This window comes from Canis lupus, chromosome 30 (assembly GCF_011100685.1).
Source record: "Canis lupus familiaris isolate Mischka breed German Shepherd chromosome 30, alternate assembly UU_Cfam_GSD_1.0, whole genome shotgun sequence".
NCBI classification, from domain to species: Eukaryota; Metazoa; Chordata; class Mammalia; order Carnivora; family Canidae; genus Canis; species Canis lupus.
In genome coordinates this window covers 19,313,344-19,385,432 of record NC_049251.1, presented here as the reverse complement: position 1 = coordinate 19,385,432, position 72,089 = coordinate 19,313,344, and the positions used below count along the sequence as shown (strand labels likewise).

The 72,089-nt window shown below is 38.8% G+C and overlaps 1 long non-coding RNA gene across 3 annotated transcripts; it reads left to right on the top strand.

The window, feature by feature from the left end:
- The first annotated feature begins 16,776 nt into the window (after positions 1 to 16,776).
- Positions 16,777 to 65,065, top strand: LOC102151499. Of its 3 annotated transcripts, none has more exons than XR_005381682.1 (8): positions 16,777 to 16,932; positions 19,647 to 19,792; positions 33,181 to 33,286; positions 43,881 to 44,053; positions 47,035 to 47,158; positions 54,766 to 54,912; positions 64,375 to 64,520; positions 64,712 to 65,065. It is a non-coding gene; the product is annotated as an uncharacterized LOC102151499 (long non-coding RNA). The 3 variants fall into 3 exon arrangements; XR_005381681.1 differs by adding an exon at positions 22,031 to 22,112 and having other exon boundaries at positions 64,375 to 65,065; XR_005381680.1 differs by having other exon boundaries at positions 64,375 to 65,065.
- Positions 65,066 to 72,089: the final 7,024 nt, after the last annotated feature.

The window sequence follows — 72,089 nt, the reverse complement described above, 5'->3', positions numbered from 1 at the left end:
ATAATTCTGTACTATATTTTCATAGTATGCCTTCCTGGGTATGCCTTAGTGGAACAGAAGTTTTTATAAACCTGTCATCTGAATGTACATTTGTGTTCATGCCATTTCCTCCAGTTGATTGGGAGGTTGAGATTAGGGATTATATCTTGTCCACTTAGCATTAGTATATATGCTTTGGGAATGTGTATTGACTGATGATATTTATATTTTTTTGTCCTCTAATAACACCTAACACAGGGCTAGGTACCCAGAAGCTAAGTAAATGCCTATGGACAAGTTCAGGTAGAGACTGATGTCTTGTTTGGAACTGTGTCAGAAAGCCTTCTGCAGGACACATTCTGCACCTCTTTCTAGATACACAGATGCCATTTCTATTCTTGAGGTCACAGAATCCAGTAAATTGAAAACATTTCTTGGGTCTTACTCAGTAAACTCCTTGCAGTTGAAATGGTATCTGTTTCAAATGCCACTTACAGGAGCCAATAATAATACAAGAGCTTGATCTTGACAGCAGAGAAATGTGTTAACTTTCTCAATGCGTCCTATTTACTGTAATCTTGAGTAAATTTCACTCTTTTTTTCCTTTACTACCTCTACTTCAAACTCTCTCATTTGGAGAGTAATTTCTTTGGAATACTGCCCAGGTTAACAGGGGACCTCTTTTTGCTGTCTTGACTCCTAATGTCGTCCTTAAACTGGATGCATAATTTCTTCTTACTTTTCTAATGCTTACTACCAACTCTTATTCATTCTGTTCACCCCATCACTCATTCACTCACACATTCTTTCAAAATTTATTACATACCAGCTGTTGCCACTTACACTCCTAATTTTACTCTTTACTAGCTATGTGAGTTTGGCTTTCTCTATGACTCAGCACATCCGTAAAATAGAATTAATAACAGCTCTGCCTTATAGTATTATTATGAATACTAAAGAGTGTGTGTGTGTGTGTGTGTGTGCTGTGTTTATCTGAGTATGCAGCAGTTAGAATAATACATGACACATTCTAAGGATCTGCTATTTTTATCTTCAGAGAGAATTGCATCAAATGCATTAGAAAGGAAATTTTAAGCCTCTAGAGCATTATACTCCTCTCAATCTAAAATATATGCCAGCAACAGATTAATACTGCCCAAATACAACTTTTATCACACTGCTCTTCTCACAAAGAGAATTCACAGAGAGAATATTATGGCAGAGGACTGAGTAATATGAAAAATCCAGAGAACTCAGCATAAATTCAGTTTCCATGGAACACTTGTTCATTCACTGATCTGCTAAATTGTCCATATCAGATAATTTACAAGTAGTTTCTGTCTGTGATCATGATTTCCCTGCTAGGCTGAGATGCAGAAAAATGTAAAGTGAGCAAATTAATTTTTTTTAATGAGTAGGTATTGAGCCTGCATCCTAAACTGAGTCCTGAGGAATTCTTGAAATATTATATAAAGAAGAGCCCTATAGTCAAAATATCTGAAATACTTTAAATTGAGCAGGATAGCATTCCCTACAGTTCACACTCTATTCCAGATTTTGAATCATCTCATGGATTACTCCCATAATCACTTGCTTGGTCTCTCTGCCTCACATTCTTTTGCCTTCTAGTCCAACTCTTCTACTCTTGACAGAAGAATCTTTCTAAGACAGACCTGGTCATACCAATTCCTTGTTTGAAACCATTAGTAGCTCCTCATGACCTGATAGAATCCAAATTTCTTAGCATGGTGCACAAACCCTTTGGGCCACAGACTGTGTCTCCATCTCCTCTCCAATCTTCCTCTTCAAACACCCCAGTACTCTTTTCACAGAGGTTTCCTTTTCCTTGACATTTCATGGACACTCATTGTCTTTGTTGATACTATTTTCTCTGCATGGAATAACATTTTTATGTTCTTATGCACAAATTCAGGAAGTGAATAATCGCTGTGAGGACAGCAACATTATAGGATATATACTATTATCATCCCATTTAACAGTTGAGTAAAACTGAGGTGAAGAATTGTTAAGTAATTTGGCAGAGGTTACATAGTCATAAAGTAATCGGTTTGGTCCCAGGCAATCTAGCTCTGGAGCCAATGCCTTTAAGCCTTAGGCTTCCCTGCATTTGGGAAGCTAAGAGAGAGAGGCAGATAAACTACTGATCCAGTTCAAGTGAAGCTCCTTTTGAACCAAATATCCATTCTAGTCGTCCCTCCAGAAGAAAACATAAATTATTTTATTATGTCTTCTTTTACCATGTGCAAACACATAATGTTATAGGCACAATATTATAGCTTCTTAGCATCCCCAACTGAAATGCCTGTTGAGTTGTTTGCCCCATAAGACCATGAGTTCCTTATGAATAGAAATCTCTTACAAATATTCTGATATCCATTTCTATCTTAACAGCCAGGCACAACACCTTAATTAGGCACTTAAAATCTTTATGGAAGTGAATTAAAATGAATCTGCTTTAAGGTAATAGGAGGCCATGGTGACAGCTTGGTTATGATTTCTCCCCAACAGTTCCCAGACACACAACTGATAAATGCAAACCCCTTGTCAAAAATGACAGTGTCTGGTAAGTATGTCATGCAAGCATTTCTGACCTGTAATTGTTGCAGCAGGGTTTAGAAATGGAACTCGAAGTACTTTTGAGAAAGTCCACCTTAGTCAAGAACTCTTTCCCCTGAAATGGCCTTGGAAAATCAATTTGGCTTCCTGTCTGAGATATCTTGGTTGCTTCTAACACATGTAGGTGTCCTTGGTATGCAGACACTCTTCCACAATCCTTTCAATAACAGACTCAATCCCAGGCCCCTAGATCTGGCTCCCACTCAGTGTTGCATGTCACGTGAAGAGCTCTCCAACAATCTAGAAGGCATGAATCACATACACATTTGACATCTACTGAGCACCTCTTATGCACTGGGTCCTGTTCTCAGGCCAAAGTTATGGAAATGAACAAGAACTAACCATTGTCCTAAAAAAAAAAAAAAAAAAAAAAAAAAAAAACAGTTCACATTCTTTTTTTTTTTTTAAAGGTTTTATTTATTTATTAATGAGAGAGAGGGGTTGGGGGTAGAGACACAGGCAGAGGGAGAAGCAGGCTCCACGCAGGGAGCCCAACATGGGACTCCATCCCGGGTCTCCAGGATCAGGCCCTGGGCCGAAGGCGGCGCTAAACTGCTGAGCCACCTGGGACACCCAACAGTTCACATTCTTATAAAGAGTAGGCAAGGAAGTCAACATTATGGTATGTCACATTGTGGAACCATGTGACAGGCTGCTTAGAGAACAAGAGGGAGTCTCTAACCCTGTAGGATTGAGGGGCTTTCAAGGGAGCTTAGCTTTGTAGGGGATGCAAGCTTTGGGACTTTAAGGCAATAGAAATTAGAAAAGAAGAAAATTCAACTGCATTGCTAACTCTTCCTCCACATATCTCTTGAATGCATCTATCATCTCTTTTTTGGTCTTCCAGAATAGTCTCAGTAACTGTTCTACCCACATTCTCTATTGTTTTTCTTTAATTCATTCATCGCAAAGTCAGAGCAGTCTTTTAAAAACATAAATTGAGCCATGTTACAAATTTGTGTAAATCGAACCAATAGCTTCTAATTGTATTTGGAATAAAATTCCTTGCTATGAGCTGTAAGACCCTGCTTGATCTGACATCCAGCGACCTCTTCATCTTCACTTTATGTTATGTTCCCCATGTCATACATCAGCCACATTGGCCTTTGTTCATTTTTTAAAAAGATTTATTTATATATTTGAAAGAAAGAGTAGACGAAGGGGCAGAGGGAGAGAATATCCCAGCAGACTCCCACTGAGCTCCATGGTGGGCCCAATGCAGGGCTAGACCTCACAACCCATGAGATCAGGACCTGAGCCAAAACTAAGAGTCAGACACTGAACCAACTGATCCACCCAGGTGCCTGAGCCTTTATTCAATTCTTGAACCTGAGAAAGTTTTACATACTTAGAACTTGTGTATGTTGCTTTCTCTGTCTGCTAGTCTTGGTCCAGGTCTTCACCTGGCACATGCTGAATGTCACCACCTCATCCCCCTCAACCTCTTTTGTCTCTATGTCAACATTCTGTGTTTTTTTTCCCCTTCCTACACAATTTTATTTATGTTTATTTACTTATTTCTGGCAAAGGCATGTTATGTTTCTTTGTTATCCCCACTACACCATAAATTACATGAGGCCTTGGATCATGATGTCTTGTTTGCCATTTATTCTTAGCCCTTGGCACAATGTCTAGCACACAATATATACCTCCCAGATATTTATTGAATAAGTAAAGAAAGGCATGGGGAGTTGCAGACATAGTCCACTTAGGGCCTACAATAATTAATTGTCCCACATCTGTGGTGATGGGCGGATGTGTGGGTGTTAGGATATGAGACTGAAGAGGTGGGCAAGGGTTAGGTTGTGAAGAATCTTGTATGCCATTCAGAGTGATGACAATGTCGTCCTCAACTGATGGGGAACTGCTGAGGAATGGTAAAGCAGTGAGTGTCTTGACACATAATGAAGTTGTAGTGTTTTGTCCAAGGTCACCCATGTAAGAAAATATGACCTTGGGGACACAGAATGCTCAGCAATTGCCTACTCTCTTTCTCTGTGTACCTCTGCAGGATTTTGAAAGAAAATGCTTTATTCTACCATTGGCCTAAACACAGCAATTACTTCCTGTTCCTTGCTAATTGCTAACTATATTATTGCTTTTTTTCTTCTTCCAATGAGGGACAACTTTGGGAAAAAGCAGAAAATAGGGCACTTTCTGATCTTATTTGTTAAATGGTACAAACATTTTATCAAAAGTATGACCATTGAATACCATTCTTTGCCTCTATTCCCACTTGAAACATAAGAACAAATTTATATGTAATCATTTGTCATTTTCACACTCTGACAAATTGTTCCCATATTTTTATTACCAAAACACTGTAAAGTGTACTAAATGCACATGATATAGTGAAGATTTTATGTTGCTTTCCTAACCAACTCTATTGCAAAAGGACCAACCTGGCTGTCTCTCAAGATATATCTGTACAAGGGTTGGGATAACATGCAGTATATTCTAGATTCTCCCTCTGCCCAACCCCCAATTATCTGAACAAAATATCCTTTTGATTAATTTGTACAAGTTTCAGCTTTACTTAGAAAAAAGCATCTGCTTTGAGTATTTTCTAGGAAAGCAACACGTTGAGTCTGAAAAAAATTTCACTTGGACAATATTTATCAAAAAGTAAATTATAAGAGAGAGTCATATATTAATGACCTAAACTGAGTCCTGTTATATCCTTGAAATGTATCTGGTGTAATTGAGCAGTGCTATCTAAGAACTTGCTTATTTAGACTCAGACCACAAGATAACAAATTTTCTACCACCCTTTTATCTAATTCCTGGCAATTACTCTTTTTTTCTTTCCAGGTTTTACTCCAAAATTTTTAGAAATTGTACTAGTAGTTTTTTATTTAAGATTTTATTTATTCATGAGACACACAGAGAGACAGAGGCAGAGACAGAGGCAGAGGGAGAAGTAGGCTCCATGCAGGGAGCCCGACATGGGACTCTATCCTGGATCTCCAAGATCACGCCCTGGGCTGAAGGTGGCGCTAAACCGCTGGGCCACCCGGGCTGCCCTAATAGTTTTTTGTTTGTTTGTTTGTTTTTTTAATATAGTTTTCTTTTCTACCAAATTTAAACAGAAATGAGGGTGCCTGGGAGGCTCAGTTGGTTAAGCATCTGCCTTCAGCCCAGGTCATGATCCTGGAGCCCCAGGGTCAAGCCCTTCCTCTGGCTCCCTGATCAGCAGAAAATCTGCTTCTCCCTCTCCCTCAGTCCCTCCCCTTGCTGATGTGGTCTCTCTCTCTCTCTCTCTCTCTCTCTTGCTTTCTCTCTCAAGTAAATAAATAAAATCTAAAAAAAAACAAAAAACAAAAAAAACTAAGCAGAAATGAACTCCAAAGTATTAAACAGAAGATTTTATATTTAGCTTTTATTAGCAATAGTTTTTATATCTGAGACAGTTCTAATACCTCTTGCATCCTCAGCAGAATCTAAACAGCCCCAAAGAGTACTACAAATAAACCACCTTCTTCCAACCTGGTCTCCAAAGCAGAGGACCTATGGTAATTCTTTGGGGACAATTTCTTTTCAGGACACCATCTGGATCTATTTGGTGGGGCAGCACAACACACCTTTGCTCTTCTTGATTATTTTATCAGCTCCTCCAGTTGGATTCATGACAAAGAAAACCTTCCTATATGCAAAACTAGAGAAATTTAGGATCAAAATATGGGACTCCATCAGGACCTTTTTTTTTTTTTTTTTTTTCCATCAGGACCTTTTGCATATATTTTATTTGAGTCCAAATTCCTGTTAAATTTTACAGGAGATTATATATCTGAACCTACTACGCTATGCAAAGCTTTTGCTTTTAATGCTATGAATTTCTCCACAAGATTTCATACATTTCTGCTACAGTAAACAATTGGCTGCGCTGAAGTAGTTCCCACAAGGTAGCTCACTATATTTCCACCATTGAGCATGCTCTTCACTCTGGAAGAAGCTGAAAGTCTCTGGCATGGTAAGTGGGAGTGGGGGGTATCCAGACTTCACTTTTCACTTTCATTTTTCAAGAGCAAACCTGTTATTGTCAAGTAACTCTGAAATTCCACTTTGAGATGAAACTGAAATTGAGCTCTGAAAACCTCCATTGAAAAGCACCAAATTACAGATGAATTTATGTTTAAATACCAGACTCACTAGCTTTCTGATAATTCCTTATGGGTGAAGAGAGGAAAATGTGTGCGTGGAATCTGGGATGACCATTTAGCCCATCCCCCTTTCTCCAGTCATAACCTTATTGATTTCCCCAACATCATAGTATTTTATATGCCACAAGAAGAGTGTGTATCTTCTATTGGCAAGCTGTTGCAGGTCCTACAACAAATAGTAATGTTTAAATGACCTTCCTTACATTTAACCTAGCTAACAAAATTGAATATTTCACTTATCTAAACATGATGATAAGATGTTTTATTGAATATGGATATTTAGAATGAAATAAGAAGGTATATCACAGATTTCACATCAAAGACAGTACCAGATGGCTTTGGAAGAAAGAGACAAGAAGCCATGGCTATCTTGAGAGAAAGAGTCATTTGAATTCCAATAAAGCATTTTTGGAAGTGTGAGATTTTTTATAAATCTCCTACTATAAAATCCTTTCTTAAGGGAACCCAATTATTTGGCTGACACTGAAATATATATTGTTAAATACCTAGTTCTCATAATCAGAAGATAGAACATTTCTTTTAAAACAATGACTACTTTTCATCTTATTTTAAGCCATATTTAAGTCTTAGTCAACTAAATGGGCTTTGCTAACAGGTACATTCCAGGCTACAAAGACAGCAGATAAGAAATGGCTACCTAGGTGTGTACTATGAGAGAGGACAGTGCTGAACATTTTCTGCTGACCTCTCCATGTCCATGATGAGCTCCTGTGTATCCTACTCTGTGCCCTATAAGGCTGATCCATGTAGCGAGCACTGACGGGTGCCCTTGACTGGGCTTCCAGTTAGTTCTGCCAATAAGAGGCACTACTAGTAGGGGACAGGGTATGAGAAAATAAGAATGAGGGAGGTCATGGTGGGATGGGTTGGTCTCTCTAGCAGAGATTTATTCCACACAGTAGCCTCAATGGGTTTTGAAACTGTTCTTTCCTGTTGCTTTTTTCAGGGTGATAACTGTGCCCACTACTATTACACTCTGGGCTCTGTACAATTTATTTTCCTGAGCCCCATCCTAGCTTTGAAAATCTCTGTACTACACTCAACTCAGTTATGAAATTTGACTGTGCCATTTTTTTCTTGCTGATAAAAGGACCAGAAGAGCTCATGAATGAGCAGTACAATCACATTCTCAGAGATGTGGCAGGTTCAAGGTCTTTTTTGCACAAACTGTTACTTTTTTTTATTATTATAGACTATGTTTTATAAAAGTTTTAAGTTCATGGCACAATTGAGAGGAAGGTACAAAGATTTTCCATATATCCTCTGCTCCCACCCATGCATAGCCTCCTCTATCATGAACATCCCACACCAGAGTGATACTATGCATTCTATGAAAATAAAAATTATAACAAGAGAGTGCCAGGGACAATGCTCTGTGGACTCTAAAGCTCAGTGCAGACAAACATGTTCCATGAAAGGGGACTGTCCCCAGAGCGAGGACAGCTACAACGGTATATTTATGGATGTGGTCATGGAAGAAGCTCTCTTTTTATTTGATGATATTGCTGACCATACCTAGTCCACGTCCTGAGAGATATTTGTTTTCCTCTAAGTTTACATATACACTAAAAACCTGGTAATGGGGTCAAGATTATTCCACATAATCTTGGGACTTTTTTTTTGCCTTTTAAATGGCCCATTCACATGCAAGAAGAAGCTTGATCATTGGTAAGAAACTAAACCAGAAAAAAATAGTTAAATGTCTAAACTTTCATTTATTTGTTGAGAAACCACCTAAAAGTAAAGTAAGAGAAACCAATCTTCTATTCTTGAGCTAGAGAGATGCATATGGTAATAATCTGGCTACTCTATCAACTGAGTTTACAACCACCCAGAAGGGTCATTTTAAAAACAGGCCTCTTTGTGGGAAGAGGAAGGAATGGAGAGGCATCTTCTTAAGTGTGTTGAATATTAGCACTAGTGCCACATGCTCTTTGAGTCCAACTGGACACAAATTGACAGTGCAGAGCTTTCTAGAAGACATGGGGGAGTATTTGTACCAAGGAGCAGCTCATTGAAACCTTCTCTACTAACTTCTCAATCTGTTTATGAATAACAAGGTTTTTTTTTTCTTTTTTTAATGTGAGTTTCTGAATTTGATATTTTCTATCTAACTGGGTAAAGAGATCAATGGACTCAGACTAATCTCGATTGATATTTGACAGTTTTCAAGCAAAACTGAACCACATCTTGAGTGCTAAAAGCATTCAGAATGATGCCTGAGTGCTGCCTAGAGTTTTAGTAGTAGCCCAGAAGACCAGAAGATGGTTTCTGCTGTTGTAGTCACAATGGAATTACCACATCAGTTAGACCAGGTTTAAATCAAATGAGCTTATGTTAATTGTCTAGAGAAAAAGAAAAGTTACAGCCATAGTTCCTTTCCTTTCTACACTATCTCATATGATTCTCTGTAGACTTCGTAAGATTTTTGGTATATGAATTACCATCCCAGTCTAGATATGTGTAATCTTAGTTCCAAAGGTATTTGACAGTTGCTAAAGCTCACATGGGGTCTATAATAAATAGGTTTTCAAAAAGTTTTGTTTGAATGATTGAATGAACATATGAATGATTAAATGAGCAGTTAGCAATAGGCACAGGTAGGGCTTGAGGCTTCCCTGACTGGACTCCCAAGTGTCTTTTTCATTATACCACCATTGTTTGAATTTAAAGAATTATATAAGCCATTTGCCAGGAAGGAAATTCCATTGGAACTAAACATTTGATAATGTTATAATGGATAGTATGGCTCTCATATTAACTTTCTAACTTTCGGGATCCCTGGGTGGCGCAGCGGTTTGGCGCCTGCCTTTGGCCCAGGGCGCGATCCTGGAGACTCCGGATCGAATCCCACGTCGGGCTCCCGGTGCATGGAGCCTGCTTCTCCCTCTGCCTGTGTCTTTGCCTCTCTCTCTCTCTGTGACTATCATGAATAAATAAATTAAAAAAATCTTAAAAAAAAAAAAAAACTTTCTAACTTTCTTCAGTAAGAACTTTGTAAGACCATTGCATATTTTCTTTTGTCATTAATGTTTTACATTGTCTGCTTGTTCTGTGTTCTTTGATTTTGCTTCATGCCATTCTGCACTTCACTTACAGCTTCCTCTTGTTATTGGCTTTTCAGAGCAATTGCAGAGAATTCACAGCCTTCCTTCAGCAATTGTGCCTGGTTCAAATTTTAAATTGATTTTTAGCTATTCACACTCTGACTGCTAGTGTTTCTACCTCCACAATTCATGATACTAGAACAGAGGGACAGGTTCTTTAAAATACCAACTTCAATAACCTTATTTCTGTGTTTGTTCAATGCTACAATCCCATTTTACATCTTTGTATTTTGTGATCCACATAACTGTAGATGTGCTACCCTGTGGAGTGGGGTGTGGAAAACCACACTCTGCTCCTCTAGTAGGGAACACTTAGAACAGGTCTCAGAATAATATAGACCCTTCCTTGAAGCATCTGATACATGATTCCCTTTTTCCTTTTGTCCATAGCAGGGGATGTGGGCATCCCCCTATTTTAGTACTTTTTTATGTAGTTGATGTTGCCATTTCAGATTAAGATGAAATTTGGGGTGTCAGCTCTGAACTGCCTCAATGACTGTGATCAGTTAGCTCTCAGTTTACCAATTTGTGTTCCACTGAGTTGAACAGTAAAAATCCTTGGTAGTTTACCTGAAAGGCCATGAAGATGACTTATGGGCCACAGCACACAATATTTCTCTTCTGTACTTTATCTAGACAAATAAGTGCTTATAACTCTGGATTCAGGAAAGACTGTTTATTCTTCAGAACTGACATCCCATTAAAAAGAAAATAAAGTAAGCATCAGGATTAGTCCCCTAAGCTTCCATCAACAATTTTGCCATGAGTGTCTGTGTGTTTTTCCCCTGTCAGCTCCTGACACCCAAAATGCATTTTTCTATAGAAAATATCATGTTACTCTTTCCTCTACATTTGCCAGTCTTCCCTGACCTCTTACAAAAATCAAGACTTGGATCTTAAAAATAATAATAAAAGAATAAGAATGAAAGCTCTTGTGGAGTAAGAGTGATGGCAACACCTTTAGCAAAGAACTCCCCCCTCTCCCCCAAGAACCATTCATCCATTGCTGTTGGAAAAGAGGAACCTGGTGCAGTCAGGCTGAGCACAATGACTTTAAGGAACCAAGGTGAGACAAGAGTTGAGGGAAACACAAAGCACTATTTCATAGTGCTAAATAAATTTTACTGGAATGGCCAGCTTCTTCCTCACTCTTACTAATCAAATCAGCCTTTTAGTTACCACTTATGTGAAATGAAGTCAAAGAAACAAGAATGTATTTTAGTCAAATAAATATAATGCAATGTGTCTAAGTCCTAGATTGCAGGAGAAAAGAGAATTCGGAAAACCAAAAGGCTTGTTATGGAAGGTAGCTCATCAGCCAGGAACTGGGAGATAGAATGGCTGTTACAGATCTGGATTTCATCTGGAGATTTAATAGCAAATCACCTAAATTTGTTCCTTCCACTGAGCAAGATGAGATTGATGACAAAGTCATTGCCCTTTATAGGCTGCCCCCAGTGCTTGTTTTTAACTAACAGCGATTGTATAAAAATATTTGAAATGGGAGCTTTGCCATCCCCATTTCTGGTCCATAATCCTAAGGAATGGTCCTTATTAGATCCCATCAGGTGATCATAAAGAGAGAAACTGTCTTGTCTTTGACTCCAAGAAGAACTAAGAAAAATAGATGGTAAAACCCTCCTTTTGTTCAGAATGAAGAAACAGATAAAGAAGATATGGAATGTATGTGCAATGGAATTTTACTCAGCCATGAAAAAAGAGTGAAATCTAGCCATTTGTGACAACATGGACAGACCCAGAAAATATTATGTTAAGTGAAATAAGTCAGAGAAAAACAAATACCATATGATTTCACTTACATGTGGAATCTAAAAAACAAAACAAATAAACAGAAAAAATAGGAACAGACTCATAAATACAGAGAACTGGTGGTTGCCAGAGTAGGGGGGATAGGAGATTGGTGAAATAGGTGAAGGAGATTAACAAATACAAACTTCCAGTTATAAAATAATATGTCACAGAAATGAAAAGTATAGCGTAGAGAATGTAGTCAACAATATTATAATACTGTAAGGTGATAGATGGTGATTATACTTAACATGGTGAGCAATGAGTAATGCATAGATTTTTTTAATTACTGTGTTGTAGACCTGAAACTAACATGCCAACTATACTTAAGTAATAATAAAAAATTGAAAAAAAAAAGCCAGATACAGATTTTATTATAGCACAGGATGCTGCAAGAACAGAGGCAGATGTTCTAAGTGAACTGGTATCAAGTGATTTACATGTATTTGTTGTTCCTTTTTTTTTAAAAAAAATTATTTATTAGAGATAGGGTAAGAGCAAGAGACAGAGAGAGCATGTGCAGGGGTGGAGGGGTAGGAAAGAAAGAGAGAGCAGCAGGCTCCTCACTGAGCAGAGAGCCTAATGTGGGGCTCAACTCCAGGACCCTGGGATCATGACCTGAGCCAAAGGCAGATGCTCAATCAACTGAGCTGCCCAGGTGCCCCCCACCCTGCCCTGCCTTTTTAAATGTATTTGTTGTTCCTATTGATCATTTGTACTCCCTAATTCTTATACAGTAAACATGCATTCTTTACATTATTAAAAGGAAGCAAATTTATTTATTTATTTTTAAGATTTTATTTATTTATTTGACAGAGAGAGAAAGCATACACAAGCACGGGGAGCAGCAGAGGGAAAGGGAGAAGTAGGCCTCCTGCTGAATGAGGAACCACGTACAGGGCTCAATCCCAGGGTCCTGGGATCATGATCTGAGCTCATGACCTAAGCTGCAGGCAGACGCTTAACTGACTGAGCCACCCAGGTGCCCCCTGCAAAGAGAAAATTTAAATAGATATTGCAGAATGTGTTTATAATGCTGCAATACTAGTGCCCAATAAAGTAAAATAATTCTGTATGATGATTACCACAATGTCATAAGTCATTCTTACTGCTGAAACAGCAAAAAAATCTTTGAGATTGGCTACGACTCTTTAGGAATTTCACAAACACTGAGCATCTACTACATGGCAGATATTTGAGTGAGTCCTCGATGTATGATGAGCATAGGTAGGTATAGCCTTCAGTGAACTTATGGAGGGTAAAACTAGCATGCATCATTCAGTTAGTTTCCTTTCTTGTAACATGGAAATAACTACATCTTAGTAGGTCATTGTGAAGATTAAATTATTTAACATATGTGAATTCTCCAAGTGCAGAGAAACTATTCAATTAAATGAAGGATCTGAGAGTGTCTGAAAGCAAAGATGAGCTATTAGAGTTTCAGGAGACAAATATTAGCTCACTAATAATAGACATCTGGTATCAAACCCATGTATCTATGTTACTTATTATGAGTTTAAGAGAAAACACATTAACTTGTTCAAATATAAGCTGTTGAATTTAGCTCTCACTTTGATTTACCTTTCCTCTGGACCTGTTGGTACGCAAGATCCAAGTGATAAAATGCCGTTAATGTTCACTTCTTGTCACCTGAGGGGCAAATCAGTTTCTAGGTATCCCAACCTTGCATGGCTCTGTCTTAAAGATCAGATAGATGGCATGGAAAGATTAATAAATCATTCACCAATACATTCTCGTGATTTTAGCCATAGACCCCTCTTTCATGACACTTTACAGAAGTTTGTTACAGCCATTTCAAACATATTTTCCTCAGCACTTATATAGAGTCATGCTAATAGCAGACCACATAGAAATGAATAAAAATTGAAGGCATTTAAAAAAACAAGTCCATGAAAGATGGCTATAAAGAAAGGAGGTTCAGATTTCCCTGTGTAGAAAACACATTTTCATTTCCCCAAATCACTAAGTAATTCTACCCTGGGAAATGCTCTACCATTTTTCCCTCTGAAAATTCTTTTAAAACAAAACAAAACAAACAAAAACTTTAAAAAATCATTTTTCTTGAGTTGATTCAGATAAATTTACCATCCAAACTCTCTTTCTCTGCATCTCCTCTCCAGACTAGGTTTCTGGGGCAGAAAGTTGTTTCCCAGTATCAGGAAGCTCTGCCAGGGGGATAACCACCATGGGGCCACCCTGGGACCTCCGGGCACAGGAGAAGCCTCTTGTGCAGAGTCAGAGCTTCCTTTCCAGAAGTCATAGAGCCTTTAGGAACTCATTAGACACTGAGTCTGAGGTGTGGAAGCAGTCCATAGTGTGGTACAGAGAAAGTGGACCAGGGGTTTTAGGTCAGGAGCCACCAACAGATGTAGGTGTGGTTAAAAAACTTTAAATTCTTGCAACTGCATTTTCCACAATCTGTAAAATAGGGAGAATATTGCCCACTTCCTAGAGCTATGAATAGGACTAAATGAGAAAACACATGTAAGTAGTAAGCCTGGACAAATACTAGATGATTTTTAAAATCTTAATGCTACCTGGTACTATGGACAGAATTATGTCCTTCCCTCAATTCAAATGAGAAAGCTCTAAACACCAATGTGATTATATTTGGAGATTTACTTTTAGGAGTAACTGAGGTTAAATAAGACCCCATAAAGGTAGAATCCTACTCCTATAGGATCGGGAGCCATATAAGAAGAGGAAAGAAACATTTAACACAAGGTCTGTTCTCTTAGCAACTTTTACGCATACAATACGGTATTGTTAACTACAGGCACTACACTGACAGTAGATCTCTAGGACTTACTCATCTTGCATAACTGAAACTTAGTCCCTTTTGACTAACATCTCCTTATTTCCCCCTCCTCCTAGATTCTGACAACTACCATTCTACTCTTTGCTTCTACATTTGACTGTTTTAGTTAAGTGTTCTTATTAAACACACATAATAATAATAACACTAGTCATAAATGGAACAGAAGGAATTTTTGAACGTGATGAATATATTGATGGTACAGATTGTGGTAGTAATTCAATGGATGCACACTTATTTCTAAACCAATCAAGTTGTACACATTTATTGTGTATATGCAGAGCTCTTTGTAGGCAATCACACCAAAACAGAGTGGTTAAAAAAAGAAAGAAGAAGAGAGAAATTGCTCTCTCCATGTATAAGCACAAAGGAAAGGGCATGTGAAGACACAGCAAGAAGGTGGTTATCTGTAAGCCAAGAAGAGACCTCTCACCAGAATCTGACCATATTAGCACCCTGATCTCAGGCTTCCAGCCTGCAGAACTGTGAGAAATAAATGTCTGTTATTTAAACCACCTCATTCATCTGTGGTAGTTCGTTATGGTATAATCTTGCAATTACTGACTCCTCACCAGCCCCTCTTGCCAAACATACCATTGAAATTCTCCTCCTTCAGCTCTTGCAACTAGTATAATGAAGTTGTTAAAAGCAACTTTAGACATTTACTAGCTGTGTGACCTTGGGCAATTATGTTTAACTTCCCTGTGCCTCAATTTCCCATCTTAAAAGCAGGTTAATAATAGTAGCAACCTCATGGGGTTGTTGTAGAGATTAATTTAGTTGATGAGCATTGAGACCAAAGGCATATAATAGCAGATTTTCTTCCCTAGAATGTAAATCCTGTAATGGCAGCAATGTTCACGATTTTTCCCCCGATGTATCTCAAGCACTTGGAATGGTGTTTGGCCCAAATAGTCATACTCAGTAAAGATTTCTGGAATGATTGAATAAATGGTCCTCCCACCTTTCTGACTGGCTTTCCAAACTCTCTATAATTTGACCAGACTTAATCTTTCCAGTCTTATTTTGCCTCTATAACCAGCTCAGAAATGTACAGCCATGCTGACTGGATATTTTTTTGTCTAAGTCCAACATTTTCATATTTCATTTTCCTTGCTCCAGCTATTCCTTCTACTTGCAATGTCTGCCTCAGCCTTCTAAGTCCCACCCAGCTTCAAGAGCATCTCACACTCCATGTCAGTAAATGTTTATTAGATTTGATAGACCATCCAAACTTCCAGAGGATTCGTCAGCTCCCCTTTATATACTCAATCTCTTACAAAGGTGAATGTGCAACCCCTCCACTCTCTGCTGCATACACACAGACACACATAGTCACAAACATGCCATCCCAAAGGCTCCTTGCAAGACAGGGAGTGGGATTCTCAGCATCTTATCTCCTAAGACCCTAAGAGCTATCTTTGCTTTCAAATGGAAGCATCTTACGAGCCTGGTTTGAATATCCTGAGCATCCCTTCATAACTGTCCCCAAGGAGTACTACTACCTTACCAAGAGAAAGTAGAAATATCTAGAGAGGGTTACTACTACACATTAGAATTCACCTCTTCAATTTGGAGAGGACTTTTCCAATACATTTTGAAATGACCTTAGGAGAGACCCAGAGTGTTATACGGTTAGAACTGATCCTCAGTGCATCAGAGACCATGCTCACAGATGACGAGGATGCTCCCAACACCTTCCTTCCTTATTCTGCACTCCCCTGCACAAACAAGTTCATGACTTCCTACTGCTTCCCTGGAAAATGAATAGGGCCCTTTCTATTCCCAAAGTCATCAGAGATTATATCGAACTCTAATGAGGAAGGGCAAGAGAACAGAGAACAGACATATCTAAAAGGCTATGATTCCTGCAGCAGCTTGGCCTCCATGGAATTTGGATGGAAAGCCCTATATAAGTTTGATATATTTTTATCTTTAACTCTTGCCTAATTCTTTTGCTCCCTAGTCCCATCCCTGAGATACACCACCCCCCACCTTGCCCTGTCAAAAGTAGGTTTGTTTGATCAAATCCTGAACCTGCTTACACAAACAGAAGTTGGAGGTTAAGCATAGCTGTTTGTTCTTCTGGGGAGACCAGAGGCTCTTCCCTGCCAGTGCCCCACAAGGACAGCAATGACATCATCTCTCAGTTCTTAGAGCCTTTTTAGCTCCTCCCATTTGTGAATGGATGCATTCTGAGGGCACAATTGCTACCTACTGCCGTTACACATGCCTTTTCACCATAGCAAATGGATTGGAATACAGCCTCATAATGTGCAGAGACCTGAGGCTGTGGCTACAAAGTCATCCCAATATCCTCTCTAGGTCTGCCTCTGTTTTACCCTTTTACTTTTGAACTAATTATTGCCTTGCCAGGAGTTTGGTGAGTATCCTAATTAAAGTATCTAAACTTATTTTTCCTGTCCAAATATTCAAATTGACATTCTATTAACTCCCAGAGAAGGCAGATGTCACACATAATTAGAAGCATTACAATAATGCCAACCTACATTGATCTCACATATTCTAGTGTACAGGGCACTTTCACACCTATTACTGCAGATTATACTCATAATAACCAACCCCATGAGGAAAGACTAGAGACTATAATTAGTCCTTTTACCAAGAAAGATTCTTAGACAGGTTGGCTAAGTGATTTTGTCTTATAAATGGCAGAAGCAAATCCTCTGTTGAATTAATGGAGGGAAAGATGTTAAAAGGGGAGTAGGAAAATGTAAATAGGCCCCACAGAAGAATTATATGGGGTGTCAGACAAAAAAACAGGATTTGATTTACCTTGTAAGTATCAGATTGATTTTATTTTGGCTAATAAATTTTGATAACCTCACTTTTATCTTTAGAACTAGACAAAGATACTTCATGAGAACAACACTCACTTAAAAGTATTTTTCCAGGGCAGCCCGGTGGCTCAGTGGTTTAGCGCCGCCTTCAGCCCAGGGCCTGATCTTGGAGACCCCAGATCGAGTCCCACATTGGGCTCCCTGCATGGAGCCTGCTTCTCCCTCTGCCTGTGTCTCTGCTGCGTTCTCTCTCGCTCTCTCTCTTATTTATTTATTTATCAATAAATAAATAAAATCTTTTTAAAAAATTTTTAAAAAGTATTTTTCCATGAAAAATAGATACAGATGACAGATTGGTGATTGCCAGAGGCAGGGGGTATGGGTGGGAAAAATAAGTGAAGGGGGATAAAAATGTACAAACTTCCAAGTTTAAAATAAATAACCATGAGATGTACACCATAGTGACTACAGTTAACAATACTGTATTACACTCTTGCAAGTTGCTAGCAGAATAGATCTTAAAATTTCTCACCATAAGAAAAATACATTTTGTAATTATGTATGGTGATAGATGTTAACTTAGGCTTATTGTGATCATTTTGATATATATACAAATATTGTCTCATGTATATTAATATAATTATAAACTAATATAATGTTCTATGCCAGTTATACTCCTCCTAAAAAAGTTACTAGTCATTGCCCCGTACATACATCTCTTAGCAGCAGAATCACTCCCACTGAGAACCACTGCTCTAAAGATAACCAGTCATGCCATTTTCCAGGCCTTCTTCTTCTTCTTTTATTTTTTCAGGAGTAGAATTTAGTGATTCATCACTTACATATAACACCCAATGCTCATCATAGAAGGGCCATCCTTAATATCCATCACTCATTTAACCTATCCCCCCACCCTCCCTCCAATCAACTCTCAGTTTGTTCTCTATCATTAAGAGTCTCTTCTAGTTTGCTTTCCTCTCTCTTTCCCCCCCTTCCTATATGTTCACCTGTTTTGTTTCCTAAATTCCACATATGTGTGAAGTCATATGGTATTTGTCTTTCTCCCATTGACTTATTTTGCTTAGCATAATACATTCTAGCTCCATCCACATTATTGTAAATGGCAAAATTTCATTATTTTTGAATCCTGAGTAATATTCCATTGTGCATAAATGCTACGTCTCCTTTATCCATTCATCAGTCCATGGACACTTGGGCTCTTTTCATAGTTTGGTTCTGTTGATATTGCTGCCATAAACATTGGGGTGCATGTATGTACCCTTTCAAATCCATATGTTTGTATCCTTTGGGTAAACACCTAGTAGTGCATCTGCTGAATCATAGGATAGTTCTATTTTTAACTTTTTGAGGAGCCTCCATATTGTTTTCCAAAGTGGCTGCACCAGTGTGCATTTCCCATCAACAGTGTTAGAAGGTTCCCCTTTTCTGTATCTTTGTCAACATCTTTTGTTTCCTGAGTTGTTAATTTTAGCCATTCTGACAGGTGTGAGGTGATATCTCATCATGGTTTTGATTTATATTTGCTTGATAAGTGATGTGGAGCATCTTTTCATGTGTCTATTAGCCATCTGGCTATCTTCTTTGGAATAATGTCTATTTGTGTCTTCTGCTCATTTCTTAACTGGATTATTTGTTTTGGGGGTATTGAATTTGATAAGTCCTTTACAGATTTTGGATACTAACTTTTCAACAAATATGTCATTTGCAAATATCTTCTCCCATTTTGTAAGCTGCTTTTTAGTTTTGTTGATTGTTTCCTTTATCATGCAGAAGGTTTTCATCCTGATGAAGTCCCAATAGTTCATTTTTGCTTTTGTTTCTCTTGCTTCCAGCAACGTGTCTAGTAAGAAGTTGCTACAGCCATGGTAAAAGAGGTTGCTGCCTGTGTTCTTTTCTTGGATTTTGATGGTTTCCTGTCTCACATTTAGGTCTTTCATCCATTTTGAATTTATTTTTGTGTATGTGTAAGGAAATGGTCCAGTTTCATTCTTCCACATATTGCTGTCCGGTTTTCCTAACACCATTTGTTGACGAGACAGTATCAGATTGATTTAATCAATGTGTAAAGATTTCTAAATGAAATAACCTCTACCAGTCACCTTTCTGGTCCCTTTCTGTCTATTGATAGCTTGCCTGCCCTTCTGTTCTTGCCACCACCAACCTGCTGCAGGCAGAGAAATCCAACCTAATAGTGTTATGTCACGTCATGTCATCTCATATCATATCCTATCATTTCTCGTGTGTAAAACCCTTCAATGCTTTCCATTGCTCTTAGGATAAAACCCAAGCCTTGACACGGCCTTAATGAGTGCCTGCATGATCGTGTGCCTAAAGGTCTGTTTCTGGCCTATCTTACCTCAGTCCATTCTCATTCTTCCCAATCCAGCCATCTCCTCAGCCCCTCAATCAACGCTTCCTCAGGTAAGCATTCCCTGCCTTCTTGACTAGGACAAACAATACTATTATGGGTTTGCATAGTCCCATGTTCCTCTCCTTGGAGGGCTTAGTAATCTTATGTTTATTTGTGTGATTAATTAATTAATGTCTTGTTCTTCACCTATATGGAGAGGTAGAAATGTCTGGTTTGGTTCACTATTGTATCTCCAGTACCTACTACCACACCTGGCATAAGTTGGCACTCAGTAATTAATAGTGACTGATTGTATGAACAAATGGAAAATGAAGGTGATCCTTCAGATGAACTCACCTTCGTTAAACTGATAGTTCAATAGAAAGCTACGTCCCTCTTGGTAAGAGTCCCAGAGATGAGCAGTGAATAGACATGGCCTATTTGTGTTTTGTTGCAAAATTTTATATATAAGATTTTAGTCTTGAAGGACTACTAAGGAATTCTTATATAAATGCCTCCTCTTTTTTCATTTTCATTGGGAATTTTCCTGGTACTTTTCCTCTCCCATCTCTCTCCCCAGGAAGTAATAGCATCATCTTTTTTAAATCGCAGTGAAGTACTGGTGGTGAGTAATTCTCCAGCAGGTAGCACTTGAGGGTCAGAAACAATGCTTAAGTACCTACCTGCATTTGGCTTTAGAATCACACATTCTAATACCTGGCAGTCCCCACTGCAGGCCTCAGTGGGTTGGATGTTGAGCCTCTGTCCGAGGAAATGACCACCTTCTTCTTTCAACTGCCAAGCTCTTTGCTAAGAATCCTACCTTGAACTTATTTATATCGAGAAAAGTTTTTTTTTTGCAGCAGATACATGCCTGTTCCTAAACATCCTGAGGGTGAGCTGTGGGGTTTCCTGATGAAAGGGTTTGTTCATGCAGAGCTCAGTGAGTCTGACTCAGAAAGAAAAATGAGTAAAGGAACTTTAGTAAAAAAAAAAAAAAACCAAAAACTCTCCAAAGGAACATACTGATAGAAGATAGTTTTAAGGCAAAATATGCAAAGCAAATAAGAAGGAATCATCAAGAAACCACAATGAACAGAGTTCTATTTCCTAAAGTGGAAATGAATATATGTTTTCTTTTCTATCAGGCTGCTTCAGAGAGAGAACTGTAGCTCAGCAGATTAAACTGGCATTTGCACAATGGTCTTTAAGTCACTAATTCTTGGTAAGGGGAGGGAGGCAGTGGAAAAGATTTGAAATTGGTTAATTTGGGACCATTGTTGGTTAACGCCAATATATTTGTGTCAGGAGTCAGGAAAGGATTTAGCTTTCCACTTGATCTGTGGATGTGCCTGAGGGGCAGTGAAGTTTTGAAGGAAACAAACCATTGGAGGATTTGTGTTTCGCTCCATCAGTTTGGACCTAAGAATCTAAGAAGACGCTTGTAGCACTGTCTTTCCTCTTAGCAGATTTTTTGCTCTGAATCATCGCAACATGTAAAGCCCTGACACCTAGGATATCCTAAGGGGGAAAGCAAGAGAGAAGGATGTAATTGTGCCAATTCATCTGGCCAGGAGACTGAGGGCACAATGTCCTTTGGGCAGAATAAATTGTTATTTTGGGACCCTGTGTTGATCATTTTGGCAGTAGTATCCTGGAGGGACAAATCCAGAGTTGCAGAAAGACGTTTGGGTGCCTGGGGCAGGAAGTCAATTAGTTATAAAGCTCTCCTTTTTCCCCACCCATATTTATACAGGGTGAATATCTATTTAATGAACTGGTATCTGATTTATATTCTACAGCCTAACTTAAAAAGCTTAGGATGTTTTTTATTTCATTAATTTGTTATGCATGAAAATAAAATGAATAATTACCTTTTACATCTTGTAGCATTTCATTCTCAGCAAAATGCTGAAATAAAAAATATGCATATGCCTGCTCTGTAGAAGCCCAATGTCTCATGATATTCAAGTCCTGGTTCTCTTGATCCCCAGTTCCCCTTCCCATGTTTGATAAAAATCTTCACCTACTGTGTTTTAGGAAGAAACATTTTGTTGATGTTGTTGTTTTATTTCTATAAGGCCATATGAGCCTTATTTCCAATTACCCTTGTGATGCAACCTTGAATTTCTAGCTGCCGTTTGCCATCACTGTAGAGCTAATACAGTTCTCAGATTTAAGAACTAAGAAATTCACAATGTAAGCACTTTCAACTCTGAAAACAAAGAAACAAATGTTCTACCAATAAAATCTACTTTAGGAAATTTTCTTTTCTGGAAAGTGTTATTTTATTGTTCTAAATCTTTCAGAGCACCACAGCTATATACCTTACTCTCCAGTCCAGCCCACACTAGTACTGTCTGAGCTCTGGCCCTCATACATGGCCCACAGGTAAGAGATGGTAGAGACAGCAGCAATGTGCAAGGTACAAACTGAACAGCAGGGTCATGAACCATTCAAGTTCACCAAGAGGAGGGTGTCTTTGTGTGTAGAGATTGAGGTGTTGGGGCTGTGTGACTCTTCCAACTAGTGATCTTTTTTCTTTATGATTATTGTCTCCCAGCTTATGCTTCTGTTTTCCTCCTCCTCCCCTTCCTCTTATTTTCTAGACCATCTCTCTAATTAATAGAATAAAGGTCCACCACAATAGAAGTGGCTCTAGAGGCCACTGAATAAGCTCTAATCAGAGGCAAAGTGCCCAGGAGACAGGAGAAAGAGAATGATAAATGAAGTTTCTGTCCCCCAAAAATCTGGACAAATGCCACTACAGATAATAAAAGGGAGAATAGAGTTAACCATAGGAAGATGGGGATATTTCTTTTTTGTGTTCTTCAATACACACCTTTTATATGTAATCAACTGATGTTGATTTTCCATTTATAACAGTTAAAATCAACTGATTTTCCATTCATAAGTTTTTTTTTTCTTTACATGTATAAAATGTGTGTCCTTCCTGGTTGGCATAACCTACCTAATGCAATCTCTTTTATCTGTGTTGATATTGACCTTTCACCTGAGATACATTCCTCCTGGTGTGACCCATTCCACATGTCATTAGAGCATCTCAATAGTTAAAATTTTACATGATGGAGAATGTATCATTGAAGAGTAAACATTTTTGAGATTTTTTTGGATCTGTTTTAAAACTGCAGCTTGGATATTATCAGATTCATATGTTTACACACCACTGTGTCCCACGCAACTTGTAAATATTTGATAAATGTTACCTTTTAATTCCTGATAACATTATGAAAGTGTTAAGAAATGTTGTGGCTGATAACCTCTTTCTGAGCCTAAGATTCACATTTACCATGTAGTTATTGATTGACTAGAGCAAAATGATTTTGTTTTCAAGGAAACAGAGTCTCTCAGAGGCCACATTCAAACTTTCCCTTCATTTAATTGTACGTTTTCCAAGGACAGAGATAAGATTTTTCCCCCTTCTGATTCTCAAGCAGGTCAACTTGGGTCTACTAAGACCAAATATTTATGGACATATGTGAGTATGCAGTTCCCTAATGACAAATGTGTGATAATATGTCAGAATGAAAGATTTTTGAGACAGTAATGTTGACTGTCTGAGTTGAGCATTTACTTAAGCTGTGTTGCTGGGAAGCGAGTACCTGGCTCTCCATCAAATAAAGCTTTTTCTAATGAATGAGTTCACATTCTGAAATGTAACCTCCAGGATCAGAACATTCAGATACAAAGACATCATCCTGGGCAGAAAGAGTTGGTGATTCTTATGTAAGCCTGAGAATATTTTATTCCATGCCTATACAGTGAGTCAAACTTTCCTGGTTTTGTTTAATGAAGAAAGCATCAAATAATAAATTGATGTTCAATGGGAAAATGCTCTCAACTTTTCTACTTACATGAGGTACACAGATACAAAAATATATTTCATGCTATTAGGATATAAGATACCAGTTACCCTGAGGGCAGTGACTAGAAAGGACATGATGGGAGGGCTTGAGAGGGTTGGTAGGGTTCTGTTTCTCAATCAGCATATTGTTTACATCAGTGTGTCCACTTTGTGAAAGTTCACTGAGCTTTAGACTTATGATATGTGTGTGTATATACTTGAAAAAATTTTTCATTTTCAATTTTTATATATATTCAACAGAAATTTTCCATACGCATTAAAGTCTGCATATGTCTTGGTAGCTTTTATTTCCAGGTTTTCTCTCTAGAGCCAGCCCTGGTCAGTGGTAGTGGTTGCCTAGAGTTCTGTACTGTAGTGGGCTGTGAAGCACTACAGAGTCCCACTGGAAAGAAGGCTGGGATAAATTAGTCATGCTGCTACACTTTCCTTCTTCCAATCTCAAAGGATCTTTTGAGAAACTTGTACTCTCGTTGAAGTTGGCATATGTACTCAAACATATTTCTTGAAAGAATCTTATTATATCCAACTTACCTTTTGTGTAACTGTTCATATAAGGGAAATTTTATTCTCTCCACATATCACCAGGCTCAGAATTCCCCCAAGGCAGGGGCATGTCCTGTTTATACACTTGGAGCCAGGTGCATGGTAGGCAATCAGTAATTATTGAATCAGAATAAAAAATCAGGTAGAGCAGGATCCCTAATATTCCCCAACTCTGTACCTTCAGTCTCTTTCTGCTTGATAGTTCATAACACTGAGTACAAAAGGGAGTTAAAGCATAACCATCTCTGTTGTGACTAGGTCACATGATCTTCGAGGATCCAGCCTCAAACCAGGAGATATTGCACAAGGGCCAGGAAGCACCCAAGGACGAGAACTGAGTAACTTCATCAGAGTTGGGTAAACAGCAGCTAGCACAATGGTCCCACTAAACAGGACAGGCTCAAAGTGCAGTGTCATGGCCAGATGGCTCCTTTCACTGGAATGCGCATAGGTGCCCCTTAGAGACCTGCCTTGCAGGAATGATTACAAGGAATATTTACTAAGTGATTTATGGCTTATGTGCTTTTGTCTTATTTAATCTCACAGTAGCTTTGTGATATAGGTAATGTTATTCCTGTTTTATAAATAAGGAGATAGATGCTTGGAAGTTCAGCATTATCTCTAGACTCCAAGTAAATGACAGAATTGTAACTCAAACCTAGGTCTGGCTGACTTCAAATTCCATAAACTGATGGCATTACATTTTTAAAAAGGAACAAAAAAATTTGTGAAAACCCCAAAATATTCTGATTAAGCTCAGAAATCAGAAAACAAAAAAGATGGGATATTGGAGTCTCCTCAATCATTATTTTTGATTTCTGGATGACTTTGCAATTAGAAAGAGAAGTTTAAAAATGCATTTTTCCTGCTTTGTTTTCAAGATACTTAATGTCTATTCAGGTCTTATGTTGTATTTCATTTTAACCCTCACAGCAAGTCTGGAAAGAAGGCATTATCATTACCTCTATTTAATAATGATATGATTGAGGATCTTCAAGGTTAAATAACTTGCCCAGGGCCACTCAGCCAATAAGTACCACTTCCAGGGCCGGAAACTAAGTCTCTTCCACTCCATCGTCAACGATGTCAAGTAGGTTTTCTCTCTAGAGCCAGCCCTAGTCAGTGGTAGTGGCTGCCTGGAGTTCTGTACTGAAGTGGGTTGTGAGGCACTACAAGTCCCACTGGAAAGAAGGCTGGGATAGATTAGTCATGCTGCTTATTTGCCATCCCTGTGCTATATGGTTCTCAGAACCCACTTCCTTTTTTCACTTAGGGATCCACAGGCCTTCTTATGCTTCTTAACCTGTAAGGCACAGACATGGAAGCTACATCCTAATGAGCAATCTTTATATTTGCATGTTCAAAAGACACTACATCCATTCCATAAACAAGTAGCAGATACAGAAGCTGGTAATGTTTCTATTTAGGCTTTTATTTTGAGCAAGGGGACATTCAAATTAGTAAAGATAAGCTAAAATTAATATAATGTCAGTTCACTTAAATAAAAAGTATAAAAAATAAAATACCTATACTTTTTTCAGAAAATCAGAAGCAGACTAGGACAACAAAAAAGGAACTACATCTTAGACTCAAATTCCAACTTAACCTTCACTGGTTCTGCAGCCCTTGACTGGTCATTCAAATGCATGGATTATGGAGTCAGACCTGGGTTTGAATTCTGGCCCTGAATTTATAAGTGCTATGACTATAGGCAGTTTGTTATTTTTCCTAAAACTTTGTTTTTCATTTTTAAAATGTGAATAAGAACAACTAACTCATTGGGTTGTGAAATCCATGAAAATGTTGCATGTTCATTGTTTAGCACAGTCCTTGCAACACTGATGTCCTTAATAATTGCTAGCTGTCATCATCATTCCTTATCACTCAGTTTCTTCATCTATAAAGCTTGCCTATAAATATAAATCTTTCTATCTTTCACAGAATCCATTGACAAGTTCAGGCTCTATAGATTTTAAGATTTTTTTAAAATTTTTTTTTATTTTTTTATTTATTTATGATAGTCATAGAGAGAGATAGAGAGAGAGAGAGAGAGAGGCAGAGACACAGGCAGAGGGAAAAGCAGGCTCCATGCACCGGGAACCCGACGTGGGATTCGATCCCGGGTGTCCAGGATCACGCCCTGGGCCAAAGGCAGGCGCCAAACCGCTGCGCCACCCAGGGATCCCAGATTTTAAGATTTTATAGATTACATATTGCTCACACCTCAAAAAATGGTCAACCTATTAAGGAAACAGGATGTCCCCCCAAAAGTTAAGAGATAATAAATAACACATAATAGACATTTGCAAAAGCAAATGAGGAATAATACATGGGAATGGGAAATATCTTGGAATAAATGAAATAATTATAACTGAAAAGTTAGTTAAAATGTATATTTTGAAGGAAGAAAAAGGCATGCTTTGTTACTGAGCACAGAAAATGGGGTTAAGTTTCATTCTGCTGGGAAGAATATTCTACTCAGATTCAGAACACTTGATATCAAGTTCTGAGATTCCTTAACTTTTAACTTTTGTGAAACTAAAATATGTGTAGCCTCATGGAATGGGGAAAATAATTTCATCAGCCTTTCTAGGGGCTGAAAGAATAAAATTAGACTATGCATGTGAATTAGCTTCAAAGACCTAAAAACTGGTAAAGAAATAAAAATTGGTATTTTTAGGTGATCACACAAGGCAAAGCCAGAACTACAATAAGACAAGTGAACTGTCTAGGATACAAAATTTAAGAAAGCTGAGTACAACTCTGAGATCTTGCCCTTATAGATTTTGCACCCTTGCCTCCTCACTTGCCTTCCCCTAATCCCGGGCCAGTGACAGAGACAGCAAGCACAGAGTGACGGTGGAAGATAAATAATGAGACATGAGGGCACAGTGATAAATCCAACTAATAACAGTCTGTAAAGCACAAAGCAATGAGTCTGCACCCAATGAGCCAGTGGAGCAACAACAGGTTTTGAAAAAGGGACATGATCCTATTTTCATAGCATGAGCATATAATGCAGCAGTTCAGCTGGATTCTGGATAACATAACAGCTAATCTATAGAAGGGCTCAATATTGCTCTTTTCTATGGGTTTGGAAAGAAAATAAAATTATGTCTAACTCTGAATGTCAGCTATTAAAATTATGAATTAATGTATATAATCCTGCACTTATAAGAATTAATAATGCCTGCCTTCCTACTACAGTACATAAGATAGTAATGGTAGAAATTGCCAAGTAACTGAAGCCAGACAAAGAAACACTAGCTATCTGCCATTGGTACAAACTGGCTTCTAAAAAGGGAAACAGAATTTGGATAAGCTGGTGCTTTTAGCACAGTAGTTCTTGAAACATAGTACCACTTATATGTAACTTTGGAGCAAAGTTGATTTGGAGCCTACAGAGTATCAAAGGACTTGTGGTCTAGATATCTAGATATCTACAAGGTCTTAATTCTGTTCTGTTAAGAACTGAGAAAAAAATATATAGGGTCATGGAGGGTCAGAGACTTAGGAACTCATTTTGGCCTTAATGGAGAAGTTTTATCCATTATATCTAAACTTATTGATTAATGATGGCTTCCAGGAGCACCATCAAATGGATTATGAGGCCTCAGTGTGTGGCTCAGTAAGAAAGAGCCACAACTGATTAGCAATGTCTGTCCCAAGTGTCACATGGGTGAGTGGTAGTATATGTGCCATGTAGAGTCCCCTGATCCAGGTCAATCCTTTTGTTTTACAAGTAATAAAACTAAGGTTCTAAAAGGGAAAGATGTAATCAAAGCCACACACTTAAGAAGTCAAGAATCAAACTTAAGTTATCCTTCACAATCCACTTCCCAATTACATCACAGAGTATTTTCATTTCTTTATAGCTGAGTCTATCTTTGTTTTATATTTTGGTGCACAAAGGAAGATTCAGCACCTCAGAGTAATGCTTTTCTTCAGGATATTTTACTCTAGCTTAAACCACATCTTTTCTAGGCTACTCAATTAGAAATGCAGCATAATGGGAGCCTTTGCTGAATATGAAGCAGATTCCTAGAAAACAAGTGGGCATTGATTTATTTTTATTGATGTGCTTTTACTAACTGACAGGAAGTGTTCTTTGAACACCTCTCTCACAACCATTCCACTCCAATAAGCCACTGATTTTGATCTTTTCCAACACATGGTCCACCCACTGTCTGGAGAGTTGAGATTGAGAGCCTGACCAGCCACAGTGCTAAGTGGGCCAACAGGCACCCAATCTCCTCCATTAGGATGGGTAGCTTCCTGATGTAAAACTTGCATCATGACCTGAAGATAACCCACCCATTTGGGGAAGTGAGAACAGGAAATGGGCCAGGACATGGATACCTAGACACTCTCAGTCTTTAAAAAGAAGAGATTTAGCTAGAAATAAACTTACAGATGAACTATTCACACATTCATTGTATAAGGAAAAGCAGGCGGAGGAAAGGTTATAAAATGAATGAGGGGAAAAAGCTGATTTTTACTACAGATGTTATCTACTTAACTGTCATTATGTAGGCATTGTGTAGATCTGCAAATTTCTTGATATCTCTGGAAATCAGCAGCCAAGAGACATATGATGTTTTGAAGTCTGAGTTAGGAGGGCACTGGGGGCTTTGCTGTTAGGAACAGAATGACATGGCCTCTTTGAGGTTAGAAAGAGCCTGTAGCATCTTTTTATTCCATATAAACAATGGAAAATTCTAATAAAATCTGGAGATAAAATTTCTCTTTTTTGAATGATGTTCTTGCCCACCAAAAAGAGTTTCTTGGGCCATTTTTTCTTTTTCTTTTTTTTTCTGTGTTTTTGTTTTGTTTTTAATCAATACAATATCCAAATCACTAGCAATTGGAATAGAAGGGAAGCATAGTTCACCCATAATACTGTCATTGATATGTTTTAGTACATTTTCCTGAGCATGCATTTTTTTCTGTGGCTATAACTTATCATTTATTTTTTAGTCAGACCTATAGTATATGTTTTCTCATATTTCTTGAAGCATTATTTTTTCCAAAACCAATATTTTTAACAGCTGCAAAATATGTTATCCAACATACGCGCCATACTTTGTCTTTCTAAATCCTTTAGTGCTAGCTATGTAGGTTATTTTCAGTTCTAAATAATATTTCTTCTTTTTAAAAAAAATTTATTTATTTATTTGAGAGAGAAAGCATGAGGAGGAGTGGGGAGGGAGGGCCCAGGGAGAGGAAGAAGCAAACTCCTTGCCCAGCAGGGAACCCAAGGCTCAATCCCAGGATTCTGGGATCATGACCTGAGTTGAAGGCAGACACTTACTGACTGAGTCACCCAGGAGCCCCTTAAATAATCCTTCTAAGAACATCTTTGTGCAGAAACATTTACTATATCCATGAGTTTCTCCTAGCCTAGATTTCGCTGTTTTTCCTCTCATTCTTACTTTCCACTCTCATTTTCATTCCAAAATATGCAGTTGAGTTTTTGTCATTGCTATTGTTTATTTATTTATGATTACTTTTGTTTGTTTGTTTTTAAACAGTTGAATTATTTTAAATATTTGAAATTTTGCCAAAATCTTGTCTGCTGTTTTCTCAGTTATAGTGTTGGCCTGAATTAATGCAGTTTTATCTTCCCATATTCATGTATGGGTCCAACTTTTCTACAAAGAGAGAGAGCTTGGATCTCCTTTGAAGGGTTTCAGTGACATTCTGGGTACAATGCTCCTTTGTGCTGGTGACCACAGCAGGGACATCACTGAGAGACCTGCCTGAAATAAAGATGGCACTTTTATGGCTGTGGATGTGTTTGTCCAAAGAACATTTAATCACTCTGAAGGTTTTCCCCCTCGTCTGTTAGTAAGCAGCATTTTGTAACTGTAGAGTTCTGCTAATGCACACTTCTGCCGGGAAGCTTCCCAGGGTGGGGCACAAAAGATGCTAAGTGGCAGGGGGTGCGATGGGAGAAAGCCATTAACACTCCAGCAGCGAGGTCAGATTTGATGTTTCCTTTTGTTTGCAGGATCCAAATTAAGAAGCCGCTTCTGTACTTTCCCTATTGCCTCCCCTCTAAACACACTCTTGGGTCATCTCGCTCTGGTCACATCTTTTGACAATTAGCCACCCATTAACAGGATGATTGAAAAGGAGCCAGAGTGGTTTACACATAAAGTGCTTACTCTTTTCCAGGAAGAACACATATCTCTACAGTTTCATTAATGCTTTGGCCGATTAGTACACAAAATAAAATACTTACACTCTAGAAAGCACTAGCGAAAGGAAGAAAGTGGAGTGGGAAGGAAGAAAATTAGTGAACAAAAATAACCCTTAGAGGTTTATCTTCTTTTTCTTCTTCTTTCCTTTTTGCAAACATGCTTTAAAAGGGGGGGGGGGGTGTTATCCTGCTTCTATCTTTTGCTACCCTTAAAGCCAGTATTACCAGCCATTTTACTTGTACTTTACTATTATTATCTGGTGATGGCTATGACATGTTGATCATATATGGCAGTGAGAAAATTGATTTCCCTCAACAGAAATGCTTCCAATTTTCCCAGGGCCATAATTTTATGTCCACAACAAAATAAAAGGGTCATTTTCCTTAAGATGAGGGGAATTGAAATCTTTGATAAAAGCTATGGTAAATGTTGTACTTTTGATTGCGGAAACTGCAGTTTTCATAAACATCTGGCCTGTCTGATTTGGGGGTGTGCTTTGGGGGCAGGGAAAAGGGGTTTGAAGGCAAAGAATTGTTGTTATTTTTCTTTAAAGAGCTGAATTTGCCTGAAGAAAGTCCTGCAAGCCCACAGCTTCACTCTCAGTGTTCATATTCCCATTAAAAGGAAGCTACAGGGGTGCTGCTTTGAGCTATGCCAACAAGCAAGTCTACTCGAAGAAGCCCCAGTCACACAGAATGAATGAACACCTGTGCAGTCCACAGTTCATAGTGGGCCTGCCACAAAATGTACGAATAAACTCACTGACATTGCTTTGCAAGCCAAAGACATTTTATACCAGAGAAGGCAGAGGGTGAAAGAATTGAGGCCAGGGACAAAGATGCACATAGGTACAGGAGAAAAGCAGGCTGTTTTCCCACTGAAGTTCTAACTGCTGCTGTGTTTGGTTAGCAGGCTTTACCTAATCTGATGGAAACTGATTTCCAAGTAGCCAGTGGAGCAACATTTACCAACAAATATTTAGAATTAGAGAACTTTGCTTCACCCTGACTCTACGAGCAGGGTTAAACGATAAGCATTCTAGCCAAGTGTTTTATTTGACATTTGATTTGCCAACAGAAAAACTTTTATATAATGGCTATAGACACAAAAAAGATTTTTTTTAAATCTCTTGATTTTAAACACAATCTTTCTTGAACTAGAAGTAATCTGTGCTCTTGTGCATTTTCCATGTAATTTAAAATAAGCAAATAGAGATTTTGTAATCAGAAAAATGTAATCCTTTTCAAGATTTTATTTATTTCTTTGAGAAAGAGACAGAGCATGAGCAGAGGGAGGGGGAGGCTCAAGAGAAGCAGACTCCCCACTCAGCAGGAAGCCCGTTGTAGGACTCGATCCCAGGACTCTGAGATCCTGACCTGAGGTGAAAGCAGACACTCAACCGACAGAGCCACCTAGGTGTCTCAGAAAAAGTAATTTTTATTGGGGGTTTTCTAGGACTATGAATAATGGATAGTCATGGGATGCCTGGGTGGCTCCGTGGTTGAGCATCTGCCTTTGGCTCAGGGTGTGAACCCGGGGCCCCAGGATTGAGTCCCACATTAGGTTCCCCTTGAGGACCTGCTTCTCCCTCTGCCTATGTCTCTGCCTCTCTCTCTGTATCATAAATAAATAAATAAATAAATAAATAAATAAATAAATAAAATCTTTAAAAAAATAATGTATAGTCATTTGTTAGAAAGCAAAATTCACAATCCATCATGAATCTAGGAGTACATTTTTCTAGGAAAAATTTAACCCAAAGAGTAGTAAAAATAAATAAAAATTATAGCAATCTTTCTCAAAGTATATATAGTAATGAAAATTGTTTTGATGTTTCTTGATTTTTTTGTCTTCTGGATGTTTTTCTAACTATAAAAGTAAAATGTGAAATTCCTAATCTTTCTATGCTGCAATAATTATCCTATATGTGTTTTCATAATTCCACGGATCATCTCTCCAGTCAAGGAGATGAGTTCAAACATTAAAATGAAACATAAGCAAAGAAGTTTTATATCTTATTTTCAAAGCTATGGGTTAAGGCAGGGGTTAATAAACTATGAGCTATAGGCCAAATGCAGCCTGCCACCTGTTTTGGTATGATCCTATCAACAAAGAATGTTTTTTACATTGTTAAATTGTTGAAAAAACATTAAGAGTCATATTTTGTGAGGCAAAAAACATATGAAGTTCAAATTTCCGTGTTGCCCATAAAGAAAAATTTCTTGAAAAACAGTTATGCATATTCATTTACACATTGTTTATGGTTGCTTTCATACTATAACAGCAGAGTTGGAAAGTTGCAATAGACCATATGGCCTACAGAGTCTAAAGTATTTACTATCTGGCCCTTCAATCTATGTATTTATTTATCTATTAGGCAAACTTAACTAGATGATTATTCCAAACCACTGTATGTGTATGACTTATAATAAAAACATACCAATAAATGTTCCTTTCTTATAGGCAGGAATTTTACCTTTTCATGTAGATAAAGCTCAGTGATGGGTTTGAAGCTGTGAAGAAATCCTGTCTTCCCAACTCACGATTTGGACAAAGTTGAGATCTATAGATATTACATCTGTGGTATAAATACTGTTCCTATGCTACTGAGGAGTCAGTGTTGAAAAGTGACTGAGACATTTTCAAGGGGATCCTTCAAATAATAGAAATTCTTACAGCACGTAGAAATGTCTGCACCCAGAGGAAATCTAAGTGCTTAGAGCATTCATGTACCTCTATTCAGAGGTGCAGATAATAGAGGAAGAAAACTCACTTCATTTCTTAGAAGCTGTGCTCTTTGTTTTTTTTTTGTTTTTTTTTTTTTTAGAAGCTGTGCTCTTTGAATGTCCAGTTCTTTTGGGTGCAGTTTAATGACAATGATTGTGAATGTTTCTAAGGACATTGGCCCAGGCATGATGAGTGACAAGCCACAAGTAAGTAATGCTCATTTGAATCCATGGTCCCGCCCCTTTAATGTGAAAAGGTCTCTGCATTTAGAATAGTAACAATGAATTAGAGTAACTTGCCTGCCTCATTAACATGTGGTCTGATCTAGGTAAATCAATTTGGAGGATGTCAGCGTATTTAATCCTTCCCAAGGGTGAGTTGTGGCTTTTTCCAATTTGTTGACCTTACAGCTACGCCCAGCAGAGTTACCTCATCTACTCTCTAGGCTGCCTTGGATACTAAGCATGTCTGTGCTGAACCAGGGATGTGACTGAGACCCTTTGCATTTATCCTAGCAAACATGCTAGATTACTACATGCTGGAATACTAAAAAAGATAGAGGTGCTTGTGTCAAAAACTCATCACAACATATTGAAACACTGATCCTTATAGTAGTGCTTCTCTTTGCTGATGTAGAATCAGCCTCCTTGTGTGAATTGTACTTCTTAAGGGTCAGCATCTAAGAAATTGCAAACTATGATTATGTTTTTAGGACAGAAAGACTCGCAACTATAGTGTAATCTGGGAGGCCAAATGGATTTTTCAGTATCTCGACAATGCCCCAAATTTGGTTCAGTGAGTATGTGATTTGCCTGGGTGGCCACATCTGCAGATCAAAATCTTTCATACCATCATACATATCTACTCAGCCTTGGCACCCACCTGAGGATGAATATATAATGCCTGCAATAGCCAGTGGGATATGGGGCCTCTGATCTCTTGTTCTCTTAGATGACAGTCCCCCACCCGGTAGCAAAGTGTTTACAAACCATATTTTCTCAAATCAGTGCTATATGATAGGATATGTTGATAAACATTCCACTGGGTGGGGGGAACTGCTCCGTTGACACACAGGTTTGGGAAATGCTGGATTAAATAATATAAATAAATTTCTTTACTATTTTTCAGAGCCTTTAATACAGTTATACACATGAAGCATCTCTAAGAGGACAGTATTGTGTGCATTTCCCAAAATTGTTTATTCTGAAATACTTCTTTCAATCAACCATTAGATTTCCATGGTACAAAATTTAGGAAATGCTGAATTAAGGAGAGTCAGAGGCTCTTGTCTAACCAGTGAATGGAAATTATCTAAACTAATAAGACTAGAGAATGTTAATTGTAGAATGGATCTTAGTGATTTTCAAACCAAAGGATTCTCAAACTATGGACAATTCTCAAGTCTAGAAAATATCACAGTTATTTCAAGTTTATGTGTTCACACATCTTACACATATATATACTCTAATTTTTCAAAAACATGTAAATTGATTCTGTGATTAATAATGAATAAATTTATTTTAAAGAACTAATGAATTCATAAGAGCTTCTTTATCATCTATCAAGCAACAGCACAATACCTATCATGTGAGAGTCTTGGGATATTTTTGCAGGAAAAAGGGAGTTCTCTTACTTGGAAAGTTTTGAGCCCCCCCTCATTCTGTGTTATAAGGGAACTGAACTAGTCTCATTAATGTGTAATCAGAATATTTCCCTCAGAGTTTCTTTGTAACCTCCATTTTCATTGTGGTTGGATAAGTCTGAATCAGTGGGGGTTTTGTTGTTGTTGTTTTATTTGTTTTTGTTTTTGTTTTTGTTTTTAGAACAGTTGAGAGCATTTTGGTCTAGAAAGGTGACTTTCAGCCATTCTGCAGGCAGATTGGTTTCAATCTGACCGAGGAACAATTTGTGAGTTGGTTTCTGGCTTCTCTGAAGGTAAACAGTGATTGATGTTGGTGACAGTGAAATTGGGATATTTCAGGAACCATGCAGATATCTGTGTCATTTGGGCTGCTTGAGCCAGAACAGGATACATAGGAAATCTTTGGGCAGTTGGGGATGGTTTAAAACAGGACCCACAATGAATGGATAGATTAGAACACCATGTCCATAAGCCAGTATGGGCCAGATACAGGTCATGAAAAGCATATTTGCTAGTGTGAACAGACAAAATGAACCACCTAATGAACATGCATCAAGACATCATTTAATCAAGATGTTAAGTTTAGCTCCAATTAGGATAAATATAAGAAGCCTCAAATTATAAAGAAAATAAAAGAGAAATATACCATCTATAGGAACCCAAAAAGATATGTTATATGTAGATATACTACCTATAGGAACACAAATCTACTTAATTTGTTGCTTCAGTAAAAATTACCAATAGACTGTCTGTGTCATGCATTGAGGGTTCAAAAATAAAAAATACATGGTCCTTCCTCAAGTTTATGAATTGGTTTGAGAGAAAACTAAAGAGACAGTTGTTGTAGAGTATGACAAGTGCTAGAACAGATCTAAGTACAGGTTGCTTCATGAAAATGGAGCCTTTTTCAATGATGAGATGAGGGGCAGAATATGAAATAAAGCAAGGCTTTTCAGAAAAAGTAATAGGCTAGCTAAAATCCAAAGGACATATGATGTCATCAGATAAGTAAAGGTGTGAAACAGAGTTACTGCTAGAGAGAATAGTAGGTAGAAAAGCTTGGAAATGATATCAACAGCAAAATTAGTTTGGAAAACTGAAAGTAGTTCAGCACCACTTTGGGATGAGTGTTTTTAGGGCGTTAAGGGAGAAAAGGTGGCATGTGGCAGGTATACCAGGTGAAGCCACCTGGGTAAGCAGCAGTTAGCCATTAAAGATATATTAAGATGAACTTTATTGCAAAGGCAATGGGAAAGTCTTGAAAGGTTTCTAAGCATAAAAGTAACATGATTGTACCATATTTCAAAAAGATCAACTAGAATCTGAAAAGAATTGAGTTTGGGGGTTATTAGAGAATCCGTTGGAGAGAGAACAATTAGAAAGCAGCAGTAACTCGGAGGAAAGGTTATTTAGTGTAATGATGTTAGGGCTGGAGAGAAAAGGATAGGCTTCAGAGGTAGAGTTAACCTTGACAGGAGTTTATAGTGGCTTATTCGATGTGGAAATTGGGAAACAGACATAGAAATAAAGACAAGACCCAAGTGTCTGTCTTAGACATGTGTGTGGATGGTGCTACCATTTACTAAACCAGGCATCATGAGAAGAAGAACAGATATTTCCTTTGGGGTGGGGTGTGGTGATATTAGATAATACATTCTGATTATTTTTATATTTAGTTTTTTGACTTGTTTATAGTATATTTGAATACAGGATCTCAGAGGTTGAGAAATTCTAAATGATGGAAAGGCCCAGAGTATGCATTTGGGAATTAACAGCTGGTGTAGAGGTGAAGGTTACTGAAGTATAAGAGATCAAGAAATGGATTGGCTAGGATAGATTGTTCTTAAGAATTCTCAAATCCCCAAGATGACGGCAGAGCTGGGGCAGAGATACAATTCAGTGATCCAGGTTTAAAATCTTCAATAAACAAGGAGGAAGTAACCATGAGGGTAGAAGAGAAGAATGACAAGAAGTCAAGAGGGATGTGGCCAAATATCATGAGTAGTCTATAAGGACCAGGGATTTTTACACAAGAGTAGAAGTGTAATGTTTGAGAAGCTGTATATTTCTGGGAGTGAGATACTTGGGAATGTAAGAAAACTAAAGACATCTTCTTGTGAGAATTTCAGGAATGCTAGTGTCCTCAGGAAAGGGCATTTCACAGTTAAAGCCAATAGTTAGGGAACACATTTGGTGGAGAGCCTGAGAACACAGGGGAATTTATGTGCAACGTAACAGGAAACCAAGAGAACAGTGGATTTGAAAAGATTTGGAAAAAAAAGAGATCAGTGGGAGTTAGATCAGCAGAGGAAGCACAGAGAAATCTGGTGATGAGAGTCTGAAGGAAAATGCATAATAAGAAGGGTGAGTCTTAAGCAATGACCAAGATAATAGAGTGGTGAAGAATGCTGATTTAGGGGATTAGTAGATTCTTACACCTGCTATAACAAATTACCACAAACCTAGAGGCTTAAAACAACAGATTTATTATCTTACAGTTCTGAAATCCAAAAACAGGTCTTATACAGGGCTGCATGTCTTCTATAAGCTCCAGGGGGAAATCTATTCCTTACCTTTTACAGATTCTAGAGGCTTGCCCTCATTCTTTGGTTTGTGGTTCCCTTCCACCAATATCACTCCAATCTCTGCTTCCAATATCCTATCTCCTTTAACTCCTGCGCTTTCCTCTTCCCTTATTAAGACACTTGTGCTTACATTAAGTCCCCTGGTTAATCCAGAATATTCTCTATCACAAAATGTTATCGTATCTGCAAAATCTTTTTGCCATGTAGCCTATCATAGTCACAGATTACTGGGATGAGTCTGTGAACATCTATGGGGGATTGTTTTTATGCCCACCACAGGGGCCACAGAATGCCCTGGTGAAAGGATGAATAGAATTGGAAATGGTAGAAGAGGCTCACACTTCTCAGCAGGAATTAACCAAGACCTGGAAAGTTTGTGCTTTCAAGAGAGTTCTGACATAGATCAGGGAGTTGCTGAAAGAATCACGTGGATTTTAGATTCTCACCACAAATTAGAAACAATGGCCTCCAAAAGCTGTCAGCAAAGACCTGAATTGAAAGAATGAGTTTTCAAAGCTGTTAGTAGCCACTGGAAGTTCACATCAATCTCCTCAGGAAAGGGTGAAAGTGAGATCAATTCATTGCATTTCCTCATTCTTTAAACAAAATTCTACAGCTCTGATGGGTTTTATAGAGAAAAATTAAAAAAAACAACAACAGTTGCTTTTAAAAGTACTTTGGCTAGTTGGGGAAAGGACATAAGGCATGAATAAAATGTGGAATCGAAAGTGACCTACAGCCTATTTCCAGGACACTGAAGAGATACTTAGGGTACTAATAGTTTCTTTATCTTTGAATCATTCCTTCCATCTTACCAGTCATTAAATCCTATATTTATTCCTTGGAAAATCCTTGCAAGTACATTCCTTTCTTCTAATTTTGTCTGCTACCACATCAGTCCACATCCACCTAAAATTTACATCTTAATTTTTTCTCAGAAATGGACAAATCAAAACAAAAACAAAAATTGGGAGAGATAAATAATGGGTTACATTCGGCATGTACTGATCTTAAGAAAACACCAGGATGAAGGCTACAAACTAAGTTGGAGAGGCAGGTTTCAAAGTCATCTACACAGCAATGGTACCAAACTCCAAGACTGTGTAAATACTCTGAGGGTGAGATTTTGGATAAATTAAAGCTGATAATCAAAAACTGAGGTCCCCCAAATGATATCTACACTCATTGTGGTGAACATTGCTCAACAAATAATTGTTGAATCACTATGGTGTACACCTGAAATTAATGTAACATTGTATATCAACTACAGTAATAAAAATTAAAAAGTACAAAAAAAAAAAACTAGCAGAGATTGATTCTTTCAAAGTTCTGGAGGTCAGAAATCTGAAATTAAGTTATTGGCAGGGCCCATATTCTTTCCAAAGGCTCTAGTGAAGAATCCTGTCTTGCCTTATCCAGATTTTTAGTGGCTCCAGGCAATACTGGGTTTGTGGCAATACTTGGCTCCAGGCAATACATAACTTCAAGCTGCCTCCTTCTTTACAAAGCCTCCTACTCACTCTGTCTCAAAGATCCTCATGATTTTTGCTTATGAGGACATTCATCATTGGATTTAGGCCTACCCACATAATATGGGATGATATTATCTAAAGATGCTTAATGTAATTAAATCTGCAAAAACTCATTTTCCAAATAAGGCTATCTTCACAGGTTCCAGGGGAGCATATTTCAAAGGAGCCACCATTAAACCCAATAAAATCCTCTCACTGGCCATCCCAAATTAAAATCCATCCCACATGCAAAGCACATTCACGCAATACAAAAATCTCCCCAAATCTCCAGCTTTTAAAGCATTAAATTTATTCTCATAAACCATATCTAAGTACCATAGGCTCAAAAACCCCAAGTCTTATCATCTAAATTAAGGCAGGTGATTTTCAGGGTATGGATCATTCTGGAGAAAAAAAAAAAAAAATCTCTATCCATCTAGATAACAAGCCTTTTAGGGAAAAAAAAAAATTGCTTCCAAAGGGAACAGGTATAAGGTAGATGTTATCATTCCAAAAGGGAAAAATTCATTCCAAAATGAATCCAGGTATCATTGGTCCCAGGCAAACTTAAAAAATCTAGCATGTCAAATTTCATTAGGTATCAAGGCCTAAAAAGAGCCCTCTATGATTTGACATTATGCCCTGGAGGCTCTGTGTTTGAGTCATTATTAAGATAAACAAACAAATAACAAAAGAAACCCAAAACTGGGGTCTCTACATGAGGAGAAAAAAATCAGAGATGATGGAAAAACCAGGACAGAGAAACATGGAGGCATGGTTTGTTAGAAAAAATTTTGTCACAAGATTCAAATGAATGGTGAATCATTAAGAATTGCAAAGAGCAGATGTAGAGTCAAAGGTCAAATGATATTCCTTGGATTTAGTTGGAAAGAAATCATTATAATCTTGAAAAAAATTACTATGACAGATAATTGAGAATAATAGGTATAGAATCTTTAGATTCCTACAAGATAATGGTATTTATGGACAAACCCTGTCTTAGTTCAGGTTGCTATAATGAAATGCCACCAAATGAGTAGTTTATAAACAACACAAATTTATTTCTCACATTTTGGAGGATAGAAGTCCAAGATTATGGTGCCAATATGGTCAGATAAGAGCCCTCTTCTGCATCATAGACTTGTTGCAGTGTTATTACACGGTGAAAGGGGTGAGGGATCTCTGTAGTCTCTTTTGTAAGAACACCAGTCCCATTCATGAAGGCTTCACCCTCATGACCTCACTTCCCAAAGCCATCACCTCCTTATTCCATCATCTTTGGGGATTAGGATTTCAACATATGAATTTTGGGGGACACAAACATTCAGATTCTGGCAGCCCCAGTTTACCACACTCCACACTTATAAAGTTATTTATATAATATGATTACACACAACATGGAATAGCAATAGTTGGAAAACCATGGGAACTTTCTGTTTGGGTAAAAAAACAACTTAGAATTTTCAACTTATGTTCCCATTTGCCAGAATTCTTGAAGAGGAGGTGTATTTTAATAATAGAAAAGAAATGAAAATGAAAATTTCTGGAACCAGGTCACAGTTTAAGGTTCAGAAAGGAAAAGTGGAAAGCTATTTGGGCCATAGGTTGGGTGTTTTTTGTTTGTTGTTGTTGTTTCTGTGTGTGAGTGTGTTTGTGTGTGTCATTCTGCAGCAATATTGATTCCTACATACTGTTGAGTCCCTTACTTAGAAAATCAGTCATCATGTGATCCTCAGCACTGTGATGGTTTAGTTGGGCAGAGTATCATAATAGTGAAACTCAAGAAACTGGTCTTGCTCTGTTTAACTTGACACTAAGATCAAGATATCTTATATATAACTTGACATCTCAGGGTCATACTGAGTTAAGTTCCTAGACTCATCTGCTATTTCCCAAAATTTTGGCTTACTGAGGAAGATGGGGACAAAAGACTCTTAGAGAAACTTTCTTAATCAAAATTCTCCATCATTGCCTTTAGCGTCAATGGCAGTGGCTAATGTTCAGGCTGCAGAGGAATCCCTGATGAACTAGCATAGAAAGAGGAGAAAGATCGCATTAAACAAGAAGCCTAATTTCAAGAGACAAGATGTTGAATAAGAAAATTGTGGTTCACTGGTTTGAAAGATGCACAGAAGTCCTCAGCAAGCATTCTGATACATTAGTAATGATAACCAGACAACTGGAAAGTGTGGTTTACACAGGCTGGCCTGTCCAAGTTGGATGATATCCTTGAATGGACAGACACTTAGGTGTTATCAGAATACAGATAGAGAACAGGCCTGAGTGAATGGGCCATGAAAATGGCCTATTCCATCTTATAAAATATAAATCTACTCCAGAGCACATTCCTTCCTGCTTGAAACATCAACTGGTCTGTAACAATGTAATAGGGAGTGGGAGGGAAGCTTTAAGTTTCCAGGAATAAGAGTTTCACTCACATAATGGCTGAATCTTACTGTATAATTTTAAATGCTATTTAGGAAAAAAGAAAAAAAGTCTGTACAGGCCCATGTCTTTCACCCACACTCCATCCCAATCATCTCCAGTTTTCTTCGTGGTATCTGGCACGAGAAACTCTACAGCACTGTGGTTAAATGCTTTGGCATAGTTTCAAAATCCACCTCTTTCACTTACTAGCTTTAGAACTTTGTCCCAAGTTACCCAAACTCTATGAATCTGAGTTTATTCATCTGTAAAATGACACTAGTAACAGTGTTTCCATCAGGAATTTTTGTGAAAACTACATGAGATATGCGAATGAAGTGCTTAGTACAGAGCCTGGAACACAATAAATGCCCAAAACATAGTTATTATTATTTATATTGCTATTGTTATTATTTTGTTGGCTAATAAAAAATAAAAAAAGAGAAATGAATCAGAGAAGGAGCCTAAGATCAAAATGTAATTAATTTCTTCTAGCCTTTTGACTCCTATCTTTTACATGGGAGTGATATCTATGCCAACAGATCCCTGGGCTTGTTCTATGAATGTATAGACTAACGAATATTTATACTTTGTAAATATACTTTAAAGTATAAGGTATGGAAAAGAAATAAATATTTACAACAATAGCTCTATTGCTACTTCCAAAACTAGCATAAGAGCATGTAAAATGTGTTTAAAATATGATATTTAGTTAGTTGAGACCTTACTGGGCTGCCATCATTTATCCATTGGAAACATAATGGTTATTATTCTGCCAGAGATTTTCAAATCAGTTGAATGAGTCTGTTTTAAGTCAGTCTTGGATTTAAAAAGAAAAAGAAAAGCCTTGAAGTTGCATTTTATTTAATTGCCTATTGATAATATAATAAAGTTCGATGGATATTTTCAAATACCTACTATTACTTTGCATAATCTAGTAGTAAAAGTTAGACGTGGAGAGTTAGGCCCCTTGAATTGGGTCTGTTGTAATAATTTGCAGTGACACTGACCTTTTAATGTATGTATTTCCATCAAGTCATCTATTAAAAAACTATTATGATACTTATCTACTATGCAAAGGAACTATAAATTGGTTTGAATGCTAAGCTTCACTCAGAAAAAACACTATCTAAGCAAAAGCCTCACCATTGTGTCATTCCTGCATTTGGTGCCATGGTTAATAGATGCAAAGTACAAACCACTGAATTATGCATTCACCAGTACAATTCTGCCTCAGAGCAAGGTACTGTTGGAAGCCAGCCCAGCCAAGGGCAGCAGAAAAAGTGCCTGGTTTTGAAAAACTGATAAGAGGACAAAATGAGACGACAAGCAGACCCAGAGCAATACACTTTGAGGCTGCGTCCACTGACACAGCCCCTGCCATTGGTTAGGAGCCAGTATTTTAACCAAACTGATTAACTGGCCAAAAATATTAAGAAAGGTCCTTACACGAAAGGCACACAGACAAAGCACTTCATGGAAAGATGATCTGACCAAAGGTAAGCAATCCATGTGTGGGACAGAGAGCGAAGGAGGATTCAGTTTTGTTTACAAAAGTCCCAGCTATATGAATGGAAATCCCAACACCATAAACAACTTTGACACATGATTTTATACTTTATAGAGCCCTTTCACATACACAATTGCACTTAACTCTTATTATCCAAAGGTCCATAGCTTTGTGCATGTGCCTACATTCTGGGCCAGCAGAGAGTATGACCCCTTTTCAATATGACGTTTTGGATTCATACTGGTGTTCGTCTTTAACATAAACCTCTGTATGAGCCTCCACCTTCCTCACCAGCCTGAACAGTATACTTCTGGACTCTGGCTGAGGTCACAGTTCATTGCTCTTGTTAGAAGACAGAGGCATAGCATTTGGACACAGACTATCCTAGGACTACATTCTTGGCACCTATAACTTATCTATACTGTCCCTTTTCTTATATGCCACAAAGCTATATAGTTGGGCTCCCTGGTGTCTTCAAATTACCTGGGTTCAACTGACCTTCTTGTAGTGTCATAGGATCTGAGAGTTGGAAGAAATAGCAAAGGTCATTTAGTCAAATCTTCTACCCATAGGAGAATCCCCTCTGCTATAGCACTGCTGACTGCTAGTCATTCAGCCTCACTATGAAGGGGCTCAGTACAAGGGAGCCTAGTCCAGCAGACTGCATTTTCCCAAATGACCATCAAACTACTACTCATCTCACCTACTCTTCTTACAGTGTGCTTTTGAAGCTTCCGCACTGGGAGTGAAGCCTAAGGCTCCTCCACTTGCATCCAGGAGATCTTCGGATTGCTCCAAAAGGGTGCAGCAGGGTGATATTCTGTGACTTCTGAGACCAGCTCACAAAAAGACAATAGCTTTCAGCTAGCTTATTCTGTAGGAAGTTTGTTCTGGGAAAGCCAACCATCAGGTTATGAGGTAGTCCAAATTCACTAAACAAAGCAACCACAAAATCCTACCTGGAGAGACACTGAGGCCCTCAGTCAACCCAGCATCACCAATTGGACATGTGAGTGAATGACACTTCAGGTGATTCCAGTCTCCAGCCTTAGAGCCATGCTGTCTGTTGCCAAGTGAAGCAGAGATACACTACCCATTCACATGCCGCTATGTCTCTTTGGTCCACAGAACTTCCTATCAAGAGGACCAGTTCTCCAGGAGCTGAAACCAAGAAAATGCCCTGGAGAAGCATTCTCCTTACTGAGATCTGATTTAGATGATGAGATCCTAGACTTCAAAGCTAAGGCCTAAATGGGATGAAACTTGGGAAATTGGAGGGAAAGCATGAGTATATTTAACATGTGTGTGTATTTGAATTATTATGGCTAGAAGGCAGATTATGGCAGATTGTATTTTCCTACATGCAACTATGTCTCCCATTCCATTTGTTTACAATGTAATATTGAGGCTCTTCTCAATGAGAGGTGAGGTCTATATTCTCTCCCTCCCTGCAGGGCCTTATGATTACTTCAACCAAAAAAGCAAGGCATAAGGGATGCTATGTGACTTCCAACACTAAATCTTTGGAGGACACTGGCTCTTCTCTGAGAAAGCCTGCATCATGCTGTGACAAAGTCCAAACTAGCCTGGGTGAAGAGAACATGCAGAGAGGCCCCCATGAAGAAGTAAAGCCCCAGTCAATATCTTGTTCGGGTAAAGGAGCCTCCAGATTATTCAAGACATCCCCAGCAGATGCAATGTGAGACAGAGATGAGCTATAGACATCCAGCTTTGTGCAAATTGCAGATTCATGAACAACAAATAAATTTTGTTTTTGTTTTGAACCTAACTTTAAAGGCAACTTGTTATGTAGCGTTAAATTGCCAGAACAAAGATAGATCCCTGTTGGATGGCACAGTCTTGCACTAGGAGGTAGAATGCTAAATTAGAGTAGAGGCCTGAAATGGGATACAACCTTGTAATAAAGATTAAGCACTAATATCAGGAAGAAGAAACACAGAGTCCCAGTCTACTCTATACCCTTCACTAGGAGACCTTGGGGAAGATGTCTAAATATCTCCAGGTCTTAAGTGCCTCATCTGAAAAACTGACATGATAACTTTTTCCACCTAAAAAAAGATAATCTTAAGATTAGGTTAGATCCTGCTCCAGACTTTTGATTCTAAATTGCCATTTATTCATCCAAATACTCATTGTGACCTGCCATTGTGATCAAATTCAGGATTTATTTCCAAACTGAAAGTCTCACTGAGAAATGAGATAGAAAAATAGTACCAGTAGTAGTATTTAAAAAAAAAAAAAAAAACCTCATCATTTGCCTTTTTTGTAACTTCTAAAATATTCCCTCACCAATCCTGACCCATACCTACTTCATATGTGCATCTTTTAACTGAGGCTATTTTAGAAGGATAAGAGCAAATGCATTTTTTTTCAGCACATACAAAGAAAATAGGGTATATGTGTAGATTTTTCTTTCGAAGTAAAGGAGCAGCAAAGAGCAAGATTAACTCTTCTCCTCTGCCATTAGTCCCTGTGCTATGAAGAAAATACCGTCATTTTTTTTTTTGAGTTCTTGTAAATAATATCCTTTGCAAAAGCAATATTCTCAAAAAATGAATTTTCCATCTGCAGATGTTAAGTGTGATGTTATTTCACCTAAAAATCTCAGATAGACTAGAAGTACAGGAGATTTGCTAAGAGGTCTGTACAAATTAAACCAAGGTTACCTTTTCTGAATACGACCCAGTTACCTAAATTCTGAAGCAAAATACTGTAGAATTGCTTTATAGAAAGTGCTCCTGCTGTTGTCCATGAATAAGAGGTTTGGATAAGGATGTGCCTTATCACATACTGAATTTACTCTCCAAATAAGAGAGATTGCACTTCTCTGGGCTATGTGGCCTCAGATTTACGAAGTGAAAGTAGCACCCACATTCCAGAGCATAAGCAGCTCTGGGGCCTGCTCCCCTCCTCTTGACCTGAACCTCCCTTCTCCCATTTTTGGCACATCCTTAACCTTCTACTCAAAAAGACAGATCTTTAAGATTTTTTTTCCGGAATTGATCATTTTGATGTCAGGTCATTTCGGAACCAGTGATTAGTGAATATGATAAATTACCAGTAGTGGGGTTGCTTTTGCAGGTTTGAAGTTTTGATGCATTAGTTATTTCCAACCAGGAAAATTATAACTCTGAACAACATCAACTTCTAAATCTCCAGATAGAGAACTAGTTTGTTACAAATATTGCTTTGTATTGGGAATGTAGGTCTTTTACATTGATGAGATCTACATTTATAGTGTTATTAGCACCTGCTATCTTTTAAACTATTTTCTCCTCAGTCTATTTCATTGAGCCCAGAGAGATATTTCTTAGAGTTTAAATCAAGTTGATTTTTATAATTCTGTCGTCCATAAAAATCTCAGGGTGCAGAAGATTGTGTCCCTTTGTTTAAGGTGTATGTGTGATACAGGATAATTTCTTAAAGGTTTGCTCCAGAATTGACAGATCTGCTTTCTCTTTGTCCTCATCTATTTGTCCTCCCTATGATAGGGTCTTCAGACAATGAAGTTAACAAACTGTACATAAAGCAAATGCCTAGATGTTTATATTCCTGAGCTGCTGTTTACACAAATTTTTCAGTGTTTGTGATTATGGGTGTCCCTCCCAGAGATGTGAGACGTTGGGGTAGGCTTGTTTACATGAATTCCTCTCTGGGAATAAACACGGATTCACATTAGAAGCAGCGGGAGGATTTTCAAGGGAGAGAATTTCAGGACAGTGTACAGAATCGGAGCCGGGGGGTCATGACCTTGCCTATTGATCCAGCCTCTCTAATTTCCACAGCTTGCTGAGGCTTGTTCTTCCAGCCTGCTGGTGTACATTAGAGCAGAAATCCATAACATGGCCATGTTCATCCAAGCACAGGAAGAAACTAAATTAAATGTTAAAAAACAATCTGAGGCCAGAGTTGGAGACAATTCATCATGATCCTAGACGCCAGGCAGGTGGGATGACCAAGGATTCCTCAGCCAATAGACCCCCAAACAGAATATGGAAAGGCCTTGGTGCCTCATTTGTCAGGTACACAGCAGAGAGTCTGAAAACGCATGAAGGTCAGCTCTTTTGGCTGCAACATATTTTTCCTCAAGAATGAGATATTACACATCTGAAAAGTGTAACTGAAGTAAATTAGCAGAAAGAATTGGGAGAAATGAATGGAATTCTTTATGAAACGCATATCTGGGGCAGTGTTTGGCAAATTCTCAAAGCCCATGATGCCTGTGTGCCGGCTTCGGCATTTTCATCCCACTGTATTCCAGGGCTGGCTGGTTCCATTTACACCGTAGGAAGAAGAACTCACCAGAGTCCTGACTTTTCTTCTGGGTGACAGAGATTCAGAACAACAGCACCTCTGGCACCTCAAAATGAAGTCAGTGTGTTAAGGTAAAGAATGCCAGACACCCTGATGTTCTAAAACATCTGGATGATGCACTTCACTGTTTACTTTTCATCTGGATATTTCACCTCAAGTAGACAGAGCTGAAGGCAGCATGCTCAAGGCATATTGGACAATGCCCAAACTGCCCTTTTCTGCTTCTTTCGTTGATCTCATTTATATTGGACATGGGGCTCATGCCATTTATTTGCCATTTACTTATTGATTAATCTAAAATGTTTAACCTGACGGAGGCATCACAAATGGCAGGTTGTTCTGCTGGGAGCTGCCTCAAATGCTGGGATGCATTCCTCAAAAGGCATTATCCAGGTAAAATCCCATTCTAATGAATACTCCAGGCAGCATAGCAGGGCCCTGTTTAGGGAAAGCAGACCCTGTTTGGGTAATAGCAAGGATGCAGCAAGGATGATTTAAGGTTAGCAGAATTGTGCTAACAACAACCACAACAACATTTCCCTGCAACAAATTCAGGGGATCCTTGCATAAGCTGCATCCACTCACCCACAAAGGCAATAAAGGGAGTCTGCAGTTGTACTTCAGGTTAAAGTTCTATTTCAATGCTAGTATCTTTTTGGGCAGTAACAGGAGAGTTCTTTTGAGGGGAGCCAGGCAAGAACAAAAGGGGAAGTGGAGAGACACTTGAATCTGTTAGCAAATTGAAATGAAACTAGAGTGTGAGAGCTATAAAAGAGGCAGTGGAGGAACCGGAGGCTGCAGGATGGTAAAGGACTTGCCCCCAGACACACCTGGGTCCTTGACAGAGTGCATCACTTACTGAAGTGCGGTGGTTCAGAGTGTGCACTCTGTAAGCAAAAGTCTGCCTTCTATGACCTGTCTCTATGGCTTACTACCTGCATGGACCTTGGACAAATGTGATTTTCTCATCAGCAAACTGGGGATAATAACAGTATTTTAATAGTGCTGGGAGAATTAAGTGAAATAACGTATCCATACACTTTACCAGTGCCTGGCACATGGTTAACACTCAACAAATAATATTGATGTTATTCTGTGCTATCTTTCCCTTTGAGGGCAACTAGCCCAGCATATCTTTTATTTATAAGTAAACACATCCATACAGAAAGTGTTTAAATATTAAGCATTAAGTATGATGAATTTTCACAATTGAATATCCCTAGCCAGGTAAAGAAGCAGAACTTTACCAAAACCCTGGAAGTCCATCTCCCGCCCCTCCAGTCTGATTCCTCCTAAGGAATGTAACTACTAGTCAAGTTTCTTTCCCAATCTGTTAATTTCACCTGTTTTTAACTTTGTATAAATGGAATCAGGCCATATTTATTCTTTTGTTTCTGGCTTCTTCTCCTTACTGCTGATGAGATTTATTACTTGACACAACAGCATTCTGTTCATCTCATTTCTGAGATTCTGAATTTTCTTACTACAGCCTCACAAAACGCTTATGTCTTCCAAACAATTGAGAGGAATGTAAGAGGTAATTTGTTAAGTGAAATACAGTACCAAAGTACTTTAAAAATTATATTTAATTTTTTTTTTTTATGATAGTCATACAGAGAGAGAGAGAGAGAGAGAGAGAGGCAGAGACACAGGCAGAGGGAGAAGCAGGCTCCATGCACCGGGAGCCCGACGTGGGACTTGATCCCGGGTCTCCAGGATCGCGCCCTGGGCCAAAGGCAGGCGCCAAACCGCTGCGCCACCCAGGGATCCCTAAAAATTATATTTAAATTAGAGATCACTCCAAGTTATACCTGAAGGGACTTAATTCTCAGTAATTTGCACAGCGAAAGACTTATTGAATGGGGGAAAAGTAAGTGTTTCAGCTGGCACCTTCTCTTCTCTACAACCCACAATGCATGACTGCCATGATTCACCACCATAGAGTAACCGACAAATTGTTATAATACTCTGAGCTTTGCTAAACCTGGGTATACCAAGGAAAGTGCTCACATGAATAGCAGCCCATAAGGGTGTGTCATCAGAATAAATGTTTGTGAAACACTGAGCAAGCCTGGAATCCTCATTTTGCAGATGGGAAAACTAAGTTCTAGAGAAAACAGATCTCTCCAATTCCAGAATCATACAGCCAGTGAGTAAGAAAATTAGGGCTGAATGGAAAGAAAATAATAGAGGAGTTGGAATGTGGCTTTAGCTGGAGCAAAAACATGGCTTCTGGAATAAGGACAAGACCCCCTCAAATCTAGCCTCTCTTAGCTTGTTCTATGTGAGGACCATTCACCCTGCAACCCCAAATGATCTTTAAATAGCATAGTGTCCCAGAACCTGCTGTTCTTCCCAATTATGGAACATGATGAAACTCATCTTTTTGTTAAAAGGTAAACATTCTGGAGACCATAAATATTAGCTGCCACTTAAATATAATTTGAATTTTCAAAAGAAAATTTGGTTATTTGGTCAAATAAAATAGCATTCCTTCCCATAAAATCAGTATCTGATGATAGCACCAGCATTTGTCATCCCTACAGTGAAACAAAAGGTAAGCATTTCTTCAAGTATAGGAAGTTGATTTCTCTGGTCAAGTTTATTTAATTCAGCAGTTTCATTAAGAAGTGAAAGGTAATTTGGTCACATAATTTGAATCACAAAGTTCTATCAGATCATGTGCATAACATCATAGTTACTACTCTGTTACATTGAGTCTAATTGGCACTATGCTATAGAATCTAGTCTTAGAAAATAGAACAGGGTCATTTTTTTTTTAAGTTTTCAATCCTAGCCAAAAGGTGAAGCAGACTTGAATGGCCATCATTGGGAAAAGTCTTGCATCTCTACCAGTTAAGCAGAAGTAAAAACTTAATATAGAAAAGGATTTTCCTTGCTAAGAGTCAAAGAGAAATGCAGAGTACACCAGAAATGGGGAAGGTGAGCTCTGAATCTGGATTTATCAGTGACATGTCCTTTCATGGGAGAGATTAAATACAAATTTAGTTTGGTTCCTTAGCTTCTATTTCTCCATCCTGCATAATCTGAGCATACTTCTCTACAACCAAAAACCCAAACTAGAAAAGCATATTTTTGTCTGAAGATATATACACTACTGATATAGCACATTCATTTCTTTTTTCCAAGAGGAGAAATAGTTTATGAATTTGCATATCAATGCTTTTAAATATTTTTACTTTGCATGTTTCCATTCTCACATTTCTGTACTTAATTCAGCACTCTTATTCTATAGAAATTGTCCTTTCTCATACAAAATGATTTTGGATACTTTCTCTTATATTTTTATATGTTTAATGTTTCAATGTAATTTCAGGTTTTGAAACTTTTTTAATTCTTAAAAAAAATTTGTGATTTAGCCCCTACCTACTTCTAAAATTAATATGAAGTATATTTTGGAACCTTTGGTGTAAAACACTTTATTTCCCTCTAAATGGGTAGTGAACCAGACTTGCTCATTTCTATTCAAACAAGAAACAAATGAATACAAACCAGAAAGACCCAAGGAATAGATAGATAAATATGTGTATATGATATATATATATATATACACATATATATATACACAGAGAGAGAGAGATAAATAAATATATATATATATATACACACACAGGTAAATAAATATATAAATATATATATATAATACATGTTTCCATATGCATATATGTTTCCTTCCATTTGAAGAAGAATAGAAAGAAAAAAGACCACAGGCAAACATTTTGCATTGGCTCAACTCATTTGTTGCCAATTCAAGATATGTGTTAAAATTATGGACCATTCTAGTTTTCACTCAAAAAAAAAAAAAAAAATCATGGACCATCCCAGATGCCACTGCCAGCTTTTCTGGATTTAAGAAGACAAGAGGGTCTCTCTGAGGAACAAAGTGACTACCATAAATTCACAGTAATTATGAAGATTAAAAAATAGGGCCTTTTTGGTTATGATCACATCACTAATCAAAGGAAAAACTTTATACATGCTCACTGAGAAAAGAATTGTTTGTCTGAAAGTGGCTGGTACCCTTCTTCCCCACTTCTTCCCCTTTATACACAGTACCATTTTCTAATTACAATCACAATGAGGAAGATTTACCTTTTGGAATTAAGGGGGGAAAAAACATCCCCTGGGACCCACTTGGGCCATATCTACATGTCATGCTTATGACTCTATTGATAATTTCCCAATCAAATAAAGGTTTTTTTGGTCATCATAAGGGCTGATTGTCATTAATGGTGAAGCAATCAATGGGATTGATGTTATTTCAGGCACCTTAACAACTGAATTGGATCAACCATGCATGAGTCCATAGATAGCTCATTGACTGGCTGTTATTGTGGCTGATAAAACCAAGTCAGCTGGAAAAGAGCTCTTTCATTCTGGCCTTGTAGACAAACTTTAAGTCTTTACTGTGGAACCATCCAAGATGATTGGCCCTTTGAAGCAGCAACTGGCATGAGCCTAGAGGGATTATGGCCACAAGAGGCTCTGGCACAGAGATTCAAGTCAAAGAGAGGTCTAGTGTTTGCAAATATCACTTCAAAGCATGCAATGATTGGCTTACAAGGGCAAAATTAATTAAATCTATGGACATTTAATACTTTTTTGGTGACATGGAAGTCAAGACAGAAAATGATACATAGATGAGATACTTCAATGAAGCAGTTATGAACCCAAGTTAGTGGAGGAAATCTTGCAAAATGCCCAGGCCCAAGCCTTGTCCTACTGCAGAAGCACCCAGTATAGCCAGCAGTAGGAACTGAGCTATTTAACCTGAAACAGGTAGGGCACACAATGTATCATCCCCAGAATTCGGCCAGACTGCTCAGAAAGAGAAAGAGGAATTAATATATGTGCAAGTCCACCTGCCCATTAGACCCAGATTTTAAGAATGGACTTGTCTATATAAACTGGCTTGAATATCACAGTTATCCAGGGAATTGGGCTGCCTTTGTTTATGGAAATGTCTTTTGTATACAAGGAGACCCAACCTAGAAAGGTCAGGAATGTAAGCGGACCCAAGGAAACTCTCAAAACTGAAGACCTAGTGAGCCTAGAATATCTGGTTTACATGAAGCGGTTTTTGCTTACACCTATTGCCTGGCATGAACATCATTATTTCTAGATAGTATGCTGATTATACAAAACAAGAGATGCCATTGTTAAGTGTTGCTTTCCTCCTAAAATTATGTATCAAAAGCTGACCCCGTTGAGAAGGAGGAAAAGGTGGGAAGGGGATGGGACACAGAAGTTGGCTAAATAAGCTTGTATATGCTTGACTTGATCCAGTGTGTTTTAAGATATCTTAGGAAATCTGAAAACATTCACAATTATTGTAATATGCCAGACAGGCACTGTTCCTCATGTACATTTCTACAGAGTCTTATGTTTCATTTTGCAGACAATGAAATTAAGCTCACAGAGGTTAAACAACTTGTGTGGGCTTACACAGCAAACACACAGTTTGACTCTGGTTCATGTGGTTTCCACCACACCTTACTAAAACACATTGATAGACTCCATATCCCTCCAAGCCTTCTAGGCCTTTCTTTGGCCCTGGAAGCATAGCTGAAAGCTGGCCCTTTTCATTGAAGTTAAGAGTTCTCTCAGCTTTGTTCTTCCAACTATTGAGCTGAAGTCTCTCTGAATTTTGGGAAACTTCTCCCACCCAGGCTTTTAGAATATATCTCCTTATCCCCATTCCAGGACTCCCTGAATCTTTAGCCACGTTAAACAAGAGACAAAAGTCAATTACAGTACTCACCTGGTAATGTAAGCAGAGCCCTCAGCTCCCATACATGTGCACGTGCACACATACATAATAACACATGCACACATAGACATACATACCTGCTAGGATCACCAAACAAAATATAGGAGCCCAACTAAATTTGAATTAAGATAAACAATGAATATTTTTATATAAATACATCCCAAATATTTCATGGGATATTCTTATTCTAAATCCTTATCATGCATATCTAGAATTTACATTTAAATAGGCAACTGGCATTTTTATTTTATGAATCTGGCAACTCTTAATATCGACCCTTCATCTCATATTACATATATCATCGCATATAGGCTAATACACTCATTCACATACAGAGTTACACAAACATATAAGTAGAAGGGGTATTATTTGTTCTACATAATTTGGGTAGAAAAAATAACTTTAAACAAGCTTTCTATGCTCTAAATAAAGCTAGATACAGCTCCGAGCCTCTATTAATAGAATTGTGATATTTTAATTACAGTCATGTTTTAGGAAGCCCCTTCACTTCCCTAGGATTCTATAAGAATCTAGGAAAGAATAGTTAGGTTGCTGTGGAAATACAGGAGGACTCCTGGTCTTTGGTCACATCACCAAAACAAGGTAACAGCTACATTCACGTAGCTCCAATAGTAGGACAAGGACCCTTCTACTATGGCTCCCAACCACACCCTGGTATCCAGGGCAGTCAGCCCAGCACCATTCCTAATCCAGGCACCTCTGGGCTCAAGGTGAGAATGATACATAGCACCACATTTATTTATAGAAATATGCCCTGTCTTAGGAAGACTGTCTATCTCTTCTAAAAAACCCAGGTTTATGTCTCCTATTAGTTAAAACTTTGCAAAGGAAACCTCTATTTATTCTCTCTGGGCTAAGAAAGGACAATAATCCCCATGATACAGAAACTTGAAGCTTAGCTGTTTTGGTAGGCAGAAGATAGAAAGGTGATACTCTACAGGAGAGAAACAAATACTAATTTATGATTAAATACAATATGAAAACTCCTGAATATATATATATATACATAAAAAAATGCTTTACATGTCATTTACAATGATCCTTCTATTATCCTCACTTTATAAAGAAACTGGGATAGGGATTAAGTAAATTGTCCAAGGTCACTTAGCTAGTAAGTTGCTATGTGGAGGGTGGTGTGTATAATAAGTAGGGCGGGGATTGGAGAGCACCAGGGAGCACTTCTGGGGAGAAGGCTTGAACTGTGGGTTTTGGTGAATGAGCAGGAAAAGAGGATTCTCCTCTGAGGAACCTGCAGGAGTGTCCCATGGAGGTATGGACTCATGTGCTATATGGGGAGCTACAGTCTTGTGACTGCTGGTGTGGCAGATGGGACTAAAGGGAGATGGAGAAGTTTGAGCCTCATCCTAGGAACTAAGGGGAGTCACCGAAGCTTTTTAATCAGGAGAATGACATGATGCAATTCACAATTTGGAAAGGTCACTATGCAGCTGTGCAGCTGTGCAGGGAGGGTTTGGATTGTGGCAAGACCAGCAGCAGGGAGACCGATCACCCAGGCAAGAAGCCCGAAGTCTTGAGCCAAGGTAGAGCTTGTGGAAGCCAAGAGGAGGTACATAGAGGTTAAAGTCAATACAGAAGTATTAAGGACATAGAATCTTCGAGATATGATGACCAGTTGGACCGAGGGAGTGCTGGAGAGGAAAGAGTCTATGCTATTAACTACAAGATTTCTTAGTGTGCCTCTGTTGAGTCAAACATTGAAGAATACAACTGAGTTGTCACCATTTCATTTGAAATATGACATAAAACACTGACTTTGGTGAGATTATAGGCAAGAGTAGATACTATCGTTTTGTATGTCTTTCATTCATTTATTCATTTTAATTCACTCAATTATTTTTTCATCAGATAATTACTGAGCACTTACTGTGCACCAAGCATAATGCTGGACACTGGGATATATTGTGAACCAATGACACCAATTTGGTTTCTGCCCTCACAGTGATGCTGTGGGTCACAGCCATTTGATGTGACAAGGAGAGGGACATAAATAAAGTAAGTACTTGTGCAATTTTCTGAATGATTCCCCAGGGTAAATCTTATATCTAAAATTCATTCTACTTCCTATGTCACATGTTAAAAAAATGCATATTGAGGATCTATGATATGCCAGGATTTGTGGCAAAGATGAAGCAAACATGAATAGTAATGAGTACTAAGATACTTCTGAATAGTAAACCAGATACTTCTGAATAGTAATGAGTACTAAGAAGACAACAAAACAGGGTGAAACAATAGCAAGGTCAGAGCAGGAATAAGGAGATATTCTATGGATGGTCACAGCCTCTCTGAAGAGATGGCATAAAGCAAAGACTTGAGCCAACAACAAGGAATTGGCCAGGTGATATCTGGAGGCAGACTATTGCTGGCAGTGTCCAATAAGTGCCAAGACCCTGAGTAGGAAATGAACATGCTCTTGTGAGGCACTAAAGGTCAGTGTGACCAGATAGCAAGAGTCCATAATTTGTAGTGGGGCTCATTCTTTGTGTTGTTCTGTGGGTTTGGGCAAATGTATGATGACATGTTTCCACCATCATACATCACCAGTCTGGGATCAGTGGCAGTGTTGGAGGTATGGGGGAAGTGCCCAAAGAATAAAAATCCCTGGAGCCCCATCAGGAGAGGCATCCTAAAGGAGAATCACTATACCAGCATACTCAATGCTTCCCAGAACTTCAGTCTGAAGAATTTTAATACCAGCTTTAAAAAAAAAGAGTTAAATAAAGATAAACATTTCTATAGGCCAGACCTTTTGGAATCTTTATGGCTAAAGTACAATGAGAATTTTTAAGAAGGAAAATTAGTATGTGGCACTTCACTTCCCATTTGTTATTAAGAAACCCCTATGAGACTAGGGATACCTGGCCAGCTCAGTCAGTTTGGCATATGACTGTTGATATCACGGTTGTGAGTTCAAGCCCTAAGTTGGGCATGAAGCCTACTGAAAGAGAGAGAAAGAGAGATAAAGTAAGAGAGAGAGAGATAAAGAAACCCCTGTGAAACTAGGTTAACTAGGTTGTGAAGAACACACCTTAGGAAACAGTATTCTAGACTAAATTCTTCCTAAAGCCAAGATCCATGTGTAATTTAGTATAGTAGTTTCAGGACTTAAAACAGTACTTGGCACATCTAATAAATATTTGTATAATGGATGAAGGAAGAAACAAATGAATAATATATGCATGAACAGAAAGCTTCACTTATATTTCACATCTTTTCAAGGGCAAGCCTGATAAAACACACACATACACATAGGAAAAGATCCCCATCACCGTCCTAGACCAAACTGAGAAGATCCTCTAGTCTCCCAACAAAACTTATTCCCAAATCACTTCTTAGAAACTCTCATGGAGGTGTTTGATTCAAAGCCAGGTGAGGAGCAAACATTAAAAACACACCATTGAAAGAGAGTGCAGCCAAAATCTCCAGGCACAAGCAAGCAAATGGCTATGACAATATTAAGAATAGACTTAGGTTGGCCTCATGACCAGATAACAGGTATTAAAATAATTCCCTAGTGAAACTACTCACATTGCATATACTAAATTATTGGTATATAAATCCAGGGAGAAGGAAGGAAAGATGGAGATGAAAGCAGGGAAGGAGGGATTTGAATTCAGGTTTGTGTTATTGCATGGCCATCACATTCAGACTGCTTCATCCCAGAGGACTCTCTGGGAAACCACTGGAAATGTGTCTTAGAAGTGCCTCCTTAGAGCAGAAAGGGGAAACTGTTCATTCATCAGCTCCTATCCCCTTTTATCAAAGGTTGGGTTATTAACCACCCCCTTACTTGGGGTGTTAACTCCCCTCACTTCTAGGTAGCACATGGGAAGTCAAATGAATGGATTCTTGTGGTGACCCACAAGGTAGCAGACCCAGGGTAAGAAACAAGCCTGAGCACTTTGCTCCCAATTCACATTTGTGCAAAACTGGTGGGAGTCCACAGAGAACTGGTCCCTGCAATGATGCTGGGATAAGAGATAGATAAGGGTGAGAGGATCCGACATGCTTGAGGGCTTCAGGACAACCATTCATGCCAAGATCAACACACTGCCCCTTCCCTGGCAGGCTGTAGAATGTCAACACTTGACCTTCTCTCCACTAAACAGAATGGCATACTGTGTTCAAGAAACTATCTGGACTACACCAGAAATGAGGTTCATATAGTACAAATCCAGGATATAAGGAACAAGTCTATATTTATCCAAAGGTTCTACAACTGTACGTGGGCTTATGCTACCTGAACTCTTATCATATCCTCAGTGGGCTTCTGATGTTTTCTACTCAACCAGGACACCTTCCATGCTGCACCTATCTCTTTTCCTTTCTGCAGTATATTTTCTCCCATTTTTAATGCTCTCTTTTGTGTTGGAACAACAAAGCACAATGCTCCTCTCTCCATGACATTATCTATGGGATCTGAAAAAGAGCCACAATAACTTTTGACAGAAAAAAGCTGTAGCTTAGAATCTACATAAACTGATCTTAGTAATAACTCCTTTTGGAACTGCTAAACAAACTTGTGCATTTTTCAAAGCAATCTCACCAACAGCCCTTTGACCAGATTATGCCCTCAAAAGGAAGCAACTATGACCCAGAGAAATTCCTTGACAGAATTGCTTTGACATTTGTCTCAGGACAGAGAAAATCCAGCAGTAAGCATGCACAAGAGAACATTTAATTGGCAGCATAAAAACTATTGCTAATAGTTCATTATATTCCTTTATGTTTGTAACAATCTTCTATTAAAGGAGGTGTGGGTGGTTGTTTTAGACGTCAAAATTCTTTCAGATACCAAAATTAACCCATACTATCTGAATTGGTAAAGGGTTCACAAATCAGGGACTCTCTCACTGTTGTTTGAAAACCTTTTATCAAAAGATAGTTTGGTTTCCATATCCACTATATCTTGACTTAAAAAAGAAAGAAAGAAAGCTTAATGTGACACAAAGTGAGACCATTAGATAGACACTAGTCTAAATGAACTTCCTCCACAATGGCTCGCCAGATCTAATAAAATTTTCTAGAATCCAAAGCAAAATCACTAAGAATGTGATGATCTACCTCCTATGATGTAAATTCTTCATTTCCATCTGCTAGAAGCATGTGGACTCAAAGCAACTGTCAGCTCTGTGTTCAAGCCTTGGTTCCATCTTGTGGGATCTTAGACGACTCAGTCTCACTGGTCCTCAAGCTCCTCAACAATACAGATGAATCTAGATTGCCTGCCCTCCCTTCTCAACATGTTCCCTGAACACATTACATGATCCTTTTGATCTCTCTTTTAGAGAACATCCCATACTGAACCATGAGTGTCTGTGCCCTTGTCAGTCTGTCTGATTTGATTCTGAGAAGCAGAGAATGCTTACAGTTCAGGTTAGCTCTGAGTTCCTAATGTCTTGCATAGTAGATGTTTAAGTATTATTTATAAAATAAAAGCTAGGAAAGTAACCATCAAGATATTTAAAATCTGGGCTTCTGGACATCCCTCAGCCTCTTGCCATCCCCATGCTAAAACTTGGAGCTCACAGATATAACTGCATGGACCCTGAAGTGGGTTGAATGGTGGTCCCCAAAGGAGATGCAACCTAGTTCTTACCCCAGTACCTGTGAATGTGATCTTATAGTATAATCCCCTTTATTTGAAGTTTGTTATCCTTACCCACGGTCAACTGCAGTCCAGAAGCAGATAATCCTCCTTCTGACGTATGTCTAACACTACATCACAGTGTCTCTTCACCTCATTTCATCTCAACATTTGGGCATTTTGTCATCTCATATCATCATAAGAAGGGTTAGTACAATAAGATATTTTTGAGAGAGAAACCACATACACATAAATTTTATTATAGTTTATTGTTATAATTGCTCTATTTTATTATTAGTTATGTTGTTAAATTCTATGTGTCTAATTTGTAAATTAATATTTTTCATATGTATGTGTGCATAGGAAAATGCATAGTATATATAAGGTTTATTACTATCTGTAATTTCAGGGATCTACTGGGGGTCTTGGAACATTTCCTCCACAGATAAGGGGGGGACTATTGTATTTAAAAAGAGGGTCTTTCCAGAAATAATTAAGAGTCTTGAAATGAGATCATCCTGGATTAACTGAGTGGGCTCTAAATTCAATACCAAGCATCTTTAGAAAAGATAGAAGAGAATCCATGTGAAGACAGAGGCAGAGATCTGAGTTATGCAGCCACAGCCAAGGAACACCTGGAGTCACCAGAAGCAAAAAGAGGCAAGGGCATGTTCCCTCAGTAAAGCCCCCAGGGAGCATAACTCTTCAGAAACTTGATTGTAGACTTCTGGGAAAGGACATATTTCTATTGTTTTAAGGCCCCTAAGTTTGTGGTACTTTGTTATGGAAAATACAAAAAAATGAATATATTTCCAAACCTTCAAGGTTTGTCTCTGCCTGATCTGAGTCCCCCTTTGGAGCCTCCAGAAGCCATGGGCCACCAGAAACTAGGGGCCTTTGGAAGCCCAGTCTCTCTGTTATGAACACAGGTGATCAAAGTTTCTTTTTTTTTTTTTTTTTGACCACTGGCCTTGGAGAGAGTTCAAAAGCAATGGGGAATTCAGAGTAATGTGATTTGTCATCCGGAGAGCAACTAGATGCGAAGGCACCAATTATTGGCTTGCTCAGCAGTGGGAAATGAAAAATAATTGTTGGAAGTAACACAAAAGCTCCCAGAAACAGAGGGGCTCTCATTTTTGAGACATCAGCCTCTGAGAAAGCTTCTGGTGTGAAATTGCCTCTCTGAATATTATTCGAAAGGTCTGTGTGCTTTATCATTGAAATGTTGCAAAAAAATTACATGGATTTGTGTGACTGTTGATTTATAATCAAAGTTATCTATACAACTTATGACTGGTCTGACGATTCTAAGACTCAGTTTCCCCACCTATAAAATTAAGATAACAGTAATTCCTATTTCAAAAGCTTTTGATAGCAATTAACAAAATAGTTTTTATAAATGGTAAGGGCAGTAAGAAGAAGATAGTATTCAATAAGCATAGCCATCATTATTATCTTTACTATTGCTGCTATTGTTATGTCAAAAGGTAATGAAGCAAAAGAACTAAGTGGTTAAAGCTCATGCTGTGGATTCAGACAGTCATGGGTTTGAATGCTGGTTTCAGCATACACAAAGAGGGTGATACTGAAAAAAAAATCACTAAGCCTCAATTGTCTCATCTATTAAATGGGGATAACAACAGCTATCTATTCAAATCATAGAATTGTTAAGAATTAAGGTAATAGGTATAAAGCATTTAACATAATTACCAAGCAAATTGTCATTCACGTTCCATGTTGTTCACTTTCAGGGGTTCATTTTATTCATTCATTCATTCATTCATTCATTCAACAAATATTTTAGTGGGTGCTAATGCTTTATATCACTCACACACCAGGGGTTTAGCATTGAACAAGGTAGTCATAGTACCTGCTCACAAGGAGCTTACCCTCAAGCCATCAGCTAATCATGAAATAGATGGAGATGATACTAGGTGTCAGAAACCCATTAGAGACAGAGCTGGGTTTTTTTAGAGAAATTCATTAACATGCTTGCTATATGTAGAGTATATAATTCCATGAATCTGAATGCTGGTAGAACTATTTTGATCTTTTCTGTCTCCCCACGGAGAAGAAATCATAGATTGCTTTAAACTTTAGTGGCACAAGGGTGCTTGCGTGGCTCAGTCAGTTAAGTGTCTGCCTTCAGCTCAGGTCATGATCTCAGGGTTCTGGGACTGAGCCCCACTTGGAGCATCATGTTGGGCTCCCTGCTCAGTGGGGAGTCTTCTTCTCCCTCTCCATCTGGAAACAGAATACACGTTTCAAGATCTATTATCAATGTCTCTTTTCAATCATATCATGATATGATTCTAAAACCTCACTTTAAGAAAAGACCAGAAATGTACATTTGAGGGCCTTGGACATATGGCCCCCGCATGCAGGACTTCCGCCCCTGTTTCTGGTTTTCTGATGGGATCTGAGGCCTAAAGGTTTGCAGAGATACTGTTTCCTACATAGCCACGACTCTGCCATGCTCATGACTAGGTCTCAGCCAGCCTCTTGCATCGTGCAGAGCTCACAGTAGATGCTCACTAACACTTGGTGAGTAACTTTTCACAAATGACTGGAGGTTGGCACACTTCTTCCCTGTTCAGAAGAACTATACTATAAGACACAATTGACTTCCCTACAGCAAAAAAAAAAAAAAGGATAAAACAAAATGAAACTCAGAAACTATAAACAGTTTCGATGCCCCAGACATGTCTTTAAATTAAGTCAGTTTTTCTAACCCTGTTTTCTATCCCATTGCTGCTGTAGTTTGAAGTGGAGAATGTGGTAGACTTTAAGCACCAATAAACAACCACAGAATTCCATTTGGTATCTGCTCCCATGAGCTTTGCTAGCCTGGGACCGCAACCCCAGGCTTCTCACCTTACAGGCAGAGGGTAGCTTTGAAAGAACATAATGTTACTCAGAGCTGTGTTCTCATTTTCACTGTCTGGGAGAGGAAATGAAAAGACTTCAATCTTCAATCTTGGATAATTTATAAGAATATCTCATCTCTGCTCTGAAACTTATTTATAGAAGTTGAATCTTTACTAACTTGCTGTGTGACCTTGAGCAAGTCAGTTAACCTCTCTGAGACTCTTGATAAAGTCTAAATTATATAGAATTTACTTCATGAGACTGTTGTTGGGCTTCCATGAAAAAAGCACTTAGATAATAAATGATAAACTGTAGAGGAAGTTCCAAACTTCCTGAGGAATGAAGGTAATACCATTTTGAGGGTCCTCTTTTAGAAAAAGAATTTAAAATTATTAGGTAAAAGAATTTAGAAGGGGTCTATTTGAGTGAGAGTCTCTGAATCTTAAGCTTTATGGCAAGCCTTCCTTGGAGGAAACCATAATAAGATTATAATTATTATAAGAATTATTAGCACAAATGCCTTTAGTCTTACTAGAAAGGTATAAGCTAAAAAGAATTTCTGACCATGTCACAGGAAAGTTTGCATTTCCTGGGATGGTCTGGGTGACCTTTGCTGCCTGAAGATCCCTTTTTACTTAAGCCGGCTTCAATTTTTTCCTATGTAGGCAAATACCTCAGAGTGTGACTTAATTTGAGTCAATCCAGTGCATGTCTTTAGCATATACTCCAAGAAGACAGTGTTTTTCACTGTGAGAGGAGCAAGATCCAGAAGGAAAATGGGAGGGTTCTTGAACTCAAAAATTTATAGTCTGTCTGGAAGAAAATCTAGACACATATTAAATAAGTAGAGAATATGGATGGTATGGTATCATGGCAAACTGGAATGTGTTCATCAAGTTCTCACCCTCTTTTTTGAACAAGTTTAAATCTTTTATATTATAGAATGGGCTCTGACCATCAAGCCCACAGACTCCCCATCTCTACCCAAAACATACCACACTTACGGTCAAGAGCACTCATTTGACATTTCCTGTAACAACCCTTGCATCATTGTCTTGCCATTTAATTGTGTGTGCGGGGCGGGGGCGGGGGGGGGGGGGAGAGATGGTTGTAGTTGTTCATGATTGTCTCCTCAGTGAGATGATCAGCACTTTGAGAGCAAAACCCAGGTTATTTGCTTTCATATGATTCTGTAGGCTCTGTCCTACTAAGTGAATGAATAAGTATCAAATATTGAATTGGACATTCAGACTTGACTCATCACATGCCATCAGGGAGGAAGTTGAGTTCAATCTTCATGAACTCCATTTCTTATAGTTAGCATACTTCTCCCTAGCTATGCAGGTCAGCATCCCCCCTTTTCAGCTTTGTATGCCAATTAGGGCTTCTACAGAGAATTAGGGTAGAGGCAGCAGAGTGATTTGCCATCATAAAAAAGGAAGTTGCTCAAATCAGGGAGTGAATACAGGACAGTGACCTGGGTAGACACTGGAAAAAGATAGTTGCAACTCCATTTTCAGCAATGGGAACAGGCTAGGGACCCAGGAGTCATGAGACATCAGGGGGACTGGTGAAGGCTAGTGAGGAGCCTATGGCTGGGACTTTGAGGGCACACAGCTGTGGTAGTTACCACCACACTGAACTGAGATGAAAGAGCCAACTGCATGGCAGCCGAGTGAGAATGGATTTAGCACAGTAGTTACGTACTAAGAGGAATCCCAGCCATGGCAGCGGCTACAGTGAATGCTATATATGGGACTGCAGGTGCTGGGGAGACTGACTGTCAGTAATCACACCTGCTGGCTCCTGAGAAGACCTTACCCCTCTAAGCAGAGCCACATCCTGCTTATGGATGGACCTGGCTGTGCATGGCCATTGTACTCCTGAAGTCAGTGTTAAGAATGCTTTCTCACCTTTCAGGGTCACTCTTACACATCCTGAGTCTCAGACTCTGAATCCTCTACCACCAGAGGGCAGGCAGGAAAACATGGTTCCCATAGCACTTCACTTACCTAAGATGACCCTTTGCTCTCCTAGAATGGTACCCTCTTTGACCAATGAGTAATACAATGAAGAAAGGGTCACCAAGCCAGGGAATTAGACCAGCTGAATAATCAACCCTGGCAAAGATGGCATGACTGACAACTCTATAAGATGAACTCCCTTCCTATCTCAGACCAAGATCATCTGTGTCCCTCATATTTTACACATAGTACTACACTTCTTGGGATTGTTATCAAAAGATCTTGAGGTTTAGGCACATAGCAGGCACTCACCTAATCCTCACTGAAGTAACTAGAAGTAGTGTTCCTCAACTTTTCCCCAACAATCAGACACTGGGGGGTTGGATGCAGGACAGAAGCATCCCTTGTTGTGGGAAAGATTCAATTACTCAGATGGCTGGTTTCTTTCTGGGTATAGAAAAATCCTGCTGCTGGGACAGAGCCTCATACCCTAGGGCTAACTACCACTTCATGGACTTCACCCCATAAGGGCAAAGCTGTTCTTTAGTGAAACCTCATTTGGCATTAGATAGTCTTGGTCATTCCCTTTGCAGTATCTTTTGGTTCTGACTGTCTCTTCCAAAGGGACCACTGGGGACTGCAAGAGAAGACTGTCGACAACTGATAAATGCAGTCTTCAAAGCCACTCATCCATTCTTAATGGACAGCCCGTTAATTTGAGGTCTAGGTCATGAATTTGAATGCTATGCACTGAACACCTCTTCAGCAAGAAAACCTGGTTTTGCCTCAGGGTAAACGGTGATTCATTAATTGTAATTAAATTAGGCTGGTGGCTTAAACTGGATGTGACAAAATGAAAATCCCCATATAAAACCTGAGATGCATATCACAGGCCTTCTGTCAATAACATCTAGTTTTTGTCTAAGTGGATTTAAAAGGAACAAGATGCCTCTTCTTTAAGAAAAAAATAAACTGCCTCAGTTAAATAGGGAAATAAATAACTTCTGAATGTTTCTCTATTTCTTTTTCATTCAGGTCATGGTATAGAAGCCTCAAAAGCCTAATAATAAGGGTTTGAAGTCTCCGCTGCACAGCTGGGAGGAAACCAGCAATGAATTCTAGGTTTCACCCCTTCTGGGTAGGTCATGAAGCTGATCTACCCACATTCATCTACTCTTGAGGTATAATTGGAGTTCTCTTGGCACAATGAACCAATCCCCTCTTGAGGTAGGGAATACATGGCTAAATCCTTAGATGGAAGTTTGGTGTCCTGAGATCTTATTGCACCTCACTCAGCAGCTAGTTGTTAACTCTGCGACCCTTTGTGCCTACATTTCCTCATCTGTGAAATGAGAGGGTCCTTCTTTTACAGAAAAAGAAAGTTCGGTACAAACCCAACATGAAACAAGAAATATGAAGCTTCTCTGGTTGAATAGAATGGAGGAGCTTCACCTGATGAGACCCACAGCCTCATCTCTGAGCCCAGAAGAGTCTCAGAGGAAGTCAGATGATAGCAGAGCAAAGTTTGAAATTATCAACTGGGTATTGTCTCAAGCTCCTTCCACCCCCAAAACTTGCAAAAAGCATAATTCCAATCATACTGTTTGATTGACTTATGTTCTCTGTCTGAGAAAAATACCTGAGCTTGTTCATAGTGAATGAAGTATGGGTATTATTCTATTCTCACCAAGAATGGAAAAATAATTTTAATAAAGAATAAATAATTTTAAAGACTTATTTATTTGAGTGTGGGTGCATGCAAGAGAGAGAGCACAAGCTGGAGGGACAGAGGGAAAGGGAGAGAGAATCTCAAACAGACTCCATGCTCAACACAGAGCCTGACGTGGGGATCTCTCTCATGACCCTGAGATTATGACTTGAGCCAAAACTAAGAGTCGGACACCCACTGACTGAGCCATCCAGGCACCTCAAGAATAAATAATTTTTTAATGTCACTCAGCCAAACTAGAAATGTTGATTGGTCTATGTCGGGCCTTCATACAGAATGTACAGAAATTGGACCAGAGTTATCAAGAATGCTTCCAGTCTAGGAGTCACAAACCCAAATGCTTTTGGGATCAGGCATAAAATATAAATGAGTGCAAAGGGCCAGTTGGGGACTGCAGCAAACTGGACAGTGCATGCATCATTTTGGGGAGCAGCTGGTACTCCCCTCCAGCTAATTGTGGCCACGGTAAGTGTAGTAGAAGTATGATAAAGCCTTCTTTCTCTCATGAAAACTTGTATATTTAGATTATCAAATTTTAACCAAAAAGCAAAAAAAAAAAAAAAAAAATAGTGTATCTGAGTTTGATCCCAGAAGCGAAATCACTCTGGTATAAAAAGTGGGATTTTTAACAGGGATTAGATGGTACACAATTATGGCAGGTGGTAAAGAAGTCTCTGCAGGGTTGTAATTTACCACAGGCCAGCTGTGATAGCATCAGGGGAGAAAAAACTAGACATGAAGGAAGAGAGAGCAAGAGTAGACTGGAACCCATGTCTGGCTCTCAGTTACTCCAACTGTGATTAGGTGGGTGACCTGCAGACAGTGGTACTTCACTCCTGGGACTGAACTCATACTTGGCCCAGGAAGGTGAAGGAGGTAGTCTGCTGGGAGGGAGGAGCTGCAGGCCCGGGTTTGGCCCAGCAGATCAGGAACAAGGTGCACAGGCTGTCCTGGTGTACTACAGCCACTTTCAGAGCACCAGAAAGGCTGCTGCTTAAATTCAACTCCCAAATCTTAGTAAATATCCCGTGTGGCCAACCCTAATCCAAAATCCTACAGGAAAGAAGATTCTGGGAAACAGTTCTAGCCTAGCCAAACTGACAAAATAGAAAGCTACCTTGTCAACTTGGGTTCCATATATACTTCCTTAACCACACATAACTTCCAAATAAAGACAACAGCAAAATCCTATTTACGTCTAACATGATGCAACTATTCCTCCTGCAATCAAAACATGCTAAACCTCTCCACAAAGGGGAAAGAAAGTCATTTTACTCATAATTTGGCTAAGATTATTTCTTCTCCTGAATCACATTCCCATTTTGATAGCCTATAAATTTGTATTCTGAGCTATAAGGTTAGCTACTGTTAACGCATTTTTTTCCAGTCTCACTGAGATACAATTGACATATAACACTGTTCTAGTTTAATGTGTACAACACAGTAATTTAATATATGGAAATATAATGCAATGATTCCCCTAGTTTAGTCAACATCCATCACTTAACATAGTCTCAATTTTTTTTCTTATAATGAGATGATCACATCTTATGTTTGAGAAATAGGGAAGCAGAAGACAGAACTGGCTAATATATATGCAAATACATTTAGATCAAACTATGAAAGAAATGTTCATAACCATTATAGTCCTTGTTTCTGCAACTTCTCACAGGGTTACACTTGGTATTTGGAACTACCTTCTCCTATTATCCTTTTCATGTTCCTTTACCTTTGGTAAATACCTTGGCTAGAGGTGTTCCTTGTCTGGTGGGGTGGCCTAAATCTACATGCCTGAAGAATCTGGGCCTGTCACATTTTTGCCTCTAGTGATTTGACATAACTATGACATATTAAAGTCCATTGACTTTTGTCACAGAAAAGTCCAGGAAGGAGATTTACAGGGTAAATTTTGGCAGCGCTACAAGCTCCTTCCTCGAGGGGACTCAAAACTCTACTTCATTCCCAGGGGCTCTGGGTCTGCACTTTGGTTCAGGTACAGGGTGTAGTGGGGCTGAAACTTCCCACCGTGGTGATTTCATCCAACTTCTACTCACCAGGCCCAGGATGTTTCCTCTTATACATATTAAGTAGACTGCTCATCTAATTCAGTACTAGAGATACCATGATCAATTAGCCAAAGTCAAAGACAGCCTGTGTTCTGCATTTCAAACAAAGTAACAACAAAAAATCCTTATGCATGCATCTTTCATATTTGGGTATTTGTGCAAGTATAGGAGACATTTGCAGACAGGAAGGCATACAACATTTTTGTTTAGGCCCTCCTGGTTTTATTATTTGCTTAGCCATTTGTTCCTCTATCTCAAAGATCATTCTCCTAGGTTTATGGTAATAATGAAAATAATTATTAATCATTGCTATTTTTAGCATTTACTGTTTGCTGAATAAGCTCTTTCTCTATAGTATCTTATTTAATCCTTACAACTAGGCAAGTGTTATTATTCCTAGTTTACAAATGAGGAAATGCTCGCTACTCCTACAGGTATAGGATCTGTGGTATAAATAATACAAGAGACTTGAGCCAGATCTCACAGTCAATGATTGACAGAGCCAGAGTTTAAATTTTCTTCTTCCAAAAACCACTCTTTCTCTATAATATGGTCCAGAGAAAAGATAATACACATCTCTTTTAATAATTTTAAAAGTTAATTTTATGCCTTGTCATGGGCAAAAACCAGACACCAGATAAGCAATGGGAATCTTGAAAGCATGGGACTAAGGGGAACATAACATGGTATAAGAGAAAAATTGCAGCTGTTCACTACTAGTATAATTTTAGCACATCAATAAACCTTCATCGCCTCTGTGAAACAGGGAAAATAATAAAACCTATTTCACAAGGATGTTGAACAGAGTCAACAATATGTACAAGAGCCTAGTAATTATTGCCATAGTATGGCAACAAACCAAAGAGCCCAACCTCAAATCAGTGGTAATTAGGGAGGCCATCCGTGTATGTCCTGGATCAGCTGGGGCATTCCTTATTTATCACTCTTGACACAGCATCCCATTTGGCTTAACACTTCCGAGCTCTCACAAGTAGCCTGGGTTGAACAGTAAGTTATATGAAAATCAAAAACTCAGTATTGGAGCAAGCCAGCCATTCAGCAGGTAAAAGTAGCCCGCTAGCACAATTCCTACTCTTGTCCTCTTCCCCTTGGAGAGAACTAAACCTAAGTGAGCCCACCCAACGATAGGGATTTCAGAAAGCAGGCAAGGCCAAGAGAGAATTCTCTGACAATCTGGCTGATTTCTCACCACTGGTAGATAAAACGGACCTGGCAAACAGCATGCTTCACAAAATAGCAAGTGCTTATGTTGATCTAATTATGTGCAAGGCATAGTTGAAAGTGCTTTATATTATCAACACATTTAATCCTTGCAACAATCCTGTAATATAGGATTCCCATTTTATAGGTAAGAAATTGAGGAATGGATAGTTAGGTATTTTCTCACAGATCACAGAGTGAGTATATGGCAGAGACCGGACTTTGAATACAGGTGAATTAGCTTCAGTCTGTGCTCTACCGTTCACTCACTTGAATCTAGAGAAGCAGAGCAGCATGGGCAGCATGGGGAAAGCATTTGTAGTAGATCTTCAGCTTTTGAATAGAGAGTTGTGATTTCTTTCCGTGATGGGCTTGGTACTCTGCAGCATGTGCTTGGTGCCCCAATCTGTTATGAGGCACTGAGGTGTCTTGACACATAAGGATTTGGAACTGAGGACCTCGAGTATGGGATTTGTGAAAATTCTTTCTATTGGTAATAGTATGTCAAGGTAAGCTTGAGTATTTCTAATCATGCTGGTTTGAAGAATGCTTTTGTGATCCACTGCTGTTGAAGATCTTATAGAGAGGGATGGGCTAGGAGGCGATGTGTGGCCCCTTGTTCGGTGTCCAGATATTTTGAGTAGGAATTCTCTGGGTAAGATGGACTATAAAAGATATGATAAAGGTATCCCAGTATTGTTAACTTTAGATTCTGAGAGTCAGAGCATTTGGGGCATCTGGGAACATTAGGGACATTTGGGACATTCGGGTGATAATGCCATTCTGAGTTGGCAATGTGATACCAGATACCCTGTGTCATTCTAGCTCTCTGTGTACTTCCTAGCCCACAGGATTTTTTTGAGAAGCAAGGAGAGAATAGATGCAAAAATATTTAGAGACCATTTTAAAATGCTCAGCAATGTAAAGACTCTGGGTAAAAATTCCAAGAAAGAAGTGAGAAAAGATTACTTAGCAAGAGAGTTAAAATGGATCAGAAGGAACTGGGAATTGGGTTAGCACCACTGAAATCTAGATTGTTACAGTTTTCTTTTTAAAAATTTTTACTTTATCAGGCAAGATTGGTTCAAAGAAACAACTTCTGGTAGTCTCATTTAGAGCAATGACTCTTAACAGAGCTCTGTTTACTAAGGTATTTGAACTACTTCCCAGTCGACAGTCACATCCCTCAAGTTGTCAGGCCACACCTCTCACACAGGTGATCACTAACTCTCCCCTCTCACCATCAACTTGTGTCAAAACAGCCAGGTTGGCCTTCCCACCATGAATCTCCCCACCTCCACACTACACCTTTGCAGAATGCTACCTGAGGGACATCTGGGAATAGAGGGCCAGTGGTGGAGAAAAACGAAGCAGCATCTCAGCACTGGTCATCCTGGATGAGAGTGGCAGGATCAGCAGTCAGTTCTGGGAGGGGTTGAAGGATAGTGAACATGCTCAAAGCCAGCTGACCACCAGACCCAGAGTTTCAGCTTGTTACTAGGAAGTGGCTGCCCAGCCAGGAGCTGTGAGTCACAGTTGACTGGCATCTAGGTGTGGCTGTGCAATTTTCATGAATGGAACACAGTCAGAAGTAATGCATACCCCTTTTGGGTCTAAGTGGATAAGAAGTGGGTATGTCTTCCTCTTGCTTTGTTTTCTGTCAGTAACTAGGGAAGACTCTGAGGTCCTAGAAGAAGCAGAAGCCACAAGGTAGAAGGAACTTGTGACTCTGAATGACCATGTGGAGTAAGGCCTCCCTTCAGACAGGAACATCCAGCATTGGACTTCTGCATATATGAGGAAAATGTATGTGCTAATCCACTGAGGAGTTTGGTACAGCGTCGAGCTACTACTTTAGTCACTAATAATAGGAACTGAACCCTATAGGTCCCAGTGGAGTTCTCACCTTTGCCTTTGAAACAAGTGAGTCCTGGAGACCTAAAATCCAGCATAGGATTGCTTAGCCACACAGATAGGGCAGGTGCCTACCTTAAAAATCCCCATTTCCTCTGGCTAATATAGTGCCCCTCCTCTCAGGCTTCTGTTAGAATCTTTTACCCCCCCCCCCATGCTGCATAGTGCAGAGGGCAAAGAAAAATGTGGAGTCTTCACACAGGAATACTCCCAGAGGAACCTGAACCCTCCTGATCACCAGGGTCCCCCTGGATCTAATAGTGTATGCTCCTGTGCAGCCTGGATTAAGAGCCTGGTCCTTCCTGAGGGAAACCTGAGTGAAGGTCATTCTATTAAAACCCTTCCCATTCTCACTAAATAAGCTGTTTGGGGCTCCATTTTTGGGGCTTAGCTAATAGGAAGTGGGATAAATCACTAATGATTTTTTTTCCCCTTGGTTTGGATAAAAATTGAGCCTGGGTGAAAGAATATTAAGGTGAGAAGGGGATAGAAAATTATTTTTCTGAGTCAATTTTGATTTTGAAAAATGTCCCTGCTAGGGAAGATGTCTAAGCATCATCTTCCTGGTTTCACCTCCAGTTCCTGCAAGGAGTCTAGAGTGATCTAATAGCCTTCCAACTCCTTCCTGGCACAGGCCTCTCTCTGCAGTGCAGCTCTGAATCCTGGGCACTGGCCTCTGAGGCCTGCTGGGGTCAGCACAGTTTGCATGTGCCCAGGTGTATGGGGCACCCTCTCATTGCAGCTGCCCATGACATGCAGGGCAGAGCAGCTGCCTGCCTTTTCTTTACTAATTTCTTCTCCATGCTGAGCTACATGGGGGAGAATAATTGCCTTCACTCTGAGCTCTGACATTCCCACATTCAAGCACCTGCTCTCCCACTGTTCTCCCAATAGAAAGACAATTTCTGCCACACTTGGTGTTTCCTTCACAGCAAACCTGCTTATTAGAGAGACACACTTTAGAAGGGACGGTTGGGGGCCTGCAAATGTGGCCAGGACCAAAGTAGCATTTTGGAAGTCCAATCAGTGTTTTTCCCCAGTGAAATATGAACCATGGTGAGAATTCTCCTGAGTTGCTGGGCAAAAGGTAGAATTCTCTGGGGCTGTCCATCCCCATCTCATTCTCCTAAAAGGTCCCAGCCCTGTTAGCAGAAACAAATGAGGCAAGCCTAAATCTAATGAAAAGGAAAACCAAGTCACAGACATTCAATGATACCATGTTGAATTTATCAAAAGCTTTCTCCAAGATTCTCAGTTATTTTACTGCTGGTAGAAGGCTAGGATCAATTGATTCCTTTTAGAATGTGCATTTCATTCTAGATTATAAGGTGTGATACTATAGCAGTTATTAGTCTTGTCGAGGTCAGGGGCCAGTTGCAGTACCTCACAGGGGAGGTGTAGGACAATCTCAGACGCTTAAGACTCTCCTTTCAAAGCAAGCAGCTGCCTTAAGAAACTACCTCTTATTGTCTCCTTTTATTACAAAGAGTTAATAATTAGGTCTGAATTAAGATTACCAGTGTAGGGGCACCTGGGTGGCTCAGTGGGTTAAGCAATCACTTCCTGATTTGGCTCAGGTCATGATCTCAGGTTCATGAGATCTAGTCCCGAGTCGGATTCTGTGCTGAATGTGGAGCCTGCTAAGATTCTTTCTCTCCTTCTCCCTCTACCCCCATCCTCTCTCTCTCTCTCTCTTAAAAAAAAATTACCGGTGTGTCCCAACTTCTTAATCATAAAAGCATTAGGTTTTCAGTGTACAAACATTTTAAAGCAGGGGTTGACAGACTATAAGCTGGAAGGTCAAATCTGACCTTCCATCT